Consider the following 72,089-nt stretch of genomic DNA (forward strand, 5'->3'; position numbering starts at 1 on the left):
CCTCGGAGACAAGCTCTCGGCTTAGGGCGTACAGCCCGACCAGGAGAAAATAAATGCAATACAGAACATGCCAAGGCCCACAGACAAGACAGGTGTGCTACACATCATGGGGATGATCAACTTCACAAGCAAATTCGTTCCCTATCTGACTGCAAAAACACCATGCATCCATGAGCTCCTACACAAGGACGGTGAGTTTAAATGGACAGACAAACATGAGCATGAGTGGCAAAAGTTAAGAAACACACTGACCACTGCACCTGTGTTGACATTTTATGACCACACAAAAAGGATAAAAGTGTCGACTGATGCCTCAAAAGATGGTATGCGCCTAAGAGGCTGGGCGACAGGCTTCACGTCTGGGTTGATGTGTAAGCTAACCTGCTTGGAGTTCAGTTTTCCAACCCCTTGGAATAGCTTTGGATACTGCTGTTCAAGTGACTGTTATATGTTCAATACAGCTGCAACATCGACTCCTATTTTCAAAACTCCAAGTCTCACGCCTCTCCCATGCCATTAACCACAATTAACTCTGATTGCTCAGTTTTATTTCCGACAGCAATCTCACACGAGAATGCACCTTTAACAGATAGTGGTTGGCTAGCACTGTAAGAGAACACATTCCTCTCGGTCTTGGGAATGTATGAACGACACTTTATACATTGTGATTTTAGTTTCTCCCATATGTTTTCACCCATCACATAACTGGTCGCCCCTGAATCAACTAACATCTGCAGTTTTACTCCCCCCACAGAAAAGGTAAGTCTCTCAGTTGTGTTATTCTCTTTAACAACGAATGCATAGTCACCTTGTTCCTCAACATTACTCACACGTTGCTTTGCACTTTTAGGCTTGGTGCGACATAATGCTGAAAAGTGATCCTTTCTGTTGCACTTATGACATGTCTGTCCGCGTGCGAGGCATCCAGGTGATCTGTATGTCCACGTCTGTAACACTTCCTTTCATTTTGATCGCTTTTGGTCGCTGGCTTCCCCCTGGAATGTTTCACGTGTCTCCCTCCTTTTTGTGCAACATGATGGACATACTGTTTCCGCCTTCGTCGCGCCCGACATGGCTGACAGCTGTCCCCCCACGTTCTCGCACTGCGAAGCTAGTTGCAATGTACGGGCGAGTGTTAAACCTGGCCCTTCCTCCAACAGTTTCCTTCTCGCGTACATCGAAGTACACCTGCTCAGGATATCGTCCCTTATCTGATTATCAGCATCCCCCCCAAAGTCACAATCTCTGGCAGCCTGTCGTATGCGAGTATTAAACTGCTGTGTGGTCTCGCCACTGTTCTGAGATAACTTGTAAAAAGTTTACCAAGCAAATGCTGCATTACTTTGGGATGAAAATGGCGGACCGCCGCCGCATAATCCGTCACCTCCCGTGTTGGCTAACGTTGAGATGTCTTGTACATCTGGTCCGGCAAGGTGTAAGAGCAGAGCCCTTCTTCTCTGCTTTATGGCGTCCGTAGCGTCGTTAGTTAAAATTAGTCCTTTGCCATCAGCATGGAGTTCGAACGACGTCAACCATCTTGACCATGTCGGACCAAACGTGGTTGGTTCGCCAAAACACGCAAAGTTCTGAATCCCGAATTCATCCGTGTTAACAGTTCAATCCTAATCGCCGCCAGTTAAAGCGAATATGGTCACTATATCCTCGTCGCCATTGTGTTTACGTCTTAATACATGAAATTAGACCATTACAATATTCACTGAATTGAATCAAAACGAACGACAAAGGCATACTCGCATTTCAACACTTTACCCTACAAATTTCAGGATATGACATCACTCCTTACGGGTACCCACGTGTCAAATCCAACCGCAATACATGACACCCCCCCATTCCGTCAACCTTCCACTCAGTCATGTCTAGACTGTCCTGCACGCTCCGTGCGTACATACATACCTCAACAGTGAAATTAGTGTTCCAGTCCATTTCAAAATTCAGATATCCTGTTATGTGTCCTCATCTATTTTATTTATACTATTGTAACCTATTTTTCTGGACTTGCCTGTTAGTGATTTTAAGTTCCTGTTATAAGCTGTTGCCAGAGTATATGCCTTGAGCTCTTATTTTGAAGGCTGAAGAGAGAGCGGAAGTGCTGTACGCAGTGTTGTTGCTGTGGAGTTCTGTTGGGGGAAGAATCCAAATAAAGTGGTCCTCGTGTGAAAGTGGAACCTCCGTATTTGTTATTTTATAGTTTCATACAGTATAGGCGACATCTACAAACCCTCGGTTACATTGGTGGCAGCGGTGGGATGCTTGTGCCAACGTCCCGCAAAAGAAAGACGTTTAAATTACCGAAAAGAAAGGTTCGGAGAGTCAGTTAGCTTCTCAGTTAGCCTCAGCTAGCAACGGCGGAGCTTCGTCGTGTCGGAAACCCGGCGCGGTGTGTGCACGAAGACTTAACTCATCTTGCTGCTGTCTTCTGAGATTATTGAGGAGCAACATGTGGAAATACGAGGATCCGCTGGACTATAATGACAGAGAGCGACGTGGAGAAAAGCCGTTCGCCAGCAACGTGAGGATTGAACTCCCGCCGCCATTTTCCGGGGAGGAAAAACAAAGTTTCCCCTGCTGGGCCAGACAATACGAAGTGGCGGTGAAGGCGCTGGTTGGAGGCACTGGCGATGACTTTGACTATGAACTGGTGAGGATTTTACCAACGCGTCTAACAAAGGCTGCTTTTCTGCTATGGGATAGCTTGCCAGCTGCCGTTCAGGCGGATTACGCTAAGGTAAAGGAGAAATTGCAGGGGGCTTTCTGACAAAGACATTTTCTTGACTTTCAGAGCAAACCTCTCTGCCCGCCTCCGTGCTCCCAGAGAGAGTCTGGAAGTATATGCAGCAGAAATAAGCAAGCTAGTTCAAGAGGCATTCCCAGGCTATGGTGATATAGCTCAGAAAGAGGAGAAATTTTCTCAGATTTCTGGCTGGACTTGACCCGGCGCTGAGGGCTAAATGTCACGAGCAGGGAGCTACTGATTTGACTGAGGCCCTGACCATTGCTGGCCGGTGTGAGATGGCCCGAGAGGCCCTAAAGATGGACTATGTCAACACCCACGTACGCCAGCCTCCCACTGAAAGCAGTGCAGTGGCTATGGTGCACTCCATATCTGATGGGAGTGGTTTGCACAGAACTATGGATAGACTTACTGCGGATATGAGAGAAATGAGGATGGAAATGAAACAAAGGGCAGAGGAAAACAACCGACTGCGATCCAGCCGCTGAAGAGATGAATGGAAAGCCCCTCACCCAGTATGTGGAGGTCAGTGTCAGTGTACTTGTGGGGAGCAGGGCTGTCGGTCTCGTACATGGGGTGAACAGAGAGGGCGTTCACCTGACCGTGGCTGGCGTGAGCGGTGAGCAGAAGGAGGCCCCAGGGAGAAACAGGACTACTGGACCCCCTGCAACAACCGAGCCAACTCCACAAGTTGGCGGGGTCCCAGACCTGCTAGGAGCCCCTCTAATGAGGAAACACAGAGATGGCGAGGCATGCATTTTCTCTCCCCCAAGAGGGAAGACTCAGCAAACCAGTCGGAAAAAGAGATGTAGCTGATGTTGCGGCCCAAACACCAGCTACAGAGCCTATGGGCCCTATGGAGGGAGGAATGCTTATCCCCTCCCCGAGTAATGCCATGACATCAGACAAGACAGAGCAGCGAACCTCATACGTGAGGGGAAGCATTGAAGGGACTGAAATTAACATATTGGTCGATTCAGGGGCAACCGAGTCGTTTATCAGTGACAATTTCCGCATGTCTGTTCCAGCCCTGCACAAGCGGCCCCTAACAGCGGACTTTATTGCTGCGCGGGCAGTGAATGGACAGATGCTTGACACACTGGGTACCATAACAGTCACACTGCGTATGAGGAAGACCTCCCGGCAGCATGTTTTCCACGTCATTAGGGAGTCCACACAAACAGCGCTGCTGGGCCTGGACTTTCTTGTCACAAATCACGCCCTCCTGGATTATGCCCGTGGCAAACTGCAGCTTGGGACACTGTACTTCCACTTCTGAGTGGCAAAGACCTGATTCCTGAGTGTTGTAATGTTTCCATCGCCACTGTCATGACACTGCCCCCCTTCACCGAGATGCTGGTGCCTGTGAGTGTGTCCCCACCTGGGCCCGTTGACCAGCTCCCTGACTTTGTGGGCTACTTATGACCCAACCTCAAAGGTAAAAGTGAGTGTGTCATAGCTCACACAGTGACATCTGTGAAAGACGGGGTCACCATAGCCCGTGTGTTGAACCCTACAAATCAGGACATTATACTGAGGGAAGGCGTGCACCTGGGGGAGTTTTTCTCTGTGGACGAGTCCGAAATCGTGTCACTCCCACAGGTTCCGACGGAGACTGTCTCTCTCCATTTCATCCAGTGATGTGCCTTTTGTGTCACTGGAGGAGTCTCCCGCTAGTCAGCAACAGAAAGCACAACAGGCTGCACTGCTGGCAGAGCATCAGGAGATATTCAGCACATCAAAAGGAGGGACTGGCAAATGCACAGTTATCCAACATCACATCAAGACCGGTGATCATCCTCCTCTACGGCAGCGCGCCTACCGGACTTCACCAGAAAAGAGAGAGGAAACAGACAGGCAGGTGGCCGCCCTGCTGGCTGACGGGGTAATTGAGGAAAGCTGCAGCCCCTGGGCCTCGCCTGTTGTCCTTGTAAAGAAGAAGAATGGTGAGTGGAGGTTCTGCATTGATTATCGTCGCCTGAACAGTATAACTGTGAAAGACTCTCATCCTCTCCCCAGGGAGGACGAGACCCTGGATGCACTGGCGGGCTCCCTGTGGTTCAGCACGTTGGACTTCTCTAATGGATACTGGCAGGTCGAGGTCGCTGAGGGAGACAGGGAGAAAACTGCCTTCACAACGGGCCGGGGCCTCTATCAGTGGCGGTCGATGCCAATGGGCCTTACTAACTCACCTGCAACATTCCAGCGCATGATGGAGCTGGTGCTCAGAGGACTCCCATGGCAGGTGTGTATGGTGTACCTCGATGACATTCTAATATACAGCCCCACCTTTGAGGACCATCTCTCCAGTTTGCGCGAAGTTTTCTCTAGGATTCAGGCAGCCGGCCTCAGGCTGAATTCTAAGAAGTGTCACCTGGCTCGAGATCATGTAGTGTTCCTGGGACATGTTGTTTCTCGCCACGGCTTACAGCCCGACCCTCGAAACACAGATAAAGTCAGAACCTGGCCCACACCACAGAATCCAACCGAAGTGAGAGCATTTGTGGGCCTTTGCTCTTACTACAGACACTTTGTTAAGGACTTTGCCCAGCGTGCAGCTCCTCTGCATCACCTCACCTGCAAAGACACACCTTTCAGATGGACAACTGAGTGTAACACAGCCTTTTGAGTACCTGAAAGGGGTGCTTTCATCTGCTCCGGTTGTCACCATGCCTGACTTTAACATCCCCTTTAAAGTGTACGCGGATGCCTCCATGGAAGCAGTGGGGCTGTATTGGCTCAGAACAGGGACGGACTGGAGCGAGTGGTGGCATACGCTAGCCAATCGCTCACTTCCCCGGAACAGCGTTGGTCTACATTTGACAGAGAACTGTGGGCTGTAGTGTGGGCTATACGCCAATTCAGACATTACTTTGGATCAGCTGCCTTTACCATTGTAACTGATCACAAGCCTCTGCTGGGCCTGCGCAGCATTTCTATTGACAAGGATCCCACAGGACGCAGAGCGAGATGGGTATTGGAACTAGACCCTTATAACTGGATTATACAGCACAAGGATGGGCAACGGCATATTAATGCTGATGCACTCTCACGGCGTCCTCAGGACCCCGAGCTCAGGGTGGTAAATGTCACCACGCGGCAGCCAAAACAAGTGAATGTCATAGGCTCGGAGGAAGGGCCAAGTGTTCCCCAAACAGACACTCAGCTGCTTCAAGCACCCGCCGGGAACGGCCAGACCTCTGACTTCGACGCAGGGGAACAGCGTGTGGAGAGGAGCAGTGAGACGCAGGATTTGTCTTTCATGCATGTGTCACATGATGGAACGGAAATGAGGGAGCTACAACGGGCTGACCCAGATATTAGGCAGGTATTGAACTGGATGGAGAGGAGTGGTTCTCGGCCACCTAGGGGGTGGATGAGAGGTAGCTCCCGGTGGCTTAGAAAATTATGGACTGAATATCCCCAACTCTCTGTTGTTAATGGACTACTCTGCAGGGCGGTGAACTCTCCCCTCACTGGAGATGCTCTGTGTCAGGTTGTCATGCCCTCCTCGGTGGTCCCTGATGTGCTGCAGCATCTGCATGGGGGCTTTGCATCGGCACATTTCTCAGTGGAACGTGTGTGGGAACGTGCAAGGAAAACTTGCTACTGGCCTTCCATGTTCAAAGATATTCAACAGTGGCGTGAGCAGTGCATCCCATGTTAAACCCGCAAGGCCCCGGTGCCTAAACATCATGCACCGATGGGGAGCTTCCGAGCAACTCGGCCATTCCAGAGAGTGGCAACTGACATCCTTGAACTGCCAGTTACTTCTAAGGGAAACAGGTATGTGTTAGTAGTGGAAGACTACTTTAGTATGTGAATCTGTATGCTCTCCCTAACCAAATGGCCCAGTCAGTAGCACAGTGTTTGTTTGAAGACTATGTGCTGGTGCATGACGTTCCTGAAGTGGTCCACAGTGATCAGGGCCGGCAATTTGAAGCTGAGATTGTTCAAAGACCATGTCAGCTCCTGGGAATTAAGAAAACACGCACTACACCTTATAATCCCAAGTCGGACGGAATGGTTGAAGGCTTTAATCGCACCCTCATTGACCAGCTGGCCAAATCATTGCTCGCCTGTGGTGGTGAGTGGGACGATTATCTGAAACAGGTGGCTTTCGCCTATAACACATCTGTTCATGCCTGCACCAACTACACTCCGTATTATCTAACTCACGGACGGGAGGCTCGTGTTCCAGTGGATGTGTTGGTGCCATCTCAGTTGGTGCGTTCGGACTTACCTCTTTCTCATGCTGACTTTGTGGCCTCTCTGGCAGAGAGGCTGGAGACTGCTTTTGCTGGTGCCAGGCGGGGTGGATGCTCACGAGAAGCAGAAGTTGTACTATGATGGAACGGTCCGTCACCAGCCGTATGCAGAAGGGGATCTGGTATGGCTGCATAATCCGACAGACGACCGTATGAAACTTGCTCCCCACTGGAAGGGGCCCTACAGGGTCCTGTCTGTGTTGGGCTCTGAGGGTAAACCTGGACTCACCTATCATTTTGGCAGCCCTTTGGACTTTGATGGACAGGGGCAGGTCGTCCATTATGATAGACTGAAACCATACACGCTACCGGTGGCTGCTGGTTTTTCAGATAGCCTGCCGGCTTCTCCTCTTCATGCTCCCTCCCTGCTGGACGAGGGGTCGCCAGAGAGGGACTTTGTGGCTGAGGAGCCGCTGGCCTCTGGTGACACAGGGACTGTTCGGATTACAGGCACCAGTGAGCCACTACAGACTGTTGCTCGTTCTGGGAGGATTGTGAGAAAACCACTTCGTTTCAAGGATTTTGTCACGTTTGGTTAGCTGTTTGAAAAACAAAAAACAGCACAGACAAGACAATATGACTGTTGGAATTTCTGTTGAATGTTTGTCGGGGTCACTTGACATGTTTTTTTACTGTGATGGTACATTTTTTTCTTCTCATATGTATATAGTATGTCTGGATGCTATGGTGTATCAGAACTTTCCGGTGTACATGGGGCATAGTGTGGCATACTTTATTGAGACTGTGCAGTGACGTGAGGGATAACAAGCATAATGTTATTGTTAAGATTTTGTTTTATGGTGTTGGGTTCCTTCTGGGGTTCGCAGATTGATATGCACTTTTTTGATTTCAGGGTGTGTTTTCTCCTTTTTTATGTATATTTAGGAGGACAGGTTGATAATGTTTTGGACAAGCCTGTGTTGTTTTTTTGCACTTATAGTGTTACTGTTTTGAAACGAGGACGTTTCTTTTTGTAGGAGGGGAGGTATGTAACCTATTTTTCTGGACTTGCCTGTTAGTGATTTTAAGTTCCTGTTATAAACTGTTGCCAGAGTATATGCCTTGAGCTCTTATTTTGAAGGCTGAAGAGAGAGCGGAAGTGCTGTACGCAGTGTTGTTGCTGTGGAGTTCTGTTGGGGGAAGAATCCAAATAAAGTGGTCCTCGTGTGAAAGTGGAACCTCCGTATTTGTTATTTTATAGTTTCATACAGTATAGGCGACATCTACAAACCCTCGGTTACACTATGTATTTTATTATTTTAAGTTGTAGGCTATAATCTCATTTGTTAGAATTATATGCTCCCATATTATATGGTGTACAACCATAGTTTATTGTGCGCATGTATTGTAAACCATACGGTGACGTGGACTCCAGATGACTCTGTATCCCGTTAGCGAGTTTATTCATTCTGGGTGAACTTAACTTCGCGAAAACATGCCATGGTTACTGGAGCTGTTCCAGTGCTATGCGAGAGAACGAATAAAATGAAAGTAGCTTAAGTGAACATATCTTCAGAGTGATCTTTTATTCATATGGATGACGTAAATGTGTGAAATGTGATGATGGAGAGTGCAGCGACAGAAAACGTAACAGGTGATGGGCCCAGGCATACTACGGGAGGAAGATGGCAGAGGTTGGTGTTCGACGGAGACGTAAATAACTACGAACTTTGGGGGGTGAAGTTTATTGGCCACATGAGAATAATGGGTTTAAAGGACACAATACTCTCCACCACGGGTACTGACCCAGAAAAGAATGAAGAATGCTACGCAGAGCTAATTCAATTCCTCGACGACAAAAGCCTATCATTGGCGATGAGAGAAGCGGCAGATGACGGTAGAAAAGCCCTACAAATACTATGGAGTCATTATGCCAGTCAGGGTAAGCCCAGAATTATTGCTCTGTATACCGAACTAACCTCACTAAAGAAAGAGTCTGAAGAAACTTACAGACTATATTATATGAGCTGAAAAGGCGGCAACTTCTCTAAGGAATGCAAAGGAAGTAATTAGTGATGGGCTGATAATAGCCATGATTCTAAAGGGTCTTCCAGAATCGTACACACCTTTCGACATTCATACAACACTGAGCAGAGGAATTAACTTTTACACAGTTCAAAAGTAAACTACGGAGTTATGAAGAGACAGAAAAGTTCGACACAAACAAAATCGGACAACGTGATGAAAGTGGACATATCATATGTGACCTATTACGGATGCGGAAACCGCGGCCATATGGCGAGAGTGCCGCCAGAAAGGAGCAAGTGGTGCTGCTACCAAGTGGTATAGTTTCCATAGACGTTCAACACGCAATGGCGAGACACGTAGAAGAAAAACCAAGCACAAAGATGACGCAAAACAAACTGCGGAAAGATAAGAAGAACATGAAGAACAAACATTTGTATTAAAGGTCAGTTAAAGGTTTCTCCCGGACAATATTAAAAGGAACGAGCTAATGGTAGACTGTGGAGCAACATCCCACATCATAACGGAGAAAGACAAATTCATGAGATTTGATGAGACTTTTGACCCAAAGTCACATTACATGGAGCTAGCTGACGGAACCAGGATGAACAACGTGGCACTGAAACGAGGTGACGCAGAGCTGCTTTTGCAGGACTTAGAAGGAAGCTGCATCAGGATCACACTGAGGAAGGCGTTATTCATACCATCGTATCCACAGAGCATAGTCTCTGTACAAGTAGCCATTACTGATGGAGCCAAGGTGATCTTCCAAAAGGGACAGAATGAATTCATAAACAGAGATGGAACCGCCTTCCGCATAGAGGAGCATGAGAGACTGTACTACCTGAAAACGGTAAATAACCATGAACAATGTGTTGATGATTCAGTTAGTGATATGATGTCCATGGACAAAGTGAATCTAACTTGTGACGTCAAAACATGGCATGAGAGTATGGGACACTGTAATGTTGATGATGTGTTGAAATTACCTAAAGTGGTAGAGGGTATGAAGATCACAGGTAATGCCAAGATTGACCGTAGTGTGTGCACTGAGGGAAAGTTCACCAACAGCAGAAATGGGAAAACTGATGCAAAAGCTAGTGCGCCCCAAGCGTTGGTGTATACTGATTTAGCAGGTCCCATTGAGCCAACTGCTCAAGAGGGATACAAGTATGCCATATCATTCACACATGATTTTCCAGGGGCAGTATCTGTTTACGTCCTTAAAAACAAAAGTGACACAACATTAGCGACAAAGAAGTTCCTTGCAGACAGTGCAGCATATGGTAGAGTCAAGTGCATAAGATCAGACAACGGCACAGAGTACACGAGCAATGCTTTTCAGTCACTTTTAAAGGATAAAGGTTGAGACATAATCCCCCTCATCACATGAGACATCATCCCCCTCATCCCCATCATCCCCCTCATTACATGAGACATCATTCCCCTACTCTCCCCATCAAAATGGGACAGTTGAGAGACAGTGGATGACCACCTTTGAAATTAGAAGTTGCCTATTACTAGAGAACGGATTACCAAAGGTATTGTGGCCTTATGCTGTTCAAAATGCTGCTCATATCCGAAATAGGTGTTACAATGACAGGACTAAAAATACCCCATATTCCATGTTAACAGGAAGACAGCCAAATCTTTAAAAAATGTGGATTTTTGGATCAGACTGTTATACGTACAAACATGATCATAAATTAGATCCCAGATGGGAGAGAGGAATAATTGTGGGGTACAGTAAGAACAGCCCAACCCAGCCACTGAGGATGCACAAGCCAGTGCATCCTTAGTGCCGGTCCCAAGCCCGGACAAATAGGGAGGGTTGCGTCAGGAAGGGCATCCGGCGTAAAATCTTTGCCAAATCAAATATGCGGTTCATAAATAAGACTTACATACCGGATCGGTCGAGGCCCGGGTTACCAACGACCGCCACCAGTACTGTTAACCAGCAGGGTGTCGGTGGAAACTATGCTACTGTTGGGCGAAGAAGAAGGAGAGGGGGAAAGCATGTCCAGAGGCAGCTAGAAAGGAGGAAGGGTAGGCATGTGGAGGTGAGAGTTGGAACTTTGAATGTTGGCCCTATGACTGGTAAAGGGAGAGAGCTGGCTGACATGATGGAAAGAAGAAAGGTAGGCATACTGTGTGTGCAAGAGACCAGGTGGAAGGGGAGTAAGGCCAGGAGTATCGGAGGTGGGTTCAAACTCTTCTACCATGGTGTGAATGGGAGGAGTAATGGGGTAGGGGTAATTCTGAAGGAAGAGTATGTCAAGAGCGTGCTGGAGGTGAAGAGAGTGTCAGACAGAGTGATGAGTATGAAGCTGGAAATTGAAGGTTTATTGCTGAATGTTATCAGCGCATATGCCCCGCAAGTTGGGTGTGAGATGGATGAAAAAGAAGAATTCTGGAGTGAGTTGGACAACATGGTGGAGAGGGTACCCAAGGAGGATAGAGTGGTGATTGGAGCGGACTTCAATGGACATGTTGGTGAAGGGAACAGAGGTGATGAGGAGGTGATGGGAAGGTATGGTGTCAAGGAGAGAAATGTGGAAGGACAGATGGTGGTCGATTTTGCGAAAAGGATGGAAATGGCTGTGGTGAATACATGTTTCAAGAAGAGGGAGGAACACAGGGTGACATACAAGAGTGGAGGAAAGTGCACACAGGTGGACTATATCTTATGTAGAAGGCGCCATCTAAAAGGGATTGGAGACTGCAAGGTGGTGACAGGGGAGAACGTAGCTAGGCAGCATCGGATGGTGGTCTGTAGGATGACTTGATCAAATGGTGGAAGTTGAAGAAGGAAGACTGTTGTGTGGAGTTCAGGCAGGAGTTAAGACAGGCACTGGGTGGTAGTGAAGAGTTGCCAGATGGCTGGACAACCACTGCAGAAATAGTGAGGGAGACAGCTAGGAAGGTACTTGGTGTGTCATCAGGACAGAGGAAGGAAGACAAGGAGACTTGGCGGTGGAATGAGGAAGTACAGCAAATTATACAGAGGAAAAGGTTGGCAAAGAAGAAGTGGGATAGTAAGAGAGATGAAGAAAGTAGACAGGAGTAAAAGGAGATGCAGCGTAAAGCAAAGAGAGAGGTGGCAAAGGCAAAGGAAAAGGCGTATGGTGAGTTGTATGACAGATTAGACGCTAAGGAAGGAGAAAAGGACTTGTACCGATTGGCTAGACAGAGGGACCAAGCTGCAAAGGATGTGCAGCAAGTTAGGGCGATCAAGGATAGAGATGGAAATGTGCTGACAAGCGAGGAGAGTGTGCTAAGAAGGTGGAAGGAGTACTTTGAGGGGCTGATGAATGAAGAAAATGAGAGAGAGAGAAGGCTGGATGATGTGGGGATAGTGAATCAGGAAGTTCAGCGGATTAGCAAGGAGGAAGTGAGGGCATCTATGAAGAGGATGAAGAGTGGAAAGGCAGTTGGTTCCTATTGACATACCTGTGGAGGCATGGAGATGTTTAGGAGAGATGGCAGTGGAGTTTTTAACTAGATTGTTTAACACAATCTTGGAAAGTGAGAGGATGCCTGAGGAGTGGAGAAGAAGCATACTGGTACCGATTTTCAAGAACAAGGGCGATGTGCAGAACTGTAACAGGTATAAAGTTGATCAGCCACAGCATGAAGATTTGGGAAAGAGTAATAGAAGCTAGGTTAAGAGGAGGTGAAGATCAGCGAGCAGCAGTATGGTTTCATGCCACGAAAGAGCACCACAGATGCGATGTTTGCTTTGAGAATGTTGATTGAGAAGTATAGAGAAGGCCAGAAAGAGTTGCATTGTGTCTTTGTAGATTTAGAGAAAGCTTATGACAGAGTGCCGAGAGAGGAAGTGTGGTATTGTATGAGGAAGTCAGGAGTTGCAGAGAAGTACGTAGGAGTGGTGCAGGATACGTATGAGGGAAGTGTGACAATGGTGAGGTGTGCGGTTGGAATGACAGATGGGTTCAAGGTGGAGGTGGGATTACATCAAGGATCGGCTCTGAGCCCTTTCTTGTTTGCAATGGTGATGGACAGGTTGACGGACAAGATCAGGCAGGAGTCTCCATGGACGATGATGTTCGCGGATGACATTGTGATCTGTTGCGAGAGTAGGGTGCAGGTTGAGGAGAGCCTGGAGAAGTGGAGGTATGCACTGGAGAGAAGAGGAATGAAAGTCAGTAGGAGCAAGACAGAATTCTATGCGTGAATGAGAGAGAGGACTGTGAAATGGTCAGGATGCAAGGAGTGGAGGTGACAAAGGCATTTGAGTTTAAATACTTGGGGTCAACTGTCCAAAGTAACGGGGAGTGCAGTAGAGAGGTGAAGAAGAGAGTGCAGGCAGGTTGGAGTGGTTGGAAAAGTGTGTCAGGAGTGATTTGCGACAGAAGGGTATCAGCAAGAGTTAAAGGGAAAGTTTACAAGATGGTTGTGAGACCAGCTATGTTATATGGTTTGGAGACAGTGGCACTGACGAAAAGACAGGAGGCGGAGCTGGAGGTGGCAGAGTTGAAGATGCCAAGATTTTCACTGGGAGTAACGAAGAAGGACAGGATTAGGAACGATTATATTAGAGGGACCGCTCAGGTTGGACGGTTTGGAGACAAAGCAAGAGAGGCAAGATTGAGATGGTTTGGACATGTGTGGAGGAGAGATGCTGAGTATATTGGGAGAAGGATGCTGAATATGGAGCTGCCAGGGAAGAGGAGAAGAGGAAGGCCAAAGAGGAGGTTTATGGATGTGGTGAGGGAAGACATTCAGGTGGCTGGTGTGACAGAGGAAGACGCAGAAGACAGGAAGAAATGGAAACGGATGATCCGCTGTGGCGACCCCTAACGGGAGCAGCCGAAAGTAGTAGTAGTAGTAGTAGTAAGAACAGCCCAGCATATCTGGTCTACAACCCACATACAGAAAAGGTGTCAAAACATAGATTGGTGAAATTCATTAGAAAGAACAGTGCAGAACAACAGACACAGACCGATGATTATCATTCAGAAATCCAGGGATACGAATGCAGAAAGCCTGGTAGTGAGAATTGTGCTGATGTGCCACAGAGTGAGAATAGTGCAGAGAATCAGGTCCTAGGTGGGAATGAGGAGGATGTAAACGCAGAGAACACAGATTTGTCACAACATGACGAAGCCACAGAAAATGTAGTCCTATATGAGATCAAAGACAGTGCAGATCCAAAACCTGGTCAAAGTCAAAATCGTCACTATCCAAGAAGAGAAAAGAGAGCCCAAAATACTTAGAGGATTACCTACCAGACTTAAAGAAGACGATTTAATCAATGCAAGTGTTGATTATTGTTACAGGGGGGTATGTGGAGTCCCCCAAACCTACAGAGAAGCACTGATGTCACCCGAGGCGCCCAGATGGGAACGTACTATGAAGGAAGAGATTGACTAACTTAAAGAAAATGACACATTTGAACTAGCATCTTTAAATGGTAGAAAGATAGTGTGGGGGGGGGGGATGGGTCTATGCCATTAAAGAAAATGCAGAAAAAGGAAATGTCTATAAAGCTAGATACGTTGCTAAGGGTTATAACCAGACAGAAGGCATAGACTACCATGAGACATTTGGCGCAACAGGAAATCTTACTTCAGTCAGGGCACTGATCCAGGTAGCAGTCCAAAATGAATTAATTGTTCATCAAATGGATGTTAAAATGGCATACTTACATGCTTCGATAGATGAAGACATCTTAGAACAACAGAAGGTTTTGAAAAGACATCAGAGATAGGAGAGAAGTCAGTATGTAAATTAAAGAAATCTCTATGATCTGAAACAATCTGGAAGGAACTGCTACAAACTTCTAAATGGTCATCTAGAACAAAAGGGCTTTGAGAGAAATCTGTCTGACCACTGTGTGTATAGAAAGCAGATAGAAAATGAGACAATCATTGTAATCATCTGGGTTGATGATCTGATTATCGCAGCAATCAATAATGATCTGCTCAACAGGTTCAAAGACACCATGAAATCTCAATTCAACATGAAATATCTGGGGAAAATATACTTCTTGGGTATTCTGTTCGAACAGAAGGGAGAGGAAATCACAATTAATCAGAAAAGGTACATCCTGAAATTGCTTGAACGGTTTGGAATGTCAAACTGTAAACCTAGATATACCCCAAGCGAGCCAAAAGTGGAGGGTGACTGTCATGAGGAGGGTGACAACAGTGAGATTGTTAATCCCAAAGAATATCATGAGATTGTAAGGCAGTCTGATTTATGCCATGACTTGTACCAGACCGGATATTAGCTGGATAGTTAGTAGACTGTCACAAACACTGGCAAAGCTAAAAGAAGGGAACATGGTGGCTGCCAAACATGTCTTGAGATACATAAAGTGTACAACTGACTACAAGTTTTCAAGAAAACGGATGAGAACTTGAATTTAACAGCATTCAGTGATTCTGATTGGTCATCTTCTCTAGAAGATAGACGTAGCACTACAGGGTACTGTTTTAGCCTGACAAAGCAAGGCCCTGCCATTTCCTGGAAGTCTAAGAAACAACCGACAGTGGCACTGTCAATTTGTGAGGCTGAATACATTGGTCTAGCAAACACTACTCAGGAAAGCATGCATCTAACTCAGCTGTTAAATGGCATGGATAATAGAGTGTACAGTTGTACCAAAATCCATGGAGACAATCAGGGGGCCATTGCACTGAGTAAGAACCCAGTGAACAGACAGAGGTCCAAACACACTGATGTAAAATATCACTTCATTCGTGATGCACTCAGTGAGGGAAAAATAGACATCGTGTACTGCCCATCAGAAGACATGGTCGCAGACATATCGACAAAACCTGTAGCAAATATTAGAATGGCCAAGTTCAAACGTTTTCTGTTTGGAAATTAAAGTGTATGGTCATGGTACATGGCTTGAGATGATGAGAACAAGTGGGGATGTCAAGTTATGTGTCCACATCTATTTTATTTATACTATGTATTTTATTATTTTAAGTTGTAGGCTATAATCTAATTTGTTAGAATTATATGCTCACATATAAGGGGTTTACTCCCGAATAGGCTACAGGAGTAAACTCCTACAGAAAATCAACGTCTACAGTGCTGTTGTTTTTTGTTTTTCTTGCCCTTTTGTATATGGTTAAGTCGGAGAGTAACTGCTGGCGTCGTGTGTGGCTGCCGCTTCTCTCTCTTGTAGCCCCCCTTCCCATCCATCCCTGTATGTTTGTGCTATGTTTATGTTATCTTGTTTCACCCCGTTTATTGTAAAGCGACTTTGAGTGTTAGAAAAGCGCTATATAAGATTGATTTATTATTATATTATATGGTGTACTGTGGTGGACACGTATTGGGATAGAATTCACCCCAGGAACTAAGGGTTAAGTCAGGGTTGCCCTGGCAGGTTAACGCAGGGTTAAGTTATGGTTGTTCAGCCAGTTTTCTGGTTATTCTTGTCGCCTCCGCTCAGTCGAGCTGTGGTTTTGTTGTCTCTCTGATTTACTGTTGATTAAAGAAAGTTGCCTACACGGCTAAAGTGTGAACCTACGGTCTTCTCCGTTCCTTCGGCTCTACACTGGTGACCCCGACGTCGGTTTTCGGATAAGTTTTCGTTTGGGCCTTGCCTTTCAGCGCCTCGTACAGTGGCCGGATGATAAAGGCGACTCGGGGAATGAAGCGGTGGTAGAATGTCACCATCCCGATGAACTCCCTGAGCGCACGAGCTGTTTGGGGGCACGAAAAGGCCGCCACCGCTTCCACCTTTGAGGGCAGGGGGACCGCCCTGTCCCCAGTGATGCGGTGCCCGAGGAAATCAATGACCGTCAGCCCGAACCGGCACTTCGCCGGGTTGACGATCAGCCCATGCTGGCTGAGGCGTGTGAAGAGGGCGTGAAGATGGGACAGGTGTTCTTCCTCGGAGGCGCTGGCGATGAGTATGTCGTCTAAATAGACGAAGATGAAAGGAAGGCCACGGAGCACTGAATCCATCAGCCGCTGAAAGGACTGGGTCGCGTTTTTGAGTCCAAATGGCATTCGTAGGAATTCAAATAGGCCGAATGGGGTAGTCACCGCTGTCTTGGGGATGTCCGAGGGGTGCACGGGAACTTGATGATAACCACGGACCAGGTCGACTTTTGAGAAGACGCGTTTGCCAGACAGGTTTGCAGAGAAGTCCTGGATATGCGGGACAGGATAGCGGTCGGGCGTGGTGGCGTCATTTAGTTGGCGGTAGTCCCCGCATGGGCGCCAACCTCCATCAGGCTTAGCGACGATGTGGTGTGGGGACGCCCACGGGCTGTCAGAGCGGCGGATGATCCCCATGCGTTCCAGGTGCTCGAACTCAGACTTGGCAATGGCGAGTTTGGCGGGGTCGAGACGCCTGGCTCTGGCGTAGACCGGGGGCCCCTTCGTAGCAATGTGATGCTCCACCCCATGCTTAGCGGTGGGTGCAGAGAAGGTAGGCTGGGTGAGGTCAGGGAACTCAGCGAGGAGGCGGTTGAACTTGTCTGCCTCTGAGAGAGAGTTGGCTAGACCTGCATAGGCCACTTCCCCCCGCGTACATGCAAGGGGGAGAGGGTTAAGGTGTCGACCAGACGGCTGTTCTGAATGTCCACTAGCAAACCGTAAGCGCACAAAAAATCAGCTCCGAGGAGGGGAAGCGTTACATTGGCCATGACGAACTCCCACGTGAAACGTTGTCCACCAAAACACAGTTCTACAGACCGCACGCCGTAGGTGTGGATAGGGCTGCCGTCAGCCGTCGCCAACTGGGGGCCCCGCTCCCCGCCCATGATGTCGACGTAAGTAGCAGGGAGCACGCTCCTCTGTGCACCCGTGTCACACAGAAATCGCTGACCGGAGATGGTGTCGAGGATGAAGAGTAGCCTGCTCCTATCGCCAACACTCATGGCCACTACTGAGTGTTGGCCCTCTCGTTTCCCTTCGGCCTGTAGTTGCAGGGGGAACGGCATCGTTTAGCTTTCGCACCAAATCGAGCATGGTACATACAGAGTCCAGAGGGCTTGTAGCAGTCTGACGCTGTGGCGCCACCGTCGGGCCACGCCCACGATGTCGGCGGGGGGCCAGTTAACGTAGGAGCCAGCACCCCGGCATGGGAGGAACGTTGTGTAGCGACGAAGAATCGGTCAGCCTCCTTTGCCAGCTCATGGGGATCAGAGCTTTCACACCCGTCCCTACCGCCCAACACGGCGCTCCGGTGTCCCAGGTGCCCCCAGGTCTGCAGTCAGCGGACTACGTGTTCATCCGTCACGACGCACACCGCCCCCCTCTGCAACCCCCTTATGACGGCCCCTTCCGCGCCCTGGAACGGTGAACTAAGCACCTGGTGGTGGATTTTGGGGGCACGGCCGAGCATGTTTCAGTGGACCGAGTTAAACCCGCACACCTGGACTTGACGCAGCCGTTGGAGTTAGCCCAACCTCCTCGTCGCGGTCGTCCCCCGGCTCCGCCTCCTCCCCCCGTGGAGGCCCGCGTTGCCTCTTCTGCTCCTCAGGCCGACCTCCACAGGCCCGCGTCAATGCCTCCCAGAGACACTCCGGCCCCTGTTACCCGGAGCCGCCGCGGTAACAGCCGCCTGCCTGACTTCGATTACTAGGGCGAATTCTGGGGGGGCTCATGTGGTGGACAGAATTCACCCCAGGAACTAAGGGTTAAGTCAGGGTTGCCCTGGCAGGTTAATGCAGGGTTAAGTTATGGTTGTTCAGCCAGTTTTCTGGTTCTTCTTGCCGCCTCCGCTCAGTCGAGCTGTGGTTTTGTTGTCTCTCCGATTTACCGTTGATTAAATAAAGTTGCCTACACGGCTAAAGTGTGAACCCACGGTCTTCTCCGTTCCTTCGGCTCTACAGTCCGACCATAGTTTATCGTGCGCATGTATTGTAAACCATACGGTGACGTGCACTCCAGATGACTGTATCCGGTTAGCGGGTTTATTCATTCTGGGTGAACTTAATTTCGTGAAAACATGCCATGGTTACTGAAGCTGTTCCAGTGCTATGCGAGAGAAAGAATACAATGAAAGTAGCTTACGTGAAGATATCTACAGCGATCTTTTATTCATATGGATGACGTAAATGTGTGAAATGTGATGATGGAGAGTGCAGCGACAGAAACCGCAACATACTGTTACTTTTCCTGTCTCCGTCTTCTGACTACCGTCACCGGAAGATACAGGGGAACCGAATTTATTTCGGATCCAGGGCCGAAGTTCGCTGGCGCTGTCCGTCACTGCCTGGTGCTAGCTAGCTAAACTCCGGAGTACAACCCAACACAGTTCAACAGTTCACTTCTTCTGAAAATGGCGAGGACACCGTCTTCTCTCTTTGGAAACACATTTAATCCTTCTTCACAGCTGCACAAAACGTTGACATAGGTCCAATATATCACAGTTCTTAATAATAATATTTCCTTTCACTTGCGCGGAGCTCCCAATACCGTTCGCGCCACACAACAACTTCCTCATTCACCCCTCCCTACCAACCAATCATTGTCCGACCCCAGATCTTGCTCTTAAAGCGGTAAACCCTTATTTACCAACAATACCCATTCTAGTTTTGACCTCTTGATGATGTTCGTGTGTCCCTTCCCTGGGCCCGACACAGTAGAAGAAAATTGTTCATCAACTGCTGACGTTGTCTTCATTGCAGCTTTGATTCCATTCTAGCATTTTACCGGCCTCCGCTAATTTACACTCCGTTTCAGACAGCAGATCCACAAAGCTCACCTTTTCCCCCGTGCATGTAAAGTGAAGCACAGCCGGGTATGCCAACGTGAAGCGAACATCCAAATCGTGTAATTTCTTGTAAAGCTTGGTGAACTGCCTCCTCCTCTGCAGCATCCTTCGTCACGTCAGAGAACACGGATAGTTTAGAGCCGTTGAAATTGATCCCTTCGCGAGCCTTCGCCGTCACTGTAGCCAAGACGCGTTCCTTTTCCAGAAAACTTTGACAACGTGTGATCACCGGACGAGATGGAAAACCTTATGCTGGCATTTTTGGTCAAAGATCAGTGTACCATCTGCAGTGCTGAATTGGCTAGATCCACCCAGAGAGCTTCGGGGGGAAATTGATTCACGCGCTCCCGAAGCTTGACCTTATTTTCAGATTATTCTTTCAGTCCAAAGAGCCGAATATTGAGAAACCTCTCTCTATTACCCATATCTATCACAGTTCTCGAAGCTCTGAACACTCTCGAGCAGTTATTTTAGCCAACTGCTTCAGGCGTCTGTTCTCATCTTCCAATTCAGAGATCCGAGCCTGCCTCGTCGAGGCGTTGAAAAATGGCTGCCACGTCAGTTTTCATTTTACCCTGAGTGGTCTTGACACTGGTCACATCCGATTGCAGAGTTTAAAAGATGCCACTAAATCGAGCCATTTCCTCCATCGCCCTCCGCAGTGCGGCCTGCAATTCGGCAAACCCCGGTAGTGCCATAGCTAGTGCTGGTCGCGGCTCCTTTTCAGTAGTCCTGGAAGGCGTTCCACTCGCCACGCTAGCACCTTGCGTAGCCGCTCCTGTTTTTCAGTTAGTGTGATGTGCATAAACGACAGGCCAGGGAGTCGCGATTAATAACGTGCTTTATTCAGCCATCTGCTTCCAGTCCCCGACCATCCCCAGAATGCCCCAGTACAGAACCGCGCTAAAACATATACTAGTTGCGTGCCCCTCCTCTTACGTACACAGCATGCTGGGCACTGTAGTTCTCATCACATCTTCCTCCTTTTAAAGAACATGTATGTTCCAATGGAAACAATAACATTGCTAGATTATAAAACATAGCAACAGCAATATCATATTAGTAATTTGCTAATTAACAGCATAACCAGCTAACAATGAAGACATGCACTTCAAAATTCAAAAATTAACCTGAAGGGTGGGGTAGACGGCCCAGCCCTTCGACTGAGTGTGGGGATTATTCTGCCCCATTGCTCACTCAGTATCTAAACATCATACCGCTTTGGGGGTTTTACAACTCTGCCACTGGAGGTGATGGTGAACCCAGAGGGCTTTGCTGGCACGTCCGGCTCCGTGGGAGTGCCCGATGAGGTGGCGACCGGTGGGCTGAGTTGTTCCTGCTGCAAGTCATTGCTGTCTCTGGCTGGTTGGGTTGCAACAGTTGCAGGGGCAGGCACGGATTGCAGGTGCCTGTGGTTCCGTCTGAAGACAGCCCCGTCTTCCGTACGCACCGTGTAGGAGTGTGGTTCCCCTGAGGGATTCACCACGACTGCGGGCATGTTCTACCCCTTTTGCCCGTCTAGTTTGACTCGTACCCTCTCACCTGAGTGCAGTTCGGTTAGGGCACGTGCAGAGTGTCTCCTGTCGAAGAAAAACTTATAAGCCTCTTTTGCCCTTCTGTCATTCTTCTCCACCTCCTTGTGGTCGAAGAGCTGTGGCCGGAGTTTCCTCTCCAGCACAGGCATGTTGGTCCGGATCTGGCGGCCGGTCATGAGCTGCGCGGGGCTTGCACCTGTGGCAGCAATTAGTGTGGCGCGGTAGCACATCAGCGCTAGGTGAGGGTCAGGCTGCCGCAAAATTCTTTTGGCCGTCCCGACGGCCCTTTCGGCAGCTCCATTTGCCTGGGGGAAGTGGAGGCTTCAGGTTGTGTGGCGGAAATCATAGTTCCTACAAAACTGCTTAAATTCGGCTGTCATAAGTTGCAATATTTAGGGCACATCATCAGCAAAGACGGCATCAAACCAGATCCAGGCAAGGTGAAGGCCATCTCAGACATGCAGAGCCCCGAGAATGTCCCTCAGGTGAGACAGTGGCTGGGTATGGTAAATTATCTGGGGAGGTTTCTACCTGAACTGTCATCAGTGCTAGCGTCCGCACTCACAATGGTGGGCCTTGCTACATCATAGTATGCCAGGGCAGGAGTGGAAGACAACATTGCTTTTACCTTGTTGAAGGCTTGCTGTTGGGGCTCCCCCCACTGCCAGTCTGCATCTTTCTTCAGCAGCTCACTCACCAGGTGTAGCACTGATGACAGTTCAGGTAGAAACCTCCCCAGATAATTTACCATACCCAGCCACTGTCTCACCTGAGGGGCATTCTCGGGGCTCTGCATGTCTGAGATGGCCTTCACCTTGCCTGGATCTGGTTTGATACAGTCTTTGCTGATGATGTGCCCTAAATATTGCAACTCACTCCTGCTGAAGCGGCATTTCTCCCGGTTGAGCTTCAGCCCCGATGTTTTGATTGTCTGCAGTACCGCCTCCAAGTTTCTATCGTGCTCGTCCTGGTCCTTGCTGTACATGAGTATGTCATCCATGATGACGACCGTGCCCTTGTGGTCTCTCAGCAGAATGCACATTTTCCTCTGGAAGATCTCCGCTGCCGAAGTGATGCCGAACGGGAGCCGCTGGAAACAGAACCGGCCTCTGGGAGTAATGAAAGTGGTTAGTTTTACACATCTGGGATCTAGCGGAATTTGCCAGAAGCCAGACGATGTGTCTAGCATTGTAAAAACCCCTGCCCCTGCTAACTTGGGCATAATGTCCTTCAGCGTGGGAAGCATAAACCGCTCACGCTTAACAGCCTGGTTTAACCGCTTTAGTTCCACACAGATCCGTATTTTGCCGTTCTTTTTGACTACGGGCACCATGGGTGCGCACCACTCTGTGGGCTCGGTCACTTCTGTGATGATCCCCAAGGACTGCATGCGTTGCAGCTCATCGTCCACCTTTGGCATGAGAGGGAAAGGGACCATGCGTGGCGTGCTGAGGGCATAAGGCTGTATATTGGGCTTAAGCTCAATCATGACAGGTTCACAATTAAGCAATCCAATGTCCCCGAAAACATCTTCGCTAACCTGATCTGTTCTAAAAACTAGGCCCATTTCACATGCAGCTCTGCGACTCAATAGATTGTTGGCATTTGGCCCTTTTATCACAAAAATCCCAATTTTGTGCATCTTCCCCCGTCTCTCCGTGCACGCCACAAATTTCCCCGCACACTGCAGTGCTCCCCCTGGGCTTCTCAGGTCGATTGATGTTTTAACCAGCTGTGGCCGTTCAGGCAGTGACCTATATGCAGTCTGTGACATGGTAGTGATGTTCGCCCCCGTATCGATTTTAAAATTAACCAACTTGCCGCAGATCGGTAACTCCACTTGCCACTTTTTCTCAAAATCCATCCCCTCTATGCAACCGAGGAAGTAGGGGCGGGTTTCACTTTCCGCTTCGCCCTCATACGCGTCATCCTGGTAAACGACCTCCCGTCTCTGGTTTTGCATACGGCAGCAAAATGTCCCAGCTTGTCGCATTTCCTGCAACGCCTGTTGCGTGCAGGGCATTCCTGCTGCTGCCCGTGCACGCGATTACATCGGGGGCAGGCTGTTTTGGGCCGCTGTGCATTTCCGTTGCCCTTATTGTGGTGGTTGCTAGCGTTACTGCGGTCGCGGTTGGTATTGGCGCCCTGTGCTTTGTTAACTGCATTCAGTTCAGCTGTAATTCCTTCCGCATTTTGCTGTTTAACCAGTTCGAACCGACGGGGGGCCATTTGCAACCGCTTTTCCTAGCGTGAGCTCATCTTCCATCTGCAACTTCAGTGACACGTCTCGGTCAGCAACTCCGATTGTTATGTATGCACACATCGACAGTGCTGCATTTGATTTGGTGCTGTTCTATAGTGCTGGGATCGATTGGTGATGCCTGCGGGCTCTGGGTTGTTTGATCGGGTCTGCCTTTGATGCTGTGTCAGTCTAAATAAAGAATGCCACGGAGAGGTTGTGTCGAGCGACAGCGCTGTGTCCTGACGTGATTTCTAAATACAATATTGGCGACGAGGATGGCTGATATCTCTCTCCCACCACCTGCCCCCTTCCTGGCATTACCTGGCGAGCCTCCGGTACCATGGACTCGCTGGCTACATAGTTTTGAAAATTACATCATCGCCTCAGGGCTCGACGACGTGAGCCAGGCTAGGAAGACGGCTCTGTTGCTACACTGCTTGGGAGCAGAGGGTCATCGTGTGCTCGGGTCTCTGGGGAACGTCACAAGCTTTGCCGAAGCTGTGGGACTTATGAGCACCCATTTCGCTGCTCCACAGAGTGCCCTCCTTCGGCGATTTATATTCCGTCAGCGACACCAACTGCCTGGTGAGTCTGTGCGGCAGTACGTAGCTAATTTGCGAGGGCTAGCTAGCTCATGCAAGTTTGTCGCGCTTCAGGACGAGATGGTTCGCGACCAGCTAATCGAACACACCAACAACGCAAAGGTGCGTGAGACTCTCCTGCTGGAAAAAGACGATCTGCTGCTGTCCAGAGCAATTACCATCGCACTACAGGTTGAGGGAGCAGCTGAGTGTGCTGCTATGCTAAATACACAGCAAGTGGCCACCTCCAGTCAAGCTGCCAACGACTCCTCCCTCTACTCACGGCTGCCCCTCGGGACGCAACCCAACCAGAGCGAGGCGGGCGCCGACTCCACTGGGGACGTCTTGCAACTGCAACGACGGCGTTCTCGGCCCCGCCCTCAACAGTCCTGTGGTAACTGTGGGTCTCGGTCTCATGTTTCAAGGGCTCAGAACTGCCCTGCCCGTGGTCAGACATGCCGTAGCTGCGGTAAGCACAATCACTTTGCCAACGTCTGTCGATCTTCCCCGGCTGGGTCAGAGGGCCACACCCCCCAGTCTTCAACCGCCGTCATTCACAAGGTGAGCTCTGGGCCAGTGTCATTCAAATCATGCACAGTCAACATTAATGATGTGTGCATCCCCCTGCTGTTGGACACCGGTGCAAGTGTGTCTCTCCTGAATGTTAATACCTACAGTCAATTTTTCGGTTCACTGCCACTGTCCGCACCCTCAGCTGTCCTCTGTGGGTATGGTGACTCCAAAATCGATCTGGTTGGCTCTCTCCAAGTGACTGTCCGCTATGGAACCAAGCTGGTGCCCAATGCAGTTTTTCATGTGGCACGCCGTGGGGCCAACCTGATGGGCCTGGACCTGTTCTCCGCTCTGGGGTTCTCCCTCTTAGACACAAGGGGGGCAGCAATCCTGACTGTTGCCACACCTTGGCAGCAGAAGTGGCCATCGCTGTTTATGGGGCTGGGCTGCCTCTCCGCCTTCACCCATCAACCTCTCCTCAACCCTGCTGTGAAATCTGTCATCCAACCACTGCGCCGCATCCCGTTGGCTCTCCGTGATGGGGTCTCCGCCGAGCTGCAACAACTGCTGGAAGCTGGCATCATTGAACCGGTGGATACGTCACCTTGGGTCTCAAACCTCGTGGTGGCTAAGAAGAAGTCGGGGGGCCTGCGTGTCTGCGTCGATCTACGTGCAGTAAATAAGGCAGTGGTCCCTGATAAGTATCCACTGCCCACCTCAGAAGAACTCACTGCTCAGTTCTATGGCTCTGAGGTGTTCTCCAAGCTCGACCTCAGACAGGGGTACTTACAGGTGCCCCTCCACCCCAGCAGCCAAAACCTCACAGCCTTTGTGACACATGCAGGAGTGTTTCGCTACACCAGGATGCCTTTCGGTCTCAGCTCCGCCCCTAGCTGCTTCCAGAAAATCATGGTCTCCGTGCTGGCTGGCATACTGGGCGTGGCCATTTATCTGGACGATATAGTGGTACACGGGCCCACCAGTGAAATCCACGACAAGCGCCTTAACATGGTCTTCGCAGCCCTGTCCAAGCACAAGCTAACTCTCAATGCTGAGAAATGTGTCCTCTCTGTGCCAGCCATCGACTTCGTGGGGTTCCGGCTGTCAGCGAGCGGTGTAACTCCACTACAATCCAACGTGGACGCCATTCAGGCCATCCCTGAGCCCAGCTCGGCCGCCCAGGTCGCCTCCTCCCTGGGTATGACAAGTTACTACCTGAGGTTTCTTCCCCAGTACTCTGCGACCACAGCCCCCCTGCGCCAGCTGCTGCGTAAGGACGAGCCATGGGTGTGGTCAAAGGCATGCAGTGACGCTGTGCGTGATCTCAAGACTCAACTGACTTCACCACCAGTGTTGGCTCACTTTGACATCTCCAGCTCCACCTTTGTGACCTGTGACGCATCAGCCACAGCGATAGGGGCCGTGCTGTCTCAAACCCAGAACGGTGTGGAGAAGCCCATTGCCTTCGCCTCCCGTGCCCTCAACCTGACCGAGCAGCGGTACTCCGTGGGTGAGCGTGAGGCGTTAGCCTGTATCTGGGCTTGTGAAAGGTGGCACCTCTACCTCTATGGCCGCTCCTTCACCCTCAGGACAGATCACCAGGCCCTGACAGCGCTGCTGTCCACGTCTGGGACAGGCCACAAACCCCTGAGGCTGCACCGCTGGTCTGACTGCCAGTACAACTTCAGCCTGCAGTTCACCCCAGGCAGAGACAATGTTGTCGCCGACCTGCTCTCTCGCTCTGTCTCCACCCCAGCTCCACAGACGGACACTGACTGTGTGGAAAAGGACATTGTCCAAATGCTACACACACCCCTCCAGGCCACTGTCTCTCTGCAGGAGCTGAGGGCAGCCTCCGAACAGGACCCTGTCCTCTCCCAGCTCCGCACCTACATCCAGAACGGCTGGCCTCACAAGGTCCCAGAGGAGCTGGCTGCGTTCGCCCGAGTCAGACAGGAGCTCTCCTGCTGGAACGACACCTGCGTGGCACGTGGGTTTTGCACAGTGGTCCCAGCTGCTCTCCGTGCACGTGTTTTGAATACGGCGCATGAAGGCCACCTGGGCATTGTGAAACTGAAACAGCGCTGCCGAGACCTGGTGTGGTGGCCGGGGATAGACAGAGATATTGAGGCTCTGGTGAAGGACTGTTCTGCCTGCCTTGTGAGTGGCAAGACTGGCCACCAGGCTCCCCCACCCCTGCAACCTCTCGCCTGGCCCTCTCAGCCCTGGGAACACCTGCAGTTGGACATTTGTGGTGAGATCCATGGAGTTCCCCACCACCAACGCTTCATGGTGGTCGCCTACGATCTACACTCAAAATGGCCTGAACTCACCACTTCCGGCACTGTGACCTCACAGATCATCATCGACTTCCTGGACTCTCTTTTCTCTCGCTGGGGCCTCCCAAAGGCCATCACCACTGACAACGGCCCTCAGCTGGTCTCTGCTGAGTTCACTGCTTATCTCGAAAGCAAGGGCATCCGTCATATACGCACTGCGTACTACCACCCCCAGGCCAATGGCGGCGTTGAACGTTTTCACCAGTCACTGAAGAACGGCCTCAGAGCACACATGGCCCAAGGGTGCTCTTTCACGCAGGCCATCCGTCACACTCTGCTGCACTATCGGGCCACACAGCACTCGACCACAGGCGTCTCCCCAGCCTCTCTCATGCTAGGCCGGGAACTGTGCATGCCCCTTGATAGGCTCCGCCCCTCCACACCTCAGGCACCTCCCTCTGGGGTCAGAGCCTCAGTCACTCGTCAGCAGACGCGGATGAAGCAACGGTTTGACCAGTCAAAACGAACCAGGGTGCCAGACATCAATGTGTCAGACTGGGTCAGGGTCCGCAGGCCCCACAGGGACAATAAAATGGCTTCATACTGGTCCTCTCCTCTCCAAGTCACCCGTCAGCTGGGCCCAGCCACTTACCTCCTCAGCGATGGCACTCGGTGGCACTCCAGTCGTCTACGGAAGGTGTCAGCTCCGCCACACACAGCTGGTGACACGACCATAGCCATTCCCTCAGCATGGCGAGACGCCCCGGGGCTTCATGCAGCTCCTACACGGGCCCCAGACATTTCTGGGCCTCAGCTTCCCCTGCCATCTCCCTCCCCACCTCGGCCTGCCCAGCCTCAGGCCGCCCCGCGACCTGTTCGCACACGTTTACGCCCTGGCCACCTAGAGGACTTTGTGTCAACCTTTCATGTTTGAAATCCTGCCGGGGTGGGGGGGGGGGAATGTTATGTATGCACACATCGACAGTGCTGCATTTGATTTGGTGCTGTTCTATTGTGCTGGGATCGATTGGTGATGCTTGCGGGCTCTGGGTTGTTTGATCGGGTCTGCCTTTGATGCTGTGTCAGTCTAAATAAAGAATGCCACGGAGAGGTTGTGTCGAGCGACAGCGCTGTGTCCTGACGTGATTTCTAAATACAATACCGATCACAACTCTATCACGAATATGCACTTCCTTTAATGCCCCGAACTCGCAGTGTTCTGCCAACTCATATAATCTCCTCCTCACAAAGGCCTCGACAGTCTCTCCAGCTCTCTGCGAGCGCTGGTGAAAACATGCACGTTCGTAGATTACATTTCTCCGTGGTACGAAATGCTCGTTGAGTTTACTGATCACCCTGTCATAATCGTTAGCGTGAGAAGCCTCTTCGAACGTAAATGAATTAAAAATAGCTTCTGCATCTTTCTCCATTGCGTCTATCAGGGAATTGACTTGGATCTCACCATCCTCCGCATTTAGCTTGGTTGCTAGTCGAAACCGGGAAAACCTCTGAATCCAAATCAGCCATGCCGCCGGTTGCGTGAAATCAAATGCCTCGGGGGATTAAATTTTGCCATTCCTCGTCTCACCAGACCAACTCCGTTCCCGATTATTGAGGTAAGTGGATTCGAAGGTCTTCTGACACCATGTCATGTGCATAAACGACAGGCAAGGGAGTCGCGATTAATAACGTGCCTTATTCAGCCATCTGCTTCCAGTCCCCGACCCGGACAATCCCCAGAATGCCCCAGTACAGAACCGCGCTAAAACATATAGTTGCGTGCCCCTCCTCTTACGTACACAGCATGCTGGGCACTGTAGTTCTCATAACAGTTAATATTCGCGGTTGTCATACCGAAAATCAGCTAAAATAATAAGCATTCACTCGCAGTAGTACTCACGTGTATATTAGTGACCGGACAGTGAGGAGTTTCAGATAAAATGTTGGAGACATGGTCATGAATCAGGATTCATTGGAACATCAGAATCACATTAGAGTCAAATGACTCATTTGCATTAGATTTGATTTAAACAGGATGAATTGGTTTAATGAGACTGTATAGTACCTTTAAATGTCTTTACTGCCATATGTTGCTTTTACATTTTGTATTAATGCCTTTTATATTTTATGTAAAGCACTTTAAATTGCCTTGTAGCTTAAATGTGCTACACAAAAAAATTTGTCTTGCCTTGTATTTACTTAAAGAAACTAAGGCATCTTAAGAGTCATATACTGAATAATCTATAAAGCCATTATTGGCGTCTTATAAAAGTCTGCCGCAGAAGTACAGAATCCTTGTTAAATAAATTAAATCATGGAAGTCTTCTCTGTTACCAATAAAATGTTCTTCTCTCCAACAATGTAATATTCAACATCTAATTTAGAGCTAGTTTCACCATTACAGGTAAATTCAATGCGCTCAGATTTGCATGATATAATTATTTATGGTATATGAATAAAGCTATTATTTTCAATATAATTAATCTCATTTTGTTCTCTATATGTTATGTGTAGTGTCATGTGGTACCTGAGACTGCCCCTTTGGCTAATACTTCACCAAAGACAGCATCTAAATTGTTTATCTTTCTGTGTCGAGTACGCATGTTCTACCCACACTCACATGGGTTTTCTCCAACATCAAAAAGAACCCAAAATAAAAACATGGAGAAGGCTCTCCTGTCCTGTCCCTGACCACAACATGGACATCCACCTTGAGTTGGTTCCTGGGTGCTGAAGAAAAGGGCTACCCACTGTCCTGGTTGCCCCTGGAGGAAGAACAGCGAGGACGGGAAAATGCCGAACATTTCTTCAGCCACCACTTGCTACATGTGTGTGTGTTTGTTCAGTGTGTAGCTGTAAGACAAATAAAGACTATATTTGTGTTGGATTGAAAATAAAGTATCTTTAATAAAAATATATTTTTTATTGGATTGAAAATAAAGTATCTTTAAATTACATGAATGATGCTGGCTTAACCACAATTTTTTTTTCACAAGCTGAGCAATCAATTTTTTGTTCACTATGAGATGTCATGCTTTTACTCTGCACTTATGGCTAAGATCTTCAGAAGACTTAGTCACTAAAGGGTTTCTCTCTTGCATGTATTCTTATGTGTCTCTGCATCTCTTCTTTGAGAAAACCCTTTACCACAGACTGAGCAAGTAAATGGTTTTTCTCCTGTATGTATTCTCATGTGTGCCTTCACATTTCCTCTTTTTGCAAACCTTTTACCACAGACTGAGCAACTAAAGGGCTTCTCTCCAGTATGTGTTCTCATGTGTGGTTGGATTTTTCCTCTTTGAGAAAACTCTTTACCACAGATTGTGCAACTGAATGGTTTCTCCCCTGTATGTATTCTCATGTGTCTTAGCATGTCTCCTCTTTGAGAAAACGCATTACCACAGACTGAGCAACTAAACGGTTTCTCTCCTGTATGTGTTCTCATGTGTCTCTGCATATGTCTTTGATTAAACCATTTACCACAGACCGAGCAAATAACTGATTTTTTCTTAATAGATCTCTGGTGACTTATCTCATTGTTATGTTTTGAATCCAGACCAGAATGAGGTTCTCTTGTTTTGTTCAAGTCATCATTACTGTCTTCTTCAGTCTCACTTTCATAATAGTCTGAAGGGAGGGGCTCACCATCACTACTTGGGTGAAAATCACCATCCCAATCTAGATTACTGGGTAGTTCTGACAGACCAAAGTCCTCTCCATAAGGTTCTGTTTTCATCTGTTCAGTTGAAGAGCTGGCTGAAGGCTCTGCCTGTTTGTTCTCCTCAGTTTGGCTTTGATGAAGCTGTGAGGAGTGAGGTTTCCCTTCATTGTTTTCACTGTTCACAGGGACAGGAGGGAATGGTAACTTGGTGTTATCAGCCTCCTCTATTCTTTGAAGCTGCCCTTCCTCCTGACTAGTCCAGAGTTCCTCCTGTTCTTCTTTAATGTGTGGGGGTTCTAGTTCCTCCTGGCCCAGATTGGCTGTCCACTCATGCTGCTCTGAGGGAACTTTCTTTTTATAGTCAAACAGCTGTGGAGGATCTAATCAGAGGGGAGAAATAACAAGTTAATGTTAGTTCTACTTGAAAAGTTAACTACACTTACATTCCCATGTTTTATCTTTAAACAGAAAGTTGGCCCACAACAAAATTTACCTGCTAAATGTTATCAGACTGTTAACAATGAGCTTTCCCTACAGTCAGCAAACTCTATACAATAAGACTTTCGTCAGTCAATATTCTTTAGAATTAATTTTCTAGATCAGGTTTTCTAAACCCATATTCCTGGTAAAATTATCAGGGTGATACCTAGAGGTAGGACAATATGAAAAGTTCATGTCACAATTATCCTGGCCAAAATAATTGTGATTCACGAGATTATCCCGATAATCATCAAAATATGCTTGAAACTCTTAAAATGGCACTAAAACATACTGGAATCACTTTACTTTACGTTTTGTTAAGAAATTGGTATTTTTATTGTATCGCAGATAGGACTTTTTTAGTGAACATCATCTTTAGTGAAAAACAAACAAGGACAGATTCAGGCCTTGACCACACATATACGGATACTTTTCTAAACGGATATTTTCCCCCTCTATTGTAAAAAAATAAAAAAAATCTTTGTTTTAGTGACCTAAAACACCATTTGCATATGGATGAGGCAAAAATATAGAGGAAAGTGTTCATTTTGCAAAATATCCATAGTAGTGTGGACAAGGCACCAGACTCTCGCCCAACACCCAGCAGGTAATCACAATGACAAATTGCTCTCCTACAGCCAAAAAAAAACTCCTCCACCATCACACTCGTCACAATCGGTTCTAGCGGGATCATCTGGATTCCATGACAGATGGCTGGAGGTGGTGTCTAGGACACCATTCCTCTGCAAAACAACCAGAAAAAAACGACAGGACAGTCACCAATCAGCCAACAAACAGAAGAAACCCTTACCTGATCATGCCAAGAGAGAGAGAGAGAGAGAGAGAGAGAGAGAGAGAGAGAGAGAGAGAGAGAGAGAGAGAGAGAGAGAGAGAGCGAGAGAGAGAGAGCTTTTTAAGTCACTCATGTCAGGATATTGATGATTATCCTCATTTACGATTATCCCAATAGTTGAAATTCACCACGATCAACTTTTTTTTTTATCATGATCCATGCTGAAATCTTGTCATCTGATCCCTAGTGACACCTCATCCTGCTGACCCTGTGTTTCTCATCATCCACTGGAGCACGAACTAAGAGTCATCAAGATGCTGTACCACCGAGCGGACAGTCCCCACCGACACAGTGGCCAGGAAAGGGGAGAAATCCCACATTAAACAGGCCTTGGTTAAGTGTGGTTATCCTAACTGGGCGTTTGTCAAAGCCAGGAAGATGCCTGGACAGTGCACCAACCAATCGAAGAGAGGAGAAGGACAACAGCTGCCTAAGCATAAACCAGTGGCGATTCCATATGTGGCGGGAGTGTAATAAAAGCTGAGACGCATATTTTCTAAACACCCTGTCTCTATTGCTTTCAAACCCTAAAACACGCTGCGCCAGAAGGTAGTCCACCCAAAGGATCAGGTCCCCTGGCACAAACAGAGCAATACGCAGTTAAGTGCCAGGGGGATTGCCATGACTTATACATCGGGGGAACTAAACAGACGCTGGCCAAAAGAATGGCACAACACAGAAGAGCTAACGCGTCAGGCCAAGACTCTGCAGCCTACACCCATCTCCAGGCTAGTGGCCACTCTTTCAGGGATGAGGATGTGCACATCCTTGATAGGGAAGAACGATGGTTTGAACAGGGAGTCTATGAGGTAATGTGAAGAAGGAATGACCATCCCTGAACCGAGGGGGGGCTAAGAGTACATCTGTCGCCACCTCACAATGCTGTGATTGCAACCGTCCCTAGTCCTCTGTGAATAGTACACATGGCCTTTGAAACGCTAGTTAATGGTCACACCCGTATTGGCATATGAAACTGGTCGTTGGTTTCAGTCATTATGCAACTGTATTGCACTGTATTGTTTTTTAGGGGTGGGGATACTTGCAGTCATTTTAGACTGAAGATGTCACTTAGTTGAGTGATGAAACACATCTGTCAATAAACGTATCCAGATGAACTGATTCAACCATTTTTGATTGATGCCACATTGGACAACAGTGAGGAATTTGTGACTTCTTAATGTATTTTTAGATGGAAATTGGGCAAATACACGTACAATTACATTTCATATGAAAACAAATTGCCAGTATTTAACTGTATATATAATAAGTCAAAGAAAGTTCATCTGGACACAATGTTTATTGAGAGAGAAATGTTTCATCACTCATCTAAGTGACCTCTTCAGTCTCAACTGACTGCAGGTATCGCCACCCTTATAGACAACACAGTGACATAATGACCAAAAAGATCGGTCCTGAGATTTAATTTTAACCCAGGTGTGGTCCAACAACACCTGGGCTAAAATTAAATCTCAGGGCGACATTTCACCGACCACATTAACTCTGTGGACATGGACAACCACATCAAGTTCACCAGGGAGGATGTGAAAAATGACAGGTTAGCCTTAGACTGTGAAATTGCAATTGGTGATGGGGGACGTTTGATTGTTGTTTACCATAAACCAACACATACTGATCAGTAATTAAGGATTAACTCTCATCATCAACTGGAGCAAAAAGAAGGAGTCATCAGGATGCTGTACCACCAAGCTGACAACGTCCCCACTGACACAGTAGCCAGGGAAGAGGTGACATCTCACATTGAACAGGCCCTGGTTAAGTCTGGCTATCCTAGCTGGGCGTTTGTCAAAGCCAGGAAGATGCCCAAACAGTGCACCACCCAATTGAAGAGAGTAGAAGGACAACAGCTTCCTAAGTGTAAACCAGTGGTGATTCCGTATGTGGCGGGAGTGTCAGAACAGTTGAGACATACACTCACTGGCCACTTTATTAGGTACACCTTGCTAGTACCGGGTTGGACCCCCTTTTGCCTTCAGAACTGCCTTAATCCTTCGTGGCATAGATTCAACAAGGTACTGGAAACATTCCTCAGAGTTTGGTCCATATTGACATGATAGCATCACACAGTTGCTGCAGATTTGTCGGCTGCACATCCATGATGTGAATCTCCCGGTCCACCACATCCCAAAGGTGCTCTATTGGATTGAGATCTGGTGACTGTGGAGGCCATTTGAGTACAGTGAACTCATTGTCATGTTCAAGAAACCAGTCTGAGATGATTCAAGCTTTATGACATGGCGCGTTATCCTGCTGGAAGTAGCCACCAGAAGATGGGAACACTGTGGTCATAAAGGGATGGACATGGTCAACAACAATACTCAGGTAAGCTGTGGCGTTGACACGATGCTCAGTTGGTACTAAGGGGCCCAAAGTGTGCCAAGAAAATATCCCCCACACCATTACACCACCACCACCAGCCTGAACCGTTGATACAAGGCAGGATGGATCCATGCTTTCATGTTGTTGATGCCAAATTCTGACCCTACCATCCGAATATCGCAGCAGAAATCGAGACTCATCAGACCAGGCAACGTTTTTCCAATCTTCTATTCAGTGATTAAAGTGGGCCGGAGCTACCCGGATCCCGACACCGGCACTTCCCCTCCTCCCCCAAGTCAACTGGAGCTGAGATCCGGCACTCTGTAGACAGGAGTAATATCAACCTTTTTGTCACAGTAAAATTTAAAACAAAAAACATGATGCAGCCAATTCACAAGCATTACAAAATAAATCGCAAATAAAGTCGTTCTTCTATTTTTATACGACTTTACTTTTTCTAAAAGTTTGAATGATATCGCGTCCTCACGTGACCCGCACCTGCCTGCTGTCTGGCTTCACCAGACTTGACATCAAAGGAGACTGGCTTCACAATCACGGGTCAGGGTCAGTTCACCGCACCAGGCAGACAAGACTCGAGAGAGCGTCAACCTGCTACCTGCACTATTATCTTGGATTGGGGGGCATAAAGAGTATCTTCAGTGTATTTCCAATAGTATTTCCAATAGTTTTGTCTAGCTCTGCTGTGGTTTTCATTCAAGCAACTAACGTTAGCGAATGTAACGTTAGCTAGCTAGCTAACTAGCTATCTTCCACCCGGTAACGTTGCTAGCTAGTTTCTGACGTTGCTGGCTAGTTGTTTGAATGCTGCTAGGCAAGCTAACTATCGGTAGCGTCCGGTAACGTTACCGTTAGCTAGCTAGTTATGTTTGTCCAACCTTAGCTCTGGCCATGCAATATTTTCATTCAAATAACTAATTAGCTAGCAAACGTTAGCTACCGGTAGCTATTATTAGCTAACAATGCTATCACTCCCGCACTTTTTCCCACCTCTCTAATACAGAGATTCCCCACTTACCAAATCCCACTTTAACCCCTGTTTCTATTGTCCAATTTTGGTGAGCCTGTGCGAATTGTAGCCTCAGTTTCCTGTTCTTAGCTGACAGGAGTGGCACCCGGTGTGGTCTTCTGCTGCTGTAGCCCATCTGCCTCAAGGTTCGACGTGTTGTGCATTCAGAGATGCTCTTCTGCATACCTCGGTTGTAATGAGTGGTTATTTGAGTTACTGTTGCCTTTCTGTCAGCTCGAACCAGTCTGGCCATTCTCCTCTGACCTCTGGCATCAACAAGGCATTTTCGCCCACAGAACTGCCGCTCACTGGATATTTTCTCTTTTTCGAACCATTCTCTGTAAACCCTAGAGATGGTTGTGCGTGAAAATCCCAGTAGATCAGCAGTTTCTGAAATACTCAGACCAGCCCGTCTGGCACCAACAACCATGCCACGTTCAAAGTCACTTAAATCACCTTTCTTCCCCATTCTGATGCTCGGTTTGAACTGCAGCAGATCGTCTTGACCATGTCTACATGCCTAAATGCATTGAGTTGCTGCCATGTGATTGGCTGATTAGAAATTTGCGTTAACGAGCGGTTGGACAGGTGTGCCTAATAAAGTGGCCGGTGAGTGTATATATTTCCAAACATCGCGTCTCAGTTGCTTTCAAACCCCAAAACACTACTACTACTACTACTACTACTACTACTACTACTACTACTACTACTACTGCTACTACTTTCAGCTGCTCCCATTAGGGGTCGCCACAGTGGATCATCCGTTTCCATTTCTTCCTGTCCTCTGCATCGTCCTCTGTCACACCAGCCACCTGCATGTCCTCACTCACCACATCCATAAATTGCCTCTTTGGCCTTCCTCTTTTACTCTTCCTTGGCAGCTCCATATTCATCATCGTTTTCCCAATATACCCAGCATCTCTCCTCCACACGTCCAAGCAATCTCAATCTTGCCTCTCTTGCTTTGTCTCCAAACCATCCAACCTGAGCCGTCCCTCTAATATACTTGTTCTTAATCTTGTCCTTCTTCGTCACTCCCAATGAAAATCTTAGCATCTTCAACTCTGCCACCTCCAGTTCCACCTCCTGTCTTTTTGTCAGTGTCACTGTCTCGTAACCATATAACATAGCTGGTCTCACAACCATCTTGTAAACCTTCCCTTTAACTCTTACCTGGTTTTATCTTAGCTGGTACCCTTCTGTCGAAAATCACTCCTGACACTCTTCTCCACCCACTCCACCCTGCCTGCGCTCTCTTCTTCACCTCTCTTCTGCACTCCTCGTTACTTTGGACAGTTGACCTCAAGTATTTAAACTCATACGCCTTCGTCACTTCAACTCGTTGCATCCTCACCATTCCACTGTCCTCCCTCTCATTCACGCATATATATTCCGTCTTGCTCCTACTGACTTTCATTCCTCTCTCCAGTGCATACCTCCACCTCTCCAGGCTCTCAACCTGCACCCTACTCTCGCTACAAACCACAAAACACACTGCGCCATAAACTGGTCCACCTCAAGGAATGGGTCCCCCAGCATAAACAGAGCGATATAGTGTACGCTACTAAGTGCCAGGAGGATTGCCGTGACTTGTACATTTGGGAAACCAAACAGACAGTGGCAAAGAGGATGACACAACACAGAAGAGCTAACGTGTCAGGCCAGGACTCCACAGTCTACACCCATCTACAGGCCAGTGGCCACTCTTTTAAGAATGAGGATGTGCACGGTGGCCCAATGGTTAGCACTGTTGCCTCACAGTGCTGTAAGGCACTGTTGCCTCACAGCAAGAAGGTCCTGGGTTTGAATCCCAGGCCGTCCCAGGTCCTTTCTGTGTGGAGTTTGCTTGTTCTCCCTGTGTCTGCATGGGTTTCCTCCAGGTGCTCTGGTTTCCTCCCACCATCAAAAAGACATCAAAAAGACATGTATATTAGGGTTGATACTCCTGTCTGTGCCCCTGACCAAGGCAATAGGAAGAAATAACTGGAGTTGGTCCCTGGGTGCTGCATGGAGGCTGCCCACTGCTCTGACCTACACAGCTAGGATGGGTTAAATGCAGAGAATGAATTTCTTTGTATGTATGTACAATGACAAATAAAGTGTATTTGATTTTATTCATCCTTAATAGGGAGGAACGCTGGTTTGAACAGTGCATCGGAAAGTATTCACACCCCTTCACTTTCCCCACATTTTGTGATGTTACAGCCTTATTCCAAAATGGATTAAATTCCTTTTATTTTTCTCATCAATCTACATACAATACCCCATAAGGACGAAGTCAACAAGGTTTGGTAGAAATTTTTGCACATGTATTAAAAATAAAAAACTGAAATATTGCATGTACATAAGTATTCACACCCTTTACTCAGTACTTGGTTGAGGCACCTTTGGCAGCGATTACAGCCTCAAGTCTTCTTGGGTATGAAGCTACAAGCTTGGCACACCTATATTTGGGGTATTTCTCCCATTCTTCTCTGCAGATCCTCTCGAGCTCTGTAAGGTTAGATGGGGAGCGTCGCTGCACAGCTATTTTCAGGTCTTTCCAGAGATGTTCAATGGGGCTCAGGTCTGGGCTCTGGCTGGGCCACTCAAGGACATTCACAGACTTATCCCGAAGCTACTCCTTCGTTGTCTTGGCTGCGTGCTTAGGGTCGTTGTCATGTTGAAAGGTAAACCTTCACCCCAGTCTGAGGTCCTGAGCGCTCTGGAGCAGGTTTTCATCAAGGATCTCTCTGTACTTTGCTCCATTCATCTTTCCCTCGATCCTGACTAGTCTCCCAGTTCCTGCCGCTGAAGAACATCCCCACAGCATGATGCTGTCACCACCATGCTTCACTGTAGGGATGGTATTAGCAAGGTGATGAGAGGTGCCTGGTTTCCTCCAGACATAACGTTTGGTATTCAGGCCAAAGAGTTCAATCTTGGTTTCATCAGATCAGAGAATCTTGTTTCTCATGGTCTGAGAGTCCTTTAGGTGCTTTCTGGCAAACTCCTAGCAGGCTGTCATGTGCTTTTTACTGAGCAGAGACTTCCGTCTGGCCACGCTACCATAAAGGCCTGATTGGTGGAGTGCTGCAGAGATGGTTGTCCTTCTAGAAGGTTCTCCCATCTCCACAGAGGAATGCTGGAGCTCTGTAAGAGTGACCATTGGGTTCTTGGTCACCTCCCTGACCAAGGCCCTTCTCTCCCGATTGGTCAATTTGGCTGGGCAGCCAGCTCTAGGAAGAGTCCTGGTGGATCCAAACTTCTTCCATTTACGAATGATGGAGACCACTGTGCTCTTCGGGACCTTCAAAGCTGTAGAAATTTTTTTGTACCCTTCCCCAGATCTGTGCCTCGATACAATCCTGTCTCGGAGGTCCACAGACAATTCCTTTGACTTCATGGCTTGGTTTCTGCTCTGACATGAACTGTCAACAGTGGGACCTTATATAGACAGGTGTGTGCCTTTCCAAATCATGTCCAATCAATTGAATTCACTATGGGTGGACTCCAATCAAGACGTAGAAACATCTCAAGGATGATCAGTGGAAACAGGATAAACCTGAGCTCAATTTTGAGTGTCATAGCAAAGGGTGTGAATACTTATGTACATGCAATATTTCAGTTTTTTATTTTTAATAAATTTGCAAAAATTTCTACAAAACATTTTCACTTTGTCATTATGGGGTATTGTGTGTAGATTGATAAGAAAAAAAAGGAATTTAATCCATTTTGGAATAAGGCTGTAACATAACAAAACGTGGGGAAGGTGAAGGGGTGTGAATACTTTCCGGATGCACTGTATGTGAAGAGGGAATGACCATCCCTGAACCGAAAGGGGGGGGGGGGGTAAGAGTACAGCTGTCACCATCTTACAATTTCATAATTTTAACCACTCCCATTGAAACTCTAGCATTGCCATTGAAACTCTAGTTCATGCTCACAGCAACTTGCATATGAAACTGATTATTTTCAGTCATTATGCCACTGTATTGTTTATAAGGGTGGGGGTACCTGCAATCAGTTTAGTCTGAAGAGGTCACTTAGATGAGTGATAAAATATTTCTCTCTAAATAAACGTTGTGTCCAGATGAACTGATTCAACTTTCTTTGACTTTCTTACCTGGATTATTGAGCATCCATAAAGACTGGAGGTGGCAGAGTTGAATATGCTAAGATTTTCACTGGGAGTGATGAAGAAGGACAGGATTAGGAGCAAGTATAATAGAGGGACAGCTCAGGTTGTCCAGTACAGGTGTTGTTCACGGAACCGATGTCAAAACAGCAACTTTTTAAATGTAGTCGCGCAAAAACAGCCACTTTATTCTAGGTTGTAACCTAGTCTTCTCATCTCTTCTGAATTTCCTTTGATGGTGGCATAGCATGCTGCTTGTTGAGGCCTTGTAGCCTACTTCACATTGATGGTAAGGTTCTATACAAGTCATGTTTAGATTCAACAGGGCAGGCAGTAATCAAGCCTGGGTTTTGCTGCTCTAATTTAATCCAATGACTCATTAAATTTGGTTAATTGAGTAACGAAGGGGGCAATTACTTTTTCACACAAGGTCAGTTAGTGTTGGATAACCTTTTAAGTAAATAAAATAATTTAAAAATTGAATTTCATGGTTTTTTGGGTTCTCCTTATCTTATATAAAGATCGGAAAAAAATAAGTGTAACAAAGTGCAAAAGTAGAGGAAATCAGGAAAGAGCCAAATACTTTTTTTTCCAGCACTGTACATTGTGAGTCTAGATCCATACTTGGTGCACCAGAAATTATCAAAAATACACGGGCACTTCGTCGGTGGAGCCAAGGATGTAAGACGCGTCTCCTTATCGCTCTTGAATCAGTGACTGAATTTATATATTTAACCTTGCAATATCTCACATATTTTCACTTAGTTGGACGTCTGCTGAGGCCTCTTGGCATTTCCAGTCAAATTTGAGCAGTTTAATTTTATGATGACATCTATTCGGCCAAAAATTGAGTCTACAAGAGTAGGCCGCAATAAGCCCATTGCCCTCTCCTGACCCATCCTCACCACCGGATGCTGCTGCTAATGTGGACCCCACTGGAACAGTGACCGCGGAGATGTTACAGTCCATAGTGAGCTCTCTCAAATCAGACATTTTCGGTGAAATAGACTCTCTCTCCACCAATATTAGGTCAGAAATGTCATTAATTAAAGACGAGCTCAAAAAATCTATTGAGAGTTTGCAAAATAAGCTCAACACACACGGAGCAGTCCTATTGGAGCTGCAGCGTGGCGCTATGGATCACAGCACACATATTAGCGAGCTAGAGGCTAATGTTGGTTCATTAACGACCAGGGTGGCATACCTGGACAACAGATGCGAGGACCTGGAAAGCAGAATGCGGAGGAACAACATACATCTTCTGGGAGTACTAAAGAGCGCAGAGGGGCCATAACCTACGGAGTTTGTAGCCTCGCTGCTTCAGCCTGGATGAGAAGCCGCTGCTTCACCAGGCCCACTGCACCCTGCATAGCCAACCCCGGGAAGGAGAACCTCCGTGACCGGTTGTCATCAGGGTGCTTTTTTTTTCAGGTTCGCAATGACATACTGAGGAGATCTGGAGAAGCATCCTGTCTTCTTTACAAGGGTAGGAGAGTTCCAATATTCGCAGACTACACCACGGCCATGGCTACGAAGCAGGCTGGCTTCCAAGATGTGACGCATCAGCTACGTGCCTGCCTACATCGATTAGGCCATAAAAACAATGCAGACTGCTGGAAATCTCAGAATTCAGAGGGTACATTACTCCATGCTCTCTGGCAATGCCCTAAGATCTAGGTCTTTTGGGAAACAAGTCCACAATTGCATAAAGGAGATCACAAGCAATGACTCTGAATTCTCTCCCAGGTTATATGTGCTGGGTGACCCATTAGCTGTGACAGACTTTGGAAATACAGAACCGATCCAAACTACCATGATGGTGGGTAGACAGACTTTATTCGGGGCATGGAAAAAGACAGAAGCTCCCCTCTCGGCAGGAGTGGTTCACAGAACTTGGAAAAGTGGCCTCATATGAACAACTTTTCTATAGAAAGACTGACAGATGGGACGATTATATCTTGAAATGGGGAAAATACCAGCTCTGTATCTCTAAGGGATAAATAATGCTGACAACTCAATGCGGACAACTCAACATCAGGTTCAAAAAGAGAAGTGGAGGGACCATTAATAACAGAATCAATTACCCTGAAGAGAATTTTAGGATTGTGGTTATTTCTTGATATTAGTTCCAAGAAGTACCCTGATCTTTCATCCTTAACTGCCTTCTGGTAAATCAACATTTGGTTTTTAAGGGTGTTATGTGCAAATTCGGACTTGTTGACCTTCCATTGTCGTTCTGATTTTCTACAGTCTTCTAAGGGCACGAGTGTAATCATTCAGCCAGGGGAGGTTATTTGATATTCATTCCCTAGTTTTAAATGGTGCAGTTTGGTTGAGGATGGATAGGCACTGATCATTGAAAGAATGTTATAGTGCATCTGGATTGAGGGGGGATAAAGAGGGATTAAAGGATGATGAATTAAAAGCATCACAGAATTTAACTGCAGAGCCAGCACTGAGAATGCTACAGCATGTTTTAGGATAGTGACTTGGAGTACCGAGCTGTACTGGGACTTTGAAAATGACAGCTTTATGGTCAGATGCAGACATAGCCACCAGATTAAGAAATTTGAGAGAGAAACCAGATGAGAGTACAAGGTCTAAGATGTGGCCTTTGAAATGTGTGGCCCCTTTAACAGATTGAACGAGACAGTGCATGGTGATGCTGCAATAGCTGCTATGGTGCACAGTGAACAACAATGCAGGTTGTTGAAGATCAGCTGTCTTGTTTGTGTTGATGTGTCCCCCCCCCCTTTTCTCCCCAATCGTATCCGGCCAATTACCCCACTCTTCCGAGCCGTCCCGGTCTCTGCTACACCCCCTGTGCCGATTCGGGGAGGGCTGCAGACTACCACATGTCTCCTCCGATACATGTGGAGTCGCCAGCTGCTTCTTTTCACCTGACAGTGAGGATTTTCACCAATGAGACTGTGCATGGGAGGATCACGCTATTCCCCAGTTCCCCCTCCCCCCCAAACAGGTGCCCCAAACGACCAGGTGAGGTGCTAGTGTAGCGACCAGGACACATACCCACATCCGGCTTCCCACCCGCAGACACGGCCACTTGTGTCTGTAGGGATGGCCGACCAGCCGGCTGTAACATGGGGATTTGAACCGGCGATCCCCGTGTTGGTGGGCAATGGAATAGGCTGCTATGCTCACCAGATGCCCATGTTGATGTATTTTGTATGTGGCTGTGTTGGCACCCATATGAGAAATTTGTGTGTGTGTGTGTGTGGGGGGGGGGGTGCAGTTCATTACTGAAGGCCCTGACCCAAACCTCATAGTACGCAACTAAAATACAAATCAACACTACAAAACGGAGCACCTGTGTGAGAGCAGGAATATTTTAAGATGCATGGAAGGGATTGTGCTTTTATGTGGTATTGTTTTATAACTTGGCTATTTTTATGTCAACAACTACTAGTGATAATAGCTTATTAACAATGCAGACCGAAACTGGATAAAGATCATTTGTATATGATAGAAAGGACTATTTCAAGCAATATATGAGATTGTGCATCGCTGCATGGGGTATAATCATCTTTGCCATTATTGTTATTTAATTATCTACATGTTATTAATATTTCATCAACAATAAAAACTAAAACTGGAAAAAGAGTGGCCATGTGTGAAGGGAGTAGTTTGAGTGGTATGCAAGTGGTTGTATTGCTTTACGTGGTATGGTTGCATACCTTTGATACTTTTTATGCTGTTTTAGATTATCTTTTGATAAATTAACACAACACAAGGCAGGACGGTAAAGAATTACAGTGTATGAAAGAACAGAGTATTACAAGCTATATGCTGGGGATTGAATGATTTTATGTGGTAGTGTTGCACACCTTTTCTTTTCTATTGTTGTTATTTCAATATTTACCTATGTACTTTTGAAACGGTTCCTTAGCCGTGCATAGTCATATATCTTGGCATTGATAACCATACAAACCCACTTTCAGGAAACATTACGCACCTGCGCAGGTGAGGCATCAAATTACACATAATCATGAAATGATTAAGAATATTTCATTAATTTAATGCTACGACCTCTCCATTGGCATATATTTTCTTGCAAGTCCAATAACACAGTACATTTCCAACTTTACTGCAGTGTCTACATAACAGAAGGTAAGCAGGATTTAAAAGTAATGAAAGCAGGAAAGGGTTCAAATGGACTGCGAATAATCTGTCATTCCCAAAATAAAAAAATAAAAACTAAATAAATAATAATAATAATCAGTAAGGCCAGGATCCGCCTAGTGGCACTGGAAGCCTTTGGCACCTCAGTGGCAGCATGTGGCACTCTGTCGGCAGTTGAAAGACTCACTGCCATATAGGGAATGGCCAAATTTCCTGGTTTCTTTCATGACAGGTCAGCAGCCCTAAGTCTGTTTTAGGATGGTTGTTGAGTAACCAGGTACTTTATTTTTCATTCATTTTATGTAATTACTCCCGCCAAGGAGGTTATGGTTTTGTCCATTTAGAAATAAAAAAGGAACAAAAATACACTATTTTACTAATCCTCTGTGTTATTATTACAAAAGTGAAACTGTGTTATGTAAACTTAATTGCATAAACACAGGTTTAAACATAATTGTTTAATAATAACTAAACTTAAGTTTAGTAACATGTAGGCCACTTAATAAATAAATAAAATTCTGAAAAAAAGTCAGCTACATGTTTACATATTTTTATTTACAAACTTGTTGGTTTTTCACTTTTTCATCTGTTCTTCAATTTCTTGCAACATCTAAGCAGCAGCAGAGTGACAAATGACACTGACATAGTTAAGTGGTTCAAATATTAACATATTAAGTGAAATAATATAGTGCGCTCCTGAAGCATACTGGTTGGTATGTTTGCCTCATAACTGCAATGTCTGCAGTTTGAATCCCGCAGCAAGTTATGCTGCATGTCCCCCCCCCCATCTTTCTCTACCTTTATTTGTCCTGTCATATCTATACTGCCCCGATAATAAAGGCATAAAATGCTCCAATATATACTACCGTTCAAAAGTTTGGGATCACATTGAAATGTCCATATTTTTGAAGGAAAAGCACTGTACTGTTCAATGAAGATAACTTTAAACTAGTCTTAACTTTAAAGAAATACACTCTATACATTGCTAATGTGGTAAATGACTATTCTAGCTGCAAATGTCTGGTTTTTGGTGCAATATCTACATAGGTGTATAGAGGCCCATTTCAAGCAACTATCACTCCAGTGTTCTAATGGTACAATGTGTTTGCTCATTGGCTCAGAAGGCTAATTGATGATTAGAAAACCCTTGTGCAATCATGTTCACACATCTGAAAACAGTTTAGCTCGTTACAGAAGCTACAAAACTGACCTTCCTTTGAGCAGATTGAGTTTCTGGAGCATCACATTTGTGGGGTCAATTAAACGCTCAAAATGGCCAGAAAAAGAGAACTTTCATCTGAAACTCGACAGTCTATTCTTGTTCTTAGAAATGAAGGCTATTCCATGCGAGAAATTGCTAAGAAATTGAAGATTTCCTACACCGGTGTGTACTACTCCCTTCAGAGGACAGCACAAACAGGCTCTAACCAGAGTAGAAAAAGAAGTGGGAGGCCGCGTTGCACAACTGAGCAAGAAGATAAGTACATTAGAGTCTCTAGTTTGAGAAACAGATGCCTCACAGGTCCCCAACTGGCATCTTCATTAAATAGTACCCGCAAAACACCAGTGTCAACATCTACAGTGAAGAGGCGGCTGCGGGATTCTGGGCTTCAGGGCAGAGTGGCAAAGAAAAAGCCATATCTGAGACTGACCAATAAAAGAAAAAGATTAAGATGGGCAAAAGAACACAGACATTGGACAGAGGAAGACTGGAAAAAAGTGTTGTGGACGGATGAATCCAAGTTTGAGGTGTTTGGATCACAAAGAAGAACGTTTGTGAGACGCAGAACAAATGAAAAGATGCTGGAAGAATGCCTGACGCCATCTGTTAAGCATGGTGGAGGTAATGTGATGGTCTGGGGTTGCTTTGGTGCTGGTAAGGTGGGAGATTTGTACAGGGTAAAAGGGATTCTGAATAAGGAAGGCTATCACTCCATTTTGCAACGCCATGCCATACCCAGTGGACAGCGCTTGATTGGAGCCTATTTCATCCTACAACAGGACAATGACCCTAAACACACCTCCAAATTGTGCAAGAACTATTTAGAGCAGAAGCAGGCAGCTGGTATTCTATTGGTAATGGAGTGGCCAGCGCAGTCACCAGATCTGAACCCCATTGAGCTGTTGTGGGAGCAGCTTGACCATATGGTACGCAAGAAGTGCCCATCCAACCAATCCAACTTGTGGGAGCTGCTTCTGGAAGCGTGGGGTGCAATTTCTCCAGATTACCTCAACAAATTAACAGCTAGAATGCCAAAGGTCTGCAATGCTGTAATTGCTGCAAATGGAGGATTCTTTGACGAAAGCAAAGTTTGATGTAAAAAAAATCTTATTTCAAATACAAATCATTATTTCTAACCTTGTCAATGTCTTGACTCTATTTTCTATTCATTTCACAACATATGGTGGTGAATAAGTGTGACTTTTCATGGAAAACACAAAATTGTTTGGGTGATCCCAAACTTTTGAACGGTAGTGTACATATAAATACAATTCTGATATTATCTTGATATTTACTCCACTTATGTCGGTCAGACCACAAGATGCCACAGGAGTGCCACTAGTTGCCAAAGGAGTGCCACTAGTTGCCACTCTTTACTAAAAATTACTTTTATTGACATTTATAACAATCAGCTACAATAATGAAAAACAAATCCTCCATTTTATTATTGTAAAAGTGTCATTGTGTTATGTAAACATAACTTTGTAAACACATCTTTAAATATAATCGAGAAAACATAAATTTAGTAGCGTAGGCCACATAATAAATAAAAATAAAAGTCCGCTACATCTTTTCACATTTTTTTACAAACTTTTTCCCTTTTTTTGTGTTTTTCACATTTTCGTGACATCTACGCAGCAGCAGAGTGACAACTGAAACTTACAGTGAAGTGGTGTAAATATTAAAATATTGAATAAAAACATTACCTCTTTTCTTGTATGATGCAACCCCTGAAATTGACAGAAGAATTGGTAATCATTGTATTCCAATAAAATAAATCATTATAATTACTTAAGCATTTTCAGTCTTGGGATGCATTAGCCTCTGAAGGTACACATTTACAAAACAGTGTCTACAAGACCCAAATTAAAATCAATTTTTTTCTTCATAATAAAGGTGCATTATTTTCATCAGTATGTTTAACTTCCATCCGTCCATTCATTATCCAAACCGCTTATCCTGCTGTCAGGGTCGCGGGGATGCTGGAGCCTATCCCAGCAGTCATTGGGTGGCAGTCGTGGCGACACCCTGGACAGGCCGCCAGGCCATCAGAAAGGGCTGGCATTTATGTTTTGTTTTGTTTTTTTGTTATTTTAATAGAAATTCAATAATTTTTCAACCTGTCGTGCACATAGAGTATCTAATTGCAGAAATGCATAACAGGTGTCTGGAATTCAGATTTGACCAGAAATGTAAACCGCTTTGAGTGGCTGTTGAAGCTAGAAAAGCACTATATAAAATGCAACTTGACTGATTGTTAATAAACAGTGGCTTATCAAAAAATAATTAGTTTAGATTATTATTATTTATTATTATTATTATTATGTTTAACTTACTGATTTAAATTATGGATGGGACTACAGATAGTTATTTTAGATTAGAAATATAAGTCTTTGTAATTATTTTGATTATCTATAATACATTTACAACATAGTCAAAATAAATAAAGATTACTGTAAATGGTGGCTTGATTTATATATGGCCTTTAAATAGCACTAGAAGCTTCAAATGTGTTTACAGGTCATAGGTACATTGCTTTTTTGAGGATATCAAAATATACAAGTATGCCCATTTTTAAGTATCCTTTTGATATATTTATGTCTAATCATAACCCCAAGCCTAGTAATATTTACTGTAATTAAAAGCTCAAAATATCATTGAAAATACATTCTTAGAAAATAAATCGAACTTCAGTAAACTAAGGGTAGTGAATAAGTCAAATTCAAAACAAATTAAGCAAAATCTCACAATAAAATTTTTAATTTTAAAAATCAAGAAAACTCGTCTATAAAAAACGTTTATTACCCCTACTTGCTGGCACAGTGTTTGCCTTGGAGCATTACATATATAGTGCATCCAGAAAGTATTCACACCCCTTCACTTTCCCCACATTTTGTTATGTTACAGCCCTATTCCAAAATGGATTCAATTCTTTTTTTTCTCATCAATCTACACACAATACCCCATAATGACAAAGTGAAAAAGGTTTTGTAGAAATTTTTGCAAATTTATTAAAAATAAAAAACTGAAGAACAGACTGTGCATCACTGAAGACTTGATGTGAATCTGTAAGAACTTATTAAAAATAAGATGATATCAACTTGGATCAAAGATGAAATATAAAATTACATGAAGCAAAGATGTCAACATCTTTTTAAGATGCAAGTCTTTCATTTAATACTAGTTACTGAAGTTTCATTCTGAAAACAATAAGGTTAACGTGTAGTCACTGCTGTTTTATTTTGAAAGAGGTCACATTTGACCCTGTATGACAAAAGGATTCGTGTAAGTGCCTTATTTCGCTATTACTGCGGTCATGGGCGTCATGAAAACATGAAATTATTCTATTATGCAGACCTGTTATTGGAAATGGATCTTACTTTGGCTAGGAAAGAATGGGGCCTATTAACCCATACACATAAAAGCTCCTTATGAGTTTCTCGTGAAACGTTTCAAAAACAAGTTTACAAAATGTTGTAGATGTTTGACACATGTTGACACATAACCAATGTGGGCCAGACCTAGCTTCTTCTTTATTTAGATGGGCTATGTGGTTATTTTGTCGCATCTAGTGGCCCTCCTGTGGCATCTAGTGGCACTCCTATGGCATCTAGTGGCATTCTTGTAGCATCTGGTGGTAGAGCTGTAGTCAACCAAAAATCTTGCTCAACTGAAATGGTACCTCTTGAACCAATCGATTGGTCACGGGAAAAATATTCTACACGTTATCTCTAGATTAACTAAATCAGCCACAGCGCACTCTACCTGTAGTCGTTAGCCTAAATTAACATAAAAAGCTAGTATTTATAGCATATTAAATCATTTTTAACCTAATCATTACTGAAATGATAACCACAGACTCAGAACTGACCAGCGTGGCATGCACCTGCCCATATTCATATGATTTCTGAAAATAGAACTATATTAACTGTTGAGCCCAACACAAGAACTATTGAGGAATTAGGGCCGACCCATTCGATCGTTGCCATAGTGTTCGATGGCAAAATCATTATTCAGTTTTTTTATTTTTGAAAGACAGTAAACGGCGCTTGCAGATATGGCACAGGAAAAACGGTGTCCATGTGAATGTAGCTTTCATCTCTTCTACACCGAATGCAACGTCATGTGACTTACAGCTAGTTTGGCAAAATGTCCAAAAAGTCAAGCGTCTGGAATAATTTCAAAATTTGCTGAGATGACCTCCAAAAAGCTGAGTGCCATATATGCCAAAAGAAACCGGGATACCACAAATGTACAATGAATTTGTCAAATCACCTGAAAACTGTAAGCAGCTTCTCGGTTGTACCAGCCACGCATATCATTATTATTGTTTCGGTCTTCTTTTTTTAAAATTTTAGGCTGTTAGTGTGATATTTACAGACAGGATCTCAAAGCGCAGCCAAGGTGAGGAGTGTCTCCGTTTTGGGAACCTCAGAATTGCATCGCTGTTCTTTGCAGATGATGTGGTTTTGTTAGCTTCATCAGAACGCGACCTCCGGCGCGCACTGGGGTGGTTTGCAGCTACTACAATAATATTTTATCTTCTGCACTTGATACTTTAGCCCCCCTGAAAACACGGGTTGTCTCATTTGCCCATACTGCTCCCTGGTACACACCTGAATTATACGTCAGCTCAAGGTCAGCGCCTTGAGAAGCTTTGCACCAAGACTGGATTTCCTGTTCACAAACAAGTACCGTATAGTCTGATCATATACACCATGACAAAAATGTTCTTTCAACAGCTAAAACGTCCTGCAATGCAATTATCATCAGTCTAGTTGAAGGGAGTACCTGAACTCTCTTCTCCACAGTTAAAAGGTTACTAAATCCACCTGAAACCAATATGAACCATAACCTTTCTAATGAACAAAGCTCTGCTTTTCTGAAGTTCTTCAACTACAAAATTAGTAGACTCACAAGTCAAACGCTTCGCTCAACTAGAGACTGAGGACATTCTCCCTGCTTTTGTTGCTGGAAACAATTAGAGTTTAAAAGATGTTTCATTGCAGAACCAATCCAAAGTCGTTAGGGCGGGGCCGTCACATTGGGGCGGTGACATGCATAAGTCGTGTGCTTGTGAACACTCGTACCAGCCACACTTACGTTATAGGATGGCTCAGGCGCAGTCACCGAAGAAAACTAGACAAACAATATGTAGCAGAGTGATGTTGTTACGCAAGATTGTGGACTGAGTCTTTAATTTGATATGCATTATAAGAATGACTGGTCTCTTATTGTCAAAGGTTACAGAGCGGAAGTTCTAGCGCAAAGGACGATACCAACTGGTTTTGTTTATGTGGGTGACTTCCTGGTTTCATATTAACTTCTTACAACGCACTAGTAGATATATAATGGTCAAAGTACATTTCGGAAGTCATTATAAAGTTGATAGAATCCGGTCATAACATTTCAAAGCTGATATTTGGCGTTATGAAGAAGCTATAATATAATGGACTCTTCCGTTGTGGAGCAGCTCTTCGTTCGCCTGGCGCAGCTCTTCGTTCGCCCCTTTTGCTCTGGACTTTGAAAGAGACGGCATGTATTCTGTGTGCTGTTAAAGAGTTTTGGTAATTTACCCTGTAAATACTGTTTCTCGACGGTAATAGTAATAACCGGTGACTAGTTTGTGTTTTGTGTTGCAATTCTCAACTATTCTGTTCATTTACGTGGATTTAAAGTGTAGAAAATGTGATGGCGCATGTCGTTCTATTGTGGGAGTCCATTGTCCACTAGAGTGTGTTGTTGCCCACTCATGTACTGAAAATAGCGTTGGTGAAATCAGTTGCAGGCTGTGGGCACTGTATGCGGAAGGAGACCTGTATATTCACTACTGTGTACTGATTTCATACAGGTATAGGGGGGGGGGTGTTATTTTGATTTTATGTTATTTCTTTATTTTAAAGGAGAACTGCAAGCTATTTTGTACACAATTTTATATGGGTTTTGTATCATTTATGTTAACAGAAAAATAACTTGTAATGAAAAAATAATTCAGTGTCACACTCAGTGTGCAATTTTGTCGCCCTTTCGCCCTGGACTTTGAAAGAGACGGCTGTGGGCACTGTATGCGGAAGGAGACCTGTATATTCACTGCTGTGTACTGTTTTCATACAGGCTCCTGATGGCAATAAATACGACATCATCTACCTGGTCGTCGTAGCGTCGTCAGTCACACTAACAAACTACACAACGCAGAGAGCCAAGCTACAAATACACAGTCAGCGAACTAACATATTAATTATGGTTTCAAACTCACCATTGCACTACAGTGTGTACTTGGTCAACAGCCACTCCAACCAACCGCTCCCGAAATAGCGGCGTTTGTAGAAGCCGTCTCCACTTTGCTTGGCCAACAAAAGTTTCTGGTGTGCCAAACACAAGGGCGAAATCACCGGCGGCGATCTGGTCATCGATGTCCTCGCTTTGTCCCGCGTATGCGGCAGGAAAGCCTTTTGCTTTCAAAAACTGCACCTGCTCCTCCATTATCGACAGCAAAGGGCATATGACCAGCCCCATAGATGTATGTGCCTGTGCGGACAACAAGTCGCAGACAGTTGGCCAGGCTTCACTGATCAAGCTTTTCCCGTAACCAGCTGGTAAACAAGCAAACACGTCTTTCATGTCCTGGGTTAAAAGTTTTAAACGAAGCCGCTGTAAATCCCTAATTGCACCAATCTTGTGGACTGAGCACACGTTCGATAAAACTGAATCAAATGATCTAACGTTACTCGGGACATCCATTTTCAATGTTTTAAAAAGTTCTCTCCGCGTTACAAAGTGATTCGCTATATCTCCAGTTTGTTTCACTACGGAGGAGGATGGGGAGAGAGCATAGTTTCCGGTAAGGCGTGTCCTTGACAAAATGCAAGTGGCGTAGCAGTAGGCGTCGGCTTGTTTGCGGACGTTCTCGCCGCCGTTCTAGTAACTATCTTGCATTTAGAAATCCCTAGACGATTGGTAGGCGGAGATCTCCAATTGTCTGGTATCGCGAGACTACAAAATTAGTGCCATTCATGAGCAGCTAGCCTCTGCTAACATCATGCAGACTAACTTACTATCAGCAAGTGTCATGAAACTGTCCCCATCCACTGTTTTATGTGACTTCAGTCTTCCAACTGAAAATCACATTTCTGAACGTATTACTAAGTCTAGCACCTCCACATGTCACCTGAATCCAATTCCCACAACCTTGGTTAAAATGTGCCTGCCCGGGCATCTGGGTAGCACAACGGTCTATTCTGTTGCCTACCAACACAGGGCTCGCAGTTCAAATCCCCATGTTACCTCCGGCTTGGTCAGGCATCCCTACAGACACAATTGGCCATGTCTGCGGGTGGGAAGCCGGATGTGGGTATGTGTCCTGGTCACTGCACTAGCGCTTCCTCTGGTCGGTCGGTCGGGGCACCTGTTTGGGGGGAGGGGGAACTGGGGGGAATAGCGTGATCATCCAACATGGTACGTCCCCCTGGCGAAACTTCTCACTTTCAGGTGAAAAGAAGCAGCTGGCGACTCCACATGTATCGAAGGAGACATGTGATAGTCTGCAGCCCTCCTCGTATCGGCAGAGGGGGTGGAGCAGTGACCAGGACGGCTCGGTAGAGTCGAGTAATTGTACAAAATGCAACTGGGAAGAAAAGGGGGGGGGGCAGTCATCTCCCTGATAACCTCCATTATCAACGCCTCTCTGTTCACTGGTACAGTTCCCCCTTCACTGAAGGTTGCCAAAATCACACCAACTCTGAAAAAAACTTAATCTAGATTCTACTGACCAAAACAACTACCGGCCTATTTCCAATTTACCATTCATCTCCAAAATCCTTCAGAGAATAGTTGCATCTCAACTCCAGATCTACCTTGAAAACAATGAACAATTCCAATCTGCTTTTGCCCCAAACATAGCACAGAAACAGCCCTGGTTAAGATGACCAATGATCTCCTTCGTGCAGCTGACTCCAGTCTACTCTCTATCCTCACCTCGCTTGACCTCACCGCAGCCTTTGATACTATATCCCATCCCATATACCTTACAGACAGGACACACATTTTGTACAAAATCAGAATTACCGGTCAGAACATTTGATAGTTCCTCATGGAGGTCCACAGGGTTCAGTATTGGGGCCACTCCTGTTTATTATTTACCTCCTCCCTCTTGACAATATTTTCTGGCACTATGGTATCCATTTCCACTCCTATAATGATGATACAAAGCTTTATATGTCCACTATGCCCACTTCCACTCTCCCCTCCAGTACCCTCACTGCTTGTCTCCATGATATACAGATATGAATGACCAACAATTATCTGAAATTCAACAGTAATAAAACTGAGCCTCATTGGCAATAAATCTACACTCTCAAAAACTAATATATGCTCACTCCCCATTGCTGGAGCCATCATACCTGTCTCCGCTCAGGCTAGAAGCCTTGGTATTATCCCACCCTTTCCTTTTCTAGTCATATCAACAATGTCTCCCGAATTGCCTATTTCCATCTGCAAAACATCTGCAGACTAGACCCTGTTTTAACACAACACTGCACAGAAGTCTTAGTAAATGCGTTGGTCGCATTGACTACTGCAATGTGATCCTGGCAGGCATCTCCAACAAACTTATTCACCAACTTCAACTCATCCAGAATTCTGCAGCATGGATTATTACACATTCAAAGTCCACTGACCATGTCTCTCCCCTGCTGATTCAATTACACTGACTTCCTGTGTCACAGCGGATTAATTTTAAAATTTTCATTATTAACATTCAAAGCTCTTAATAATCTATCCCATGCTTATCTCACAGACCTTCTTCAGACTTAGACTCCATCTCATCCCCTGCGGTCTTCACCAGCAAGTCTATTGGCACTACCAGCCACCAACCTCAGCACAATGGGTGCCAGGGCTTTCTCCTATGCTACACCCAAACTCTGGAACTCCTTTCCCCATCACACCGCTTACTGGACTCCATTACATAATTCAAAACTGCTCTTAAAACCCACCATTTCTAACTAGCATACTCACTTTAACAGCATTTACAGCACCAAATTCATCTTTTTTTAATGCCTGCTGATGTATGCTCTATTGCTTATTGTGTGTTTTACTGTTGATTGAACTGATTTGTTTTATTGTATGTGATGTAAGGTGATCTTGAGTGTCATGAAAGGCGCCTTTAAATAAAATGTTTATTATTCATCCATCCATTATCCAAGCCGCGTATCCAAATGTTACCAAAGGGCTGTTGCCAAAGAATGTACATAATTACAATAACAGCCTAATGATAGCATGATAAATACTTAATTAATAATAGAAAACATATTGTGGCGGACACTATGGGCTATGCCTCTCACCCAGCAGGGCTGTGAGCTGGGGGCGTGGTTTACGTTCCCGGGCTTTCTGGTGCAAGGTTCCTGTTTCAGTTTGGTTTTGGAGCTGAGGAATAAAGTTCAAACTCGCCTTCGTCTCCTGTGCTTTTCCTCATCCTACCACAATATGAGTAATTAAGTTTTTATAGTCTAAGTCTATTTAATTTATACCTTTGATTACTTTCTGCTGAATATTTGAAGCCCCCTCCCCAAAAAAAAGTATTCGGGACACTTGTAATAATAACACGGATTAGGATTAATTTTGGTCAACAAAGGACTTTTTATACAATTATAAAGCTGAGTTGTGATCATTGTGCGTATTGTGTGACTACGATTATTTATGAGACGAATGTATTTGAGACTTTTATTTATGTGATTTGTGATTATTTGTGAAATTATTGTGATTTTAATCAATCAATCAATCAATTTGCATTTTTGTGGCCCTTTTTTGTATGGTTGCTTGTTTTAATTTGTCAAGTCTGGTGTAGATTTGTATCCTGTGCCAGACATTTTTTTCATTAAATTAGGAAAGAGTGTATTTTTGTTCCTTTTTTATTTCAAAACGGGCAAAATCATAACCTCCTTGGCGGAAGTAATTGCAAAAAAATAAATGAAAACAAAAAAAAAGTAAAATGTGGTTGCTCATCCACTACCCAAAACCAGACTTAGACTGCTGACCTGTTGAAAACGAAACAGAAAATGTGGTCCCGCCCTCCTTGACAGTGAGTCTTTCAACGGCCGACAGAGTGCCACGGGCTGCCACTAGGAGGATCCTGGTCTCTCTCGCTCTCAAAAAACAAAATAAAAAAATGCTGATAACGTGTTTACATTTACAAACACCGCCTCATCAGCACCATCTTGAAGCTTTCCGCGCTTGTTTAGTTGACAATTTTACAGAATTCATTCATTCATTGATTCTCCAAACCGCTAATCCTGCTCTCACGGATGCTGGAGCCTATCCCAGCAGTCACTGGGCGGCAGGTGGGGAGACGCCCTGTACAGGTCGCCATCCATCACTGGGCACACACACACACACACACACACACACACACACACACACACACACACCTAGAGACAGTTTAGGCCGACTCACTTGACCTGCATGCCTTTGGACTGTGGAAGGAAACCGGAGCACCCGGAGGAAACCCACGCGGACACGGGGAGAACTTGCTAACTCCACACAGAGGACGACCCAGGACGACCCCCAAGGTTGGACTACCCCAGGGCTCGAACCCAGGACCTTCTTGCAGTGAGGCGACCGCGCTAACCACTGCGTCACCGTACCGCCCCATTGTACAGATTTGACTTTGTAAAATAATGACAAAGGAATAATCGGTCACTTTGATTGACATCAATCCATTCTCCTCCTACAAACCTGTTTTGTTGCTCTCATTCGTGAAGACATGTGACAGCAGCCTGCGTTGGCGATCTATCTCTTCTTCATATTTCTCAACAGTTTTTTCAAACACTCCAAAGATTTCCTCAGCAGCATCAGTCAGACGCTGCTGGACGATCAGCCTCAACATCTGGATTCTCGACATTTTCAGCAATGTCTTTAAAACGAATATGTAACCACGCAACTGCACAAATGACAAGTCGTTCACGCAACTGCACAAATGACAAGTCGTTACTCCGTTGCCGCTGCCTTCTTGCGTATATGAATCGAACTCAACAAATTACTTCCGGTTTTTTTCTTGTTTTACGGTGGTTATCATCCAGCTTATTGTTGCATTACCGCCACCTTATGCTCCGGGGTGTTGATCAGACAATATATTTACAATCTAAATCCCTTCAAAAAAAACTTCACGCACGCACACACACACACACTCACACCCACACACAAAACAACAATTTATCCTCCATGCTTTACAATCTAGTCCCACCATAAAATCCCTACCCATGCCATCCACCTTAGCACCATATCCCTGCTTATCCATCATATCCATACCTGTCAACGTTGGGATTTGAAAATCCATCCTTTATCCAAACCACTTAACCTGCTCAGGGTTGAAAATAAGGAAAATTTTCCGTTGCCCTGCCCCAGGCCATCTCACCACTGTCCACATACCCCTTACATTTAGACAAGGGTACACACAGTGAATGCTAAAATCACCACTAGGGAACAACTTGCTTTAAAACATCAGTGCAACAAGGACTGAGTAAACTAGTAAACAACTGACCTGGTGTCAGCGGCCCTGTGTGTACCTCTATCCATACACCTGATGCTGTTGCGCCTGTCAGCTGTGTGTGTGTGTGTGTGTGTGTGTGTGTGTGTGTGTGTGTGTGTGTGTGTGTGTGTGTGTGTGTGAATATGTGGCTGCCATGCCAGGCTATGCAGTATGCAATGCTATTAATGTTCGTCTTGGTGTGTGTAGCATTACCTGTGATGATGTACGTATGGTAGCAGTACAGCAAACTGCCATCACAGACCCGTTGATAACCAGAACACCATAATGTATAATGTTCCCCAATGGAAATAACTGAATTGAATATGTTATATATAGTGTAGAGTTTTCCTCATAGTTTGTCTGAAACTAGCAAGCTAACTAGCAAGTATCAGATAGACAAAGTCCTACTTGCCCACACATTTCATTCATACAATAATTTCATTCAGGTGTATTAACAACCTGTAATCATAAACCTACAGTCCTACTTAGCTTTAACCTTCATTCACTGATGTACTAAAAACTGATTTGACAGAAATTCGTCAAACACGCTAGCCCGGTAGCTGACCTAGTTCGGTCATTACGTTTACAATAATTAAGTTAAAATATTGAACAGCTAATGTTGAGCACATATAAAAATAACAGTATTTACTATACTAATGACGGGTAATGCAGTAAATGGAGTGAATTATCAAAAAATTTACCTCCTAACTTATCAACTTACCGCTAAAATGGCTTGATACGCAATGGAAAGCAATGCTGTGAATATCAATGTTTGGAACTATTCATGGTCCCCATAACCCGGAAGCTGGCCGGAAAAGTTTCCGCCATTTTTTACAATGGGAGCCTATGGGAGTGTCGCCACTGGTCACAGGCTGCCGTTTTACAAGGGGCACATAGCAGGGGTTCAGATACACTAGGTTGTGATCTGACTTACCCAGAGGAGGGAGGGGAGAAGAGCTGTAAGCCTCTTTCATGTTAGCATACATCAAGTCCAGGGTCCTCTCCTCTCTGGTTGTGCAGTTCACATACTGGGTGAAGTTGGGCAGGGTTTTCACCATGGAGACATGGTGGAAATTATGATGAGGGCACTCGGGCGTTGTGTCTGAAGATGAGCTATGGCGGTGTTAATGATGTCACACGCTGCCGTCGGGTTGGCAGGGGGGGAATGTAAACAGCTACCACAAGAGCATGTGAGATTTCCCTGGGCAAATACAATGGCCTGAGTCCCACAGCTAACAGTTCAATGTCCGGGCAACAAATGCATTCCTTGATGGTAATGTGACCAGGATTACACCATCTGTTTTTAACGAGAATAACAACTCCACCACCCTTGCTCTTACCACTTCCCGAGCAATCCCAGTAGGCCCGAACAGTCTGAAAGCCGTCGATGGAAACATTGTGGTCGGGGATATCATGGTGCAGCCATGTTTCAGTTAAATACATGAGGCTACACTCACCAAACTCTCTGACTAGCGCTGTTAGCGTGTCCATCTTGTTAGCTAGCGATCTGACGTTGCCCACGACGAGAGAAGGGACAGATGGTTTATATCTCCTTCTCTCTTTCCGTGCATCGACCTTCCGCTTTCTTGATTTGTGTCCTTTACCCTGTCATCCCCGAAAAGATCTCCTAACTGTCCTCCTAATATCCTCGGGGATTTGGTGAGTTTGGTCCATAAAGCTAGCCAGTTGAAATGCCAACAACTGATCTCTGCTGTAAACAATAGAGCCGAAGTGCTGTTGAGCACTGTCGACATGATGCACAGAAAGTATTCCAAACATGTACTCTGGCAAGCATTTCAGGATGCAATGATTTTGGGATCACCACTCTTTGCCCCCTAAACAAGACTCCGTTCTGGACACTTAGCTCCTCTTTGATAGGCCAGAACTCTCTGACTGCCTGCTCTGTTTCATCCTTATCAGCGGGCCACCCCTTCAGGATAGCAGACTTCACGACTTGCAGCTGTCTGTCATTGTCTGTGTGTTGCTGTATCTGTAGCAGCCTTTTGTCTGTGACATTCAGATAGTCGGCCATATTTATGTGCTCAATCGCCAGTTGCTCATCCACCATATTGCAGACTGTGTGCTCTGCATGCATGGAGCCAGGGTGCGTTTTGGAAGTGACAGCCCTGCTTAATGTGTCACTCACAAACACGTCCGGTCCTGGTTTGTAGATCACCCTCAGGTTGTAATTCTGAAGAGCCAGTAGCATGCTCTGCAAGTGCTTGGGTGCATTGAGGAGAGGCTTTCTGAAGATTGCTACGAGGGACTTGTGATCTGTCTCCACTGTGATATTGACTCGACCGTACAGATAATGATGGAAACACTGGCAGGCAAATACTATGCTGAGGCATTCCTTCTCTATCTGCGTATAGTTTTGCTCTGTAGGTGTGAGTGCCCTCGATGCGAAAGCAATAGGCTGTCCCTCCTGCATCAGACAGCAGCCCATGCCATGATGGCTGGAGTCACTCTGTACTGTGACGGGTTTTGACACATCGTAGTATCGCAGCACAGGCGTCTGTGTCACAAGCTGTTTTATCTCCTTGATAGCTGCATCGTGCTTCGACAGCCAGTGCCAGACTGTGTCCTTGTCTGTGAGTCTCCTCAAAGGCTTGCATACTTCTGAGAGCCGCGGGAGAAACTTAGCCAAGTACGTGACAAATCCGATGAGTTTCTGCACACCCTTGACGTCGGATGGGGCTGGCATGTCCAAAACCCCTCTTGACTTTCTCCAGGTCAGCTTTTAGACCTGCAGCCGACATGATATGGCAATGGAACCGCACCACCTCAGACACCCTAATCTGAAGCTTCTTGATACTGAACCACAGTTTCACTTGTCAACAGTAGTCTAGAAGGGCTACCAGCTTGTCATCGTGGTCCTTGTTTGCCTCTTCCTCGCTGTCGCCACAACCAACAATGAGGATGTCGTCAACTATAGGCTCCACTCCTTCAAGCCCTTCCAACAGCTCATGCTGTTTCCTCTGGTAGACCTCTGGGGCTACTGATACACCAAACGGAAATTTCAACCATCTCTTCTGGCCCCAGGGGGTCCAAAAGGTGGTCATGAGGCTGCTAGCCTCATCCAGTTTACACTGAAGAAAAGTATCTCTTGCATCGACCAGTGTGAAGACCTTGGCTTTAGGCAGCTTATGGAGCACATTTGCCAGTGTGGGCATGAGGTAATGCAAGCGCCTGAGTGCCTGGTTGAGATGGTGTGGCTGTAGAGAACATTCACAGACAGACATATACGCAGCTTTTCTGGTCTTTTGACTATGACCATATTGCTGATCCAATCCGTGGGCTCACTGACTGATGTGATATGACCCTCTCTTTCGTATCAATCGAGCTGAGCCTTCACAGCTTCCTTCATAGCAACCGGAACATTGCGTGGTGCACTCTGCACCGGCTGAACCGCTGGATCCAAGTCGAAATGAACCTGTCCTGGGAGTGCCTCCACAGGACCAGTGAAGACCTCCTGATATGCTCTGATGACTGCACTTCTGGTGAGAGGCATGGTGAGGCTGTCATCCACTGCGTTGAGCCCTTCTACTCTGAGTTTCTCTGGAATGGTGAAGTGTATGAGCCCCATCTCCTCTGACATTGACCCTGACAGCAGTGGCAACTGTCGTGTATTCACGACCTCAAAATCCAGCTTGTATTTGCTGCCCCGTACAACACACTCGGTGGTAAGGACCCCCAATGATGGCAGACCTTGGTCTGAGTACATTTTCAGTGTGGTGCTACAATGCTTTTGTTTCTCTCTCTGGGAGCTAGCCTCTTCTTGTCCCTGAGACTCATAACGTTGCACGTTGTTCCTGAGTCAAGCTGGCATCTCTGTAGTTTGCCATTTAGGCAAAGATTGACAAACCATTTCTTGCCTTTTGTTCCCACTGCACCAATACTTGCTGTTGCATAATTTGTCTATGACTGTGTTGTCTTTATCCATGTTCAGTCCCTCAACTGCGTGGAGTTTACCATCATTTTTCTTATTTTTATTGCAAACTCTCGCAGTGATTGGCTGTGCCACAAGCATTGCAGGTCTTGCCATATGCTGGGCAGTGTTCTCTTCCCCACTCATGTGCTGTGCCACAGTATTTGCATGCGGAGAGGCCCCCACCTTGTGATCTGGGGTGCCCACTCATTAACTCTGTAGTACTGGCTGATCTTTTAAATGTTTGTTCCCCTACAACATTGACATTGCCCACGAGTGATCTCTCCTGCTCCATGGAGCTCAACTGCAAATCACTCACCTCTGCTGCTCTGCATGCTTCAATAGCACTGGCTAGGGTCAAGTCCTTTTCCCTTAACAACCGTCTGCGTGTGCCCTCTTTAGCAATGCCAATGACTATTCTGTCCCTGATTAAGTCATCTCTTAGGGCTCCATATTCGCATGTGGAAGCTTTCTCCCTGAGCCGTTTCACAAAACAGTCTACTGTTTCACCTTCCTCTTGTTTACAACAGCCAAAAACGTAGCGCTCATAAATCACATTTTTAGCAGGTTTGAAATACCTTTCCAATGAGTCCAGTATGACAGTCGCCTCTTCTTGCTGTGCGTCGGTCAGGTTTAAGTTGTGTTTGTAGACACGTCGACATTCAACTCCCATGACACTCCTCAGAGTCGCCGCCCGGACCTTCTTGTCCTTGCCCTTGCCCACCAGCCATGTGGCTAAAGCATCTTCATATTCTGCTCGGAAGATTTCCCAATTCGCACTCAGGTTGCCACTGAGCTTCATCGGATCTGGCGGGGGTATGGTCGCGGCCATGGCTATTCACTGCTGTTACTGCTGTACGGCTAGCTAGCATTAGCAAACCAAAAACATTTGCAAAACTCGCTTGACGGCTCAGTATCCCTTCAGCCACTAAATCGCCGAATCAAAGATCCAGTTCCGACACCATGGTTGAGCTAGTGGTGTGTAAAACCGAGGCATACTCCAAGATAACAGTTTAGTGTCGAACTGCAAGTATCAACAATACAGAGATGAACTGACGCACGTAGGAGACTGCGTGCCTTACGTAACATTGACTACAGCTAACATCCACTGGGTGGTGCTATAATACCACACGTAACATAAACCCCTACAGAAAATCAACGTCTACGGTGCTGGGTATTTTTTGTTTTTGTTTTGTTTTGTTTTTTTGTTTTTCTTGATCTTTGTATCGGAGTACTGCTGGCGTTGTATGTGGCAGCCGCTTCTCCCTCTCGTAGCCCCCCCTTCCCATCCACCCCTGTTTGTCTGTGTTATGTTTATCTGTTGTCTTGTTTCACCGCGTTTATTGTAAAGTGACACTGAGTGTTAGAAAAGCGCTATAAAAGTTTAATTTATTATTATTATTATTATTAGTTGCCTTTCTTGAATGGAAATATTTCTTCCATGTGGATGAATAAAGTGAACCTTGAGGCTCCAAGAGTAAATGGTAGGCTATTAGTTACACTTTCCTTTATCCCACCCTAATAAGTATTGTCGCGGGACTGGGTTTAGATGTTCTTATATTAAGTAGTTGGAGGCTGGGAATTATGGTGCGACAACACAGTCTCTGGCGTTAATTAGCCGGGCTAGGCTACGGGTTTAGCAACCCACCTTGCACTGCTCCTGCAGTCTGCAGACGATGACGGACGCTGGCTAGCCTGGCTGGGATGGTCTCACTCTGCAGACACTCGCACTGTCACTGGCTGCACACTCTGATCTCTCTCTGGGGGCTGGTAATCACTCTTACTGGTTCTATTATGGTCATCGCTGGTTAGTCACTGTCTAGCGTCAGCTCAGTCGAGGTGTAGGAGTCAGGAATGTTACGTCTGATCGCTAACACGTTATGCTAAGCTAACACTGTGTGACAGTCTGTAAACCACTATAACAACTAACTCACGCTGTGCTGTGCAATGGATAACAATAGGCAGCACGCACGCATTCCTAAGTCTCTTCTCATTGGCTAACAGGGTCTCGCGTTACTTTAGTCAGACTGTCTGTCTGTCAGGGAGCTGTCCCGCAACACTACCCCCCCTTTAGATTGTTGAGTCCCTTCAACATAAAGATAAAATAACTCTGGGAACTAGAGTTGGAATTACACCCGGGACAAAACACCCGGCACACAACTAGGCCCGGAACTAAGGGCATCAAAATAAACTGGTTGGGTGGTCACTATTAAAGTAGGACTCCTGTGACTAGCCTAGTAACCCCCTAAGTCAACTAGTCACGTCCGTCAAGATCAGTCTCAAACAGAGTCCCGGAGCCAGGCAGGCGGCCGGACTGGTCTGCCCCGTCTAGTGGTGGGGAGGGGCAGGGGCTCAGCAACGTCTGCTTCGGCTCCCTCTGGGTCAGGGGCGGAAGACTGCCCGCCTGGAACACGGGCTGCGGCCTCTCGGCGTCGAGTAGTGGTCGGCTCCCCTGGAGAACTGCTGGCAGCCAAGGGCGGAGACAAGGAGGGAGACACCTGGGCGCTCGTGGGGCTTTCATGGGGCTTTCGTGGGGCTTTCGTGGGGCTTTCATGGGGCTTGAGCTTGAGCCCGCTGGCTTGGACCCGCTCGAGGACGATGGCCAGGTTCTTCAACCCATCTTCAACACTGCGGCCAATGACGATGACGTCATCTAGGTACACGAGGAGGCTCTTCCACTGCAACCCGCGCAGGACAACCTCCATGGCCCTCTGGAAGGTGCCTGGCGCGTTGCAGAGTCCGAAAGGCATTCGGGCGTACTCGTACAGGCCATAGCGAGTAATGAAGGCCGTCTTGCATCGGTCAGCAGGATGGACTCCAATTTGCCAGTATCCACTCTGCATGTCTAACGTGGAGAACACGGTTGCGCCTTCCAGGGTGTCCAGACACTCTTCAATCCTTGGAAGCGGGTACGCGTCCTTCAGCGTCAGTTCATTGAGTCTTCGGTAGTCGATACACCATCGAACGCCTCCATCTTTCTTCCTCACCCGGACCACAGGTGAAGCCCACTCAGACGTCGATGGCGTTATCACTCCAGTCTTCAGCATTTCCTGGAGGTGCTGTTCCTCCTCTTGCTGGAACCCCAGCAGTGTGCGGCGGGTTGCCTGGCGTACTGGGCGTCCCTCTCCGGTGTCGATGCGGTGCTGGACAGCATCAAAACAGCCCAGGTCGTCGTTTGCTGCTGCAAAGACCTCCTTGTGCTTGACCAGAAGCTGCAGTAGGGCTCTCTGCTGCCCCTCTTCGAGCTCCTTACTGGCGGCTGCATACAGGGATGACAGATGGTCTGGTAGATCCAAGGCTGTTGCGGACTCCAGCCGTCGCACTGACACTGGTTCCTTCTCCGCCGGGTTCGTGGGGTTCGGCTCTAGGGACGGGGTTTCCTCTGCCTCAACCAACACGCCCAAGCAAACACCTCTCCTTAGGGTCACTTCGCGGGGCGACAAGTTGCATAGTCGCACAGGGACTCTCTTGGCAACGTCGACTACTACACTGCCTGAAGAGACTCCTTCTGCAAGGCCAGTGGGCTCCAGGACGGCAGAAATTCCTGGCTTTGGGCCTTCCACTAGACCCCAGACGTCGCGTTCGCTCTCCGCTGGTAAAGTTGAGGGGCACTCCAGCAGTACTCTGGAAACCGTGTACTCTCCTAGCGACCTGCCTATGACGACAGTGCCGATCGGTTCTCCATCAACGTGTACTTGTCCTCCGACCGAAACTGTGACTCTGGCGGCTAGCATAAAGTCCAGACCCAGGAGAAAGGGGTCGCGGATGGGTGCGACGTAGACGTCCCAGTCCTTGGTCTTACGGCCCAAGCGGATGGTGACTCTATACTTCGGAGTCTCGGTCATTTCTTTCCCCTCCTCCGCGTTCCTCAGGACGGCAGTCCCCACACTTGGCTGACCAGCTAGCTCCAGCTGACGGAAGGTGTCTTCAGACATGACGGTCGCCTCCGCGCCGGTGTCCACAACGCACTTAAGTTCCAGTTTGTTGACCGTGATGGGCACTACCAGACTAGGACCATCTCCTGCTGCTCGGTTTATGCGGGGTGCTGGCTGGCTATTGGCCTTTTCCTTGACGTGAGGGCTCGGTGAGCGGGAGGTGCAGTCTCGTTTGAAGTGGCCCTGGCCTCCACACTGGTAACAGGAGCCTCTAGGGGTGGCGCCCGGACTCGGTGATTGGTAACGCCGCTGCCCATTAGTGCTGCTCGCCGGCCGCTCTAGAGTTCTGCCCCGTTCCTCCTTCTTCTGTTCGGCTGTGTCGGATGTCAGCTGCGGGGGGGACGGTTTCCAGGAACGCCGCATTTCCTGCAGCAGCGCCGCTACCTCGGCTTTCAACTCCTTGATGTCAGCATTTAGGTCGGACTGCGTCGCGCCGGTGGCCGTCGATGTCGGGTTTGGCGCTCCCCCTTTACGCTCCGCTGGAGTACTGGTGACAAGGGGTTTGGGATGGTGACTTCTGTTGCGGCCATCCGCTACTGGGCCGACATTCTCCATTCCCGGGGGCAAAGCATATTCACGGGGTCTCACATCCGGTCCGTCTGGACGGGGGACCAGTGGAGTAGTTAACTCCATGTCCTGCACCTCCAATGTTGTAATGCTATGACTGGCTCCATGGCCACTATCAAAGCCCTCCTGATAGCCATTGAATGGCTGCGGGGAACTAGGGAGCGGGTGGAGTCCCGTGCTCAATTGCTGCACAGCGGGAGGTTGGGGATGTGGCACAACTCGCCCGACAAGTACCCCTTTAAGCATGCACTTCACCTCCTCCATTGATTGTTCCTGCTTTTCTTGGTTAAGGAGGGACCGCTCAAACATTTGGGCTAGACGACACATCTGCTTTTCCATTTCGCTTTCCACAGCGCTATCCTCTCCCCCCCCTACAGCACCGTGCTCCACGTGCTCGATCTCCTCAGTAGGTTCCAACATCATCTAGATCACATGCAACGATGGCCTTGATAAAGTGCTACTGCACGTAATTAGCCGGTTGCTAGTTAGCAAGGACGCTAACGTAAATAGCAATAGCACCGCTATTCTGTATGGAGACAGAATGCAATCCAATTTCACCACTTCTGAACACCACTTGTCGCGGGACTGGGTTTAGATGTTCTTATATTAAGTAGTTGGAGGCTGGGAATTATGGTGCGACAACACAGTCTCTGGCGTTAATTAGCCGGGCTAGGCTACGGGTTTAGCAACCCACCTTGCACTGCTCCTGCAGTCTGCAGACGATGACGGACGCTGGCTAGCCTGGCTGGGATGGTCTCACTCTGCAGACACTCGCACTGTCACTGGCTGCACACTCTGATCTCTCTCTGGGGGCTGGTAATCACTCTTACTGGTTCTATTATGGTCGTCGCTGGTTAGTCACTGTCTAGCGTCAGCTCAGTCGAGGTGTAGGAGTCAGGAATGTTACGTCTGATCGCTAACACGTTATGCTAAGCTAACACTGTGTGACAGTCTGTAAACCACTATAACAACTAACTCACGCTGTGCTGTGCAATGGATAACAATAGGCAGCACGCACGCATTCCTAAGTCTCTTCTAATTGGCTAACAGGGTCTCGCGTTACTTTAGTCAGACTGTCTGTCTGTCAGGGAGCTGTCCCGCAACAGTATGCTATACGCCCATTTCACGCCGCGGCCATCTTGGATTTTAAAAAACCAAGCGATGGGAACTTAGCCACGCCCCCTTCTTACTTCATTGAAAACACTGCTGGAAGCAACATGTCGTACTGCTGTGTGTACCATCCTGCAACTCCTATCAAATAAAGGAAAGAGATAAATCCTTGACGTTTCACCGCTTCCCCAAACGCCTGCACACCCATAAGGCATTGGTGGTGAAAATTAAGAGGGATACAGGGCCTTTTTCAGGTAACTACCAATACCTTCACCTAGCAACGTTGTTAGCTAGCTTTCTGGTCTAACTACAACCATAACAGTTAACATGTTGCTGACAGTAACGTCAGATATAATTTGTCATTATAGATCACAGACAACACCAGGGTGTGCTCAAAGCACTTCACCGAGGACTGTTTTCGCAAGACGTTTCTTGGGCTGACAAAACTGAAACCCGGAACTCTACCGACCATTTCCCATGGTCAAATCAACCTACGCCGAGGAGGTAGCTAAGTTTACTAACTTTACTAGCAGACAAACATCACGGTAGGTCATGCAGAGCTATAATAACGTTAGCTGGATGTTGTCATGAAAATGATTTTAGGATGTTGATGAAATGAAACATAATACCTGCCATTAATAGCTTGTATTTTTAGGGTTCCTGTTCGTGGTGGTCAACCTGCTGGGGAGGTGACACCCGAGTCAGCAGATGAGTGAGTAACGTTTACAGTTGCGCACTCATGTTTACAACTAAATTCCACATTAAGATGCCATATGGCTAAATGTTTACTCCTCCCGCTATTATTGCAACAGACATTATGTACATGTAGGCCTACTGTATGCATTGAGCTGCAGAGGTTGCATGTACATTTAACGTTACTGTATGCATTGAGCTGCAGAGGTTGCACCATGTACAGCCAGTTAAATAATATTGGGGTGACCAGTTTCACTGTGACTAAAACATTAGAAGGGAGACAGAAGTTTGACGTTGAAAAATGTTTGCTCCTGTTTGTAGTCGCATTGGTGACTTAATAGCGGAAGAAGATGAAGAGGAACATGAGGGAGATAGGTGAGTTGTTACTGTCAGTACAATACAATTTTTCAAACATGTACATTACTGCATTGTATAATATGTATATATATATATATATATATATATATATACATACATATATATATATACATATACATAGTATATCCAATAGTGGATAGCTCTGTTCTGACACATCATCTTGATAACAGGAAAATGTGTGGCTCTATATTGCTTCCCACATGTATGACATAGCCTCATGTGTCCAGTGAGGTTTGGGCGACTCTACCTGATCATGACTACGACGTGAAGCTCCTTTCTGTGGAAGACCAGCTTGACGCAGTAAAGAAACGCATTGCTTTCCTGGAGGACGAAAATAAAAAGCTGAAAAGTGAGCGTTTTGGTCTAGAACGCTTCCAGTGTGCGCGCAATCTGATCAGGTTTTACACTGGTTTTAAGGATTACCACACCCTCAAAGCACTCTTCCTAGCTTTACAGCCTACTGCACAGTCCATGGTGCGATGGACTCAAATGCAAAGGAACAGCCATAACCTAGAACACATTTCTGTGTCTGGCTTCCATGCAGAGCATTTATCGCTGATTGATCAGTTTTCCCTGTTCTTGTGCCATGTGAGGCAGGGCTTTTTTGCTCTGGATTTATCTGTACGATTCAATGTGTCGCCGGCCACAGTCAGGAACTGTACGACGTGGGCCAACTATTTGCTCTTTATGTTAGGGACCCTCCCAATATGGCCTAGTAGAGCAGCAGTAGACGAGCTAATGCCACCAGTATTCAGGGAATTCTACCCAAACACAAGAGTGATACTAGACTGCACAGAGATCCGCATCGAGACAGCTAGTTCGAAGGTTTTGAACACCATGACATACTCCCATTATACAAGTAACAATACACTGAAATCCCTAATTGGGATCACTCCCTCAGGGTCAGTTAGCCTGGTAAGTAATCTATACACAGGATGTATTTCTGATAAGGAGATAACTAAGAGGTCAGGTGTTCTGGACCTCTTAGAGTCAGGTGATGAGGTCATGGCCGATAAGGGCTTCCTTATCAAAGACCTGCTCGATGAAACAGATGTAAAACTAGTCATCCCTGCATTTTTAGGCCCAAGTGGACAGTTTAGCTGTGATGAGCTCACAGACACACGGAGTATTGCTGGCTTGAGAATACATGTCGAACGGTCAATAAGACACATAAAGGAGTACCACATTTTTGATGGAGTCATACCCCTTTCACTAAGTGGAACAGTCAACCATCTGTGGACTGTGTGTGCTCTCCTAAGAAATTTTCAGGGACCACTGTTTTAAACCTTTGTTAAATTCAGCTGACAAGAAAATAGTGCACACAAACCTTAAATAGATTGAAACATATTTAACTTCATTTCAGTACAGTCCAATTGTTTTAGCCCACACCTTGAGATGAGCAATCACTATCTTAGTTTAGTAAACAATTGATGATTTGAGTTGGTAGCGAGTTCCAGTTTATTGCTACAACAGAATGACAGTTGACCGAACATATTTTAGTTTAAAATGAACCAACAGTTTTGTTAAAGTTAAAGGACAAAGAATAAAAATATTTTAGTTGGGACAATCTAATGTAAAATATTGAATGTACAGTATAAAAATGAAATGTATCTTATTTTTTATTTTATTGTGATTAAACAGCTTCTTTGAATACAGCCCTGTGTGTGTGTCTCTCCTCACTAGCACAGGGGAGGCAGAAAGTACTCGAAAAAGAAAAGATCCAGCTTAGCTTCCATATTCTGGTAAATGACGGTAGGTGCTCGAGGTTGGTAGTCCAAACCATGTTTGCTGCTGGCCCCGGCTGCATTGATTTCCGATTGAGTAAGAAGGGGGCGTGGCTAAATTCCCACCACTTGTTTTTTTTTAATCCAAGATGGCGGCGGCGTGAAATGGGTGCATTTGCACACAATTTAAATGTCAAACTTTTTTGCATACTTAATACTATATTTATTTATTTTTAGTATCTACCCCTTCATACATGTAGGCTACCATACCTAACCACCGGCTTGCATATGTATGTTTATTGTAGTTTAATTGTATTATTTGGGTTTGTGTTGTTATATCTGCTGTGCCTTGCTGCAAATTGAATTTCCCTGTGAAGTTACCGCCTTTCACAGTATAATAACTGTAGTGAAGCAAATAGTGCACTGCGTGGTAGCAAACTTTGTAATAAAAAGAAAATGAAATCCTGAGTCATCTTGTCTTTCTGAGTAAGTTTAATTCAGCGTTTGCAAATGGGCTATGGCTTCCCACCCGCAGACAGCCAATTGTCTGTAGGGACGCGCGACCAAGCCGGAGGTAACGCGGGGATTCGAACCGGCGATCCCCGTGTTGGTAAGCAAAGGAATAGACCACCACACCACCCGGATCACAGTTTAATAAGACACCATAAAACTTAAATGAAAACGGGCCAGACATTACAAACACAAAGTAGCTACAGAAACAATGACATCAACACGAAGTAGCTACATCACACAAACTAAAATCACACAAACTAAACTAGCTGGCCGGTGAAATGAGGACGTGGGGGTTTAAATCGGAGACTGCACAGCTGATGGAAATTGGATGATTTGTTGACCGGTTGATTAGGTGATGAGGAGCACCTGACGAATACCTGAATGTAGAGTCAGAATGAAGGTTAGATACAAAAGGCAACACAAAACAATTATATGGACACGGACACGCCCGTGGCCGTAACAGTGCGGATAGGAGGAGAAATTGGGTAGGGGTGATTCTGAAGGAGGAGTATGTCAAGAGTGTGCTGGAGGTGAAGAGAATGTCAGACAGAATGATGAGTATGAAGCTGGAAATCGAAGGTGTATTGCTGAATGTTATCAGCGCATATTGGGTTGGGTGTGAGATGAAAGAGAAAGAAGAATTCTGGAGTGAGCTGGATCACGTGGTGGAGAGTGTACCCAAGGAGGAGAGAGTGGTGATGGGAGCAGACTTCAATGGACATGTTGGTGAAGGGAACAGAAGTGATGAGGAGGTGATGAGTAGGGATGGTGTCAAGGAGAGAAATGTGGAAGGACAGATGGTGGTGGATTTTGAGAAAAGGATGAAAATGGCTGTGGCGAATACATAATTCAAGAAGAGGGAGGAACACAGGGTGACGTACAAGAGTGGAGGAAAGTACACACAAGTGGACTATATCTTATGTAGAAGGCACGATCTAAAAGGGATCGGAGACTGCAAGGTTGTGACGGGAGAACATAGCTAGGCATAATCGGATGGTAGTCTGTAAGATGACTTTGGGGACCAAGAAGACGAAGCGAGTGAAGGCAGAGCCGAAGATCAAATGGTGGAAGTTGAAGAAGGAAGACTGTTGTGTAGAGTTCACGGAGGAGTTAAGACAGGTGCTGGGTGGTAGTGAAGAGTTGCCATATGGCTGGGCAACCACTGCAGAAATAGTGAGGGAGAAAGCTAGGAAGGTACTTGGTGTGTCATCAGGACAGAGGAAGGAAGACAAGGAGACTTGGTGGTGGAATAAGGAAGTACAGCAAATTATACATAGGAAGAGGCTGGCAAAGAAGAAGTGGGATAGTCAGAGAGATGACGAAAGTAGACAGGAGTACAAGGAGATGCAGCATAAAGTGAAGAGAGAGGCGGCAAAGGAAAAGGTGTAAGAGTTGTAGGAGAGGTTAGACACTAAGGAAGGAAAAAGGACTTGTACCGATTGGCTAAACAGAGGGGCCGAGCTGGGAAAGATGTGCAGCAAGTTAGGGTGATCAAGGATAGAGACGGAAATGTGCTGACAAGTGAGGAGAGTGTGCAGAGAAGGTGGAAGGAGTACTTTGATGGGCTGATGAATGAAGAAATTAAGAGAGAGAGAGGGTTGGATGATGTGGGAATAGTGAATCAGGAAGTGCAGTGGATCAGCAACAGGACGTGAGGGAAGCTATGAAGAGGGTGAGGGGTGGAAAGGCAGTTGGTCCTGATGACATACCCGTGGGGCATGGAGATGTTTAGGAGAGATGGCAGTGGGGTTTTTAACTAGGTTGTTTAACACAATCTTGGAAAGCGACAGAATACCTGAGGATTGGAGAAGAAGCATACTGGTACCGATTTTCAACAACAAGGGCGATGTACAGAACTGTAGCAACTACAGAGGTATAAAGTTGATCAGCCACAGCATGAAGATATGGGAAAGAGTAATAGAAGCTAGGTTAAGAGGAGAGGTGATGATTAGCGAGCAGCAGTATGGTTTCATACCATGAAAGAGCATCACAGATGTGATGTTTGCTTCGAGAATGTTGATTGAGAAGTATAGAGAAGGCCAGAAAGAGTTGCATTGTGTCTTTGTAGATTTAGAGAAAGCTTATGACAGAGTGCCGAGAGAGGAGGTGTGGTATTGTATGAGGAAGTTGGGAGTTGAATAGAAGTAAGTAGGAGTGGTGCAGGATATGTATGAGGGAAGTGTGACAAGGGTGAGGTGTGCGGTTGGAATAACAGATGGGTTCAAGATGGAGGTGCGATTACATCAAGGATTGGCTCTGAGCCCTTTCTTGTTTGCAATGGTGATGGACAGGTTGATGGACGAGATCAGGCTGGCATCTCCGTGGATGATGATGTTTACAGATGACATTGTGATCTGTAGTGAGAGAAGGGTGCAGATTGAGGAGAGCCTGGAGAGGTGGAGGTATGCACTGGAGAGAAGAGGAATGAAAGTCAGTATGAGCAAGATGGAATACATATGCATGAATGAGAGGGAGGACAGAGGAAGAGTGAGGATGCAAGGAGTAGAGGTGACTAAGGCATATCAGTTTAAATACTTGGGGTAAACTGTCCAAAGTAACGGGGAGTGCAGAGGAGAGGCGAAGAAGAGAGTGCAGGCAGGGTGGAGTGGGTGGAGAAGAGTGTCAGGAGTGATTTGCGACAGAAGGGTACCAGCAAGAGTTAAAGGGAAGGTTTACAAGATGGTTGTGAGACCAGCTATGTTATATGGTTTGGAGATAGTGGCACTGATGAAAAGACAGGAGGCGGAGCTGGAGGTGGCAGAGTTGAAGATGTTAAGATTTGCATTGGGAGTGACAAAGAAGGACAGGATCAGGAATTATTATATTAGAGGGGCTGCTCAAGTTGGACAGTTTGGAGACAAAGCAAGACAGGCAAGATTTAGATGGCCTGGACATGTGTGGAGGAGAGATGCTGAGTATATTGGGAGAAGCATGCTGAATATGGAGCTGCCAGGGAAGAGGATAAGAGGAAGGCCAAAGAGGAGGTTTATGGATGTGGTGAGGGAAGACATGCAGGTGGCTGGTGTGACAGAGGAAG

At 46.4% G+C, this 72,089-nt stretch overlaps 1 protein-coding gene across 1 annotated transcript; it reads right to left on the reverse strand.

Annotated features, from left to right (window-relative positions):
• Positions 1 to 29,734: 29,734 nt before the first annotated feature.
• Positions 29,735 to 55,657, reverse strand: LOC130112688 (zinc finger protein 2-like). The gene is made up of 2 exons (XM_056280151.1): positions 55,412 to 55,657; positions 29,735 to 30,887 (listed from the first exon to the last, which is right to left on the reverse strand). The coding sequence occupies exons 1-2, from the start codon at positions 55,575 to 55,577 to the stop codon at positions 29,926 to 29,928; spliced, it is 1,128 nt and encodes a 375-aa protein (XP_056136126.1). The 5' UTR covers positions 55,578 to 55,657; the 3' UTR covers positions 29,735 to 29,925.
• Positions 55,658 to 72,089: the final 16,432 nt, after the last annotated feature.

Source organism: Lampris incognitus, chromosome 5, assembly GCF_029633865.1.
Source record: "Lampris incognitus isolate fLamInc1 chromosome 5, fLamInc1.hap2, whole genome shotgun sequence".
Lineage (NCBI taxonomy): Eukaryota > Metazoa > Chordata > Actinopteri > Lampriformes > Lampridae > Lampris > Lampris incognitus.

Excerpts from the sequence above, each read along its gene's own strand:
- LOC130112688 (XM_056280151.1), bottom strand. The coding sequence starts at position 55,577 with ATGTCGAGAATCCAGATGTTGAGGCTGATCGTCCAGCAGCGTCTGACT. Across the intron at positions 30,888-55,411 it reads GAATGAGAGCAACAAAACAG|ATCCTCCACAGCTGTTTGAC; the intron begins GTTTGTAGGAGG and ends CCCTCTGATTAG.